Below are 72,089 nucleotides of genomic sequence, written 5' to 3'. Positions count from 1 at the left end.
ACCAAAAGAGCTTTGTAAGATTGCAAGAGTAACCGTTAGAAGTAATATGTCAGCGGGACCATTGTCTGCCAGGAGATAAGGGGATATAAAGTGCTATCTGGGCAAGATGCAATCACACAGGCAGCCTATAAACTTCTAAGGAGAGTGAAAACCAATTCCTTTATATGAAAGAAACCAGTGGGTGCAATAAGGCATAAAAGTAAGGACAATAGGCCCAGCAGGGCGTAGCATAAGAAGAGAAAACAAGAGCCAGCAGTCTGCACACGTCCCACCGGGATCGGGTAATATCATTTTCTTGTTTTCTTTGTAACTATTGCTCCAGTCTTGTGCAGATCGTACTTTGTATTTCATGATTAAATAAACTCTACTTGTAACCCACACACCAAATTGGTTGTCTTCCTTTGAATTCTTACAAGTTTTACTCTGCATCTAACTTAAGTGACACCTCACCTGGGAGTACTTGATTGGGCAGATTCGCAGCATCTAACCCATGCTATAGTTGACGAGGATGCCAAGTGTAAAGATCATTCCACTCCCAACACTGAGATTCATCTTGCTTTCCATGGCTGGTGAGTCACACAAGATTTGAATGGTTTATTCATGCCAATTTTACAATTAAAAAATAAACATAGAAACATAGAAGATAGGAGCAGGAGTAGGCCATTCGGCCCCTTGAGCCTGCTCCGCCATTCAATGAGATCATGGCAGATCATCCAAATTCAGTACCCTGTCCCTGCTTTCTCCCCATATCCCTTGATCCCTTTAGCCTTAAGAAATATATCCAACTCTTTCTTGAATATACTTAATGAACTGGCCTCCACTGCCCTCTGTGGCAGAGAATTCCACAGGTTCACCACTCTCTGGGTGAAGAAATTCCTCCTCATTTCAGTCCTAAATGGCTTACCCCTTATCCTTAGACTATGACCCCTGGTTCTGGACTCCCTGGCCATCAGAAACATCCTTCCTGCATCTAGTCTGTCCAGGCCTGACAGAATTTTATAGGTTTCGATGAGATCCCCTCTCAATCTTCTAAACTCCAGTGAGTATAAGGGTAGTAACTTAGTTTGGGCAGATTGTCCTTGTATTATTGGTGCCTTCCTTTTAGAGGGCTGCTTGAAGTTGCCCTGGTGCCACCGTTTATTGGCCTCTGCAAACTAGCATATCCTTCACCTTATGAAGCACAAGAACATTCTGGTTGTTCCACTGGATAACTTTGTTACCCATCAGTTATTCAGATAGCCTCAATGATAGAAAATGAAAATGATAGTATATAACATATAGTGTAATATATTGGCCCAGAAATTCGGGTCGGAGGCTTCCCGCAGGTGCAAGCCCCCGACCTGCACTTACCTAGCGCGCCTGCCGTTGTGTTGTGGGCCCGCGTGGGATTCCGATCCTGAGCCTCCGCCAACTGCCGGCGCGCAGTGCTTGCGTATCCCAGGGGCGCAGTTAGTTCGAAGTGTCCCCTGGGATCACTTGGGCCATGGAGAGCCAATCGTAGCAGGGAATCTCTATTCATAGATTTGACAGGAAGACCTGTCAAATCTACGAATAGAGATCGGCCCCAAAACCGAACTAAAACTTCAAATAAATTTTTTAAAACATCACATTTTTAAAATAACTATAAATTACATAAAATAACTATTTTAAACAATAATTTAAATTTTTGAAATAATTCATTACAGTTTTTAACGGGGTTAAAAGTAAACTTACCTTTCTTTAAAGTATTTAAAAATAATAAACCTGTGGGAAAAATGTTTTAATTTTACTTAATTCACCACTTACCTTGTTAAAAGCAGGCCTTGCAACTGCTTTATAAACGCGCAGCTGCTGGAGACTTACCCTCCCGGAGAAACCTGTAAAAAAAACGGAAGTTCCAGGCGTACGCGCTGCATCTCCGGCGCACGCGTTTGACCTGTGAACCCCTTCTTTCAAGGGAACGGAAGCTCCGGTTTCCAGCGTATGTGCCTTTAAGTAAGAACTACTTTTACAGCTCCTGTATACTGTAGTACCGGCAGTGACCACACCGGTATATAAGCTTTGCGCATGCCTCTGTACCCCCAGACTTGAGACTACCCTCCTCCAGTAAAGACCGGTTTATTGTTAATGTACAGCATCCATGTGATTATTTAATAATAGCATATCCACTGAACCACGGATCCAACAGTGGCGACGAGTGTCGATTCGAATCTACCTGCAACATAAAAAAAAAATAGTCGAGGCCAGGAACACGGGCGTCGACCACGAGCAACCGCCCAGCAGTCAGGCAGAGATTGAACTTCACAGGGGAGGCTGTGGAGAGCCGGGCTTGGTTCCCCAGCCACGACGAGCAGTAAGAGACCGACGACAGGTCCAGCGCAGACCCTTCCCGAGCAGCGGCGGCTGGAGCCGACCGACGGCGGAGAGAAAGCCGAGCAGCGTCGACGGGGTGAAGAGCGCAGGGTGCAGCCGGGGGTTGAACACCGAGCGGCGTCGAGAAAAAGAAAACAAACCGGAGAGAGAGAGGGTAAAGAAACAGCCGGGTTCTAGACTGAGCGGCGTCGAAAAATATAAAAAGAAGAACGCGCAGAGCACAGCCAGGGCTCACGGGCTGAACAGGGTCCGTGGGGCGAAGAAAGGGGAGTGCGGGAGACGCCATTGAGCCATGGAGAAGAAGGAAGAGCGCAGGAGGCGCCATTTATAGAAGCCGCAGCGGAGAAGAAGGGCGAGCGCGGGAAGGAAGGAAAGCGCGGGAGACGCCATTTTGTGCCAGCGGAGAAGAAGGGAGGCGCCATTTTTGACAGTTAATTCACACCCAAGGATGCCGAAGAGTGGCAGTATCTCTACGTTCGACAATGAAGTCGAAGATTGGGTGACATATGTGGAATGTATTGAGGTGTACTGCAGGGCGAATGAAGTGCCAGATGCTAATAAAGCACTGGTTCTGTTAAATTCCATGGGTGCAAAAACTTATGGGTTACTGCGAAATCTAATAACCCCAGAGAAGCCAGTAAACAAGAATTTTGAAAGCATAGTAGAAATCCTACAGGACCACTTAAACCCCACACCGCTGCTGATAGCAGAACGATTTAAGTTCCATAAAAGGAACCAACACAAAGACGAAAGCAATGCTGAGTACCTAACGGAACTGCGCAAGCTATCGAAACACTGCCAGTTTGGAGCGGGACTAGCAGATACGTTAAGGGACAAGTTTGTGTGTGGGCTACAAAGCGAAGGAACCCAGAAACGGCTTCTATCAGAAAAGGACCTTACGCTGGACAAAGCTTTCAGTGTGGCAGTATCACACGAAGCAGCCGCAAGGGGTGCTGCAGAGATACAACGGAGACCGCAAGAATATGGCACCAATGAAATGTCCTATGGAACAGGGAAGTGCTATCGCTGCGGCAGAACAACACATGACCAGAAAGATTGTTGGTTCAAGGACCAAGTGTGCAGACAGTGTGGGAAAGCAGGACACATAGCAAGACTCTGCAGGTCTGGGAAGAAAACCAACAGTAAGAAATCTCCACAGGAGAAGTACAAAAAGGTACACCAGGTGATGGACAGTGGTTCAGACAAACAGAAAAGTGACACAGACTCCGGAAGCAAGGAGCTGGGTTGTCTGAAACTACATAAGGTAACAGAAATGGAGGATCACCAGACTATCTGGGTTACACTCAAGATAGACGGAGTCCAAGTGAAAATGGAATTGGACACAGCGTCAGCTCTAACAGTCATAAATCAAAGAGACTACAAGCGGCTATTTTCACACATACCCTTGAAAGCTACAGAGATTGTCTTGAAGACGTATACGGGGCAAAAAGTCTACCCCAAAGGAAAAATAAGGGTGAAAGTGACATATAAAGGCCAGGAAATACCTAAAATGGATATATATGTATTGCCAAATGGAGGACCACCACTGCTAGGACGTGAATGGATCCGGAAGATACAATTAGATTGACATTCCATACAGGCACTGAAGGTTGAGGCCAAAAAGGATGACAACGTCACACCTGGACGACTGTCAAAAATGCTAACTGATGCAAAAGAAGTGTTCCAGGAGGGACTAGGAACACTAAAAGGAATAACAGCAACGATTAAAATAGAGGAAAATGCAAGCCCAAAGTTTCTGAAGGCCAGACCAGTGCCTTATGCGATCAGACCAGCTGTTGAAGCAGAGCTGGAAGGGTTGGAACGTTCAGGAGTACTGTCCAAAGTGGACTGGAGCGAGTGGGCTACACCCATCGTTCCTGTAATGTAGAGGTCGTTAAGTAATACGCCTGGGGAACCAAAGAAGGTCCGCATCTGTGGGGATTTTAAGGTGACAGTGAACCCAGTCCTTCACACGGTGCAATATCTGCTTCCACGAATTGAGGATATTTTCGCCTCGCTATCTGGAGGTAAACGCTTCACCAAAATTGATCTAGCCCAGGCGTACTTGCAAATGGAGGTAGAAGAAGCTTCGAAACATTACCTTATGATCAACACTCATAAGGGTCTCTATCAATACAACCGGCTGGTGTTTGGAGTAGCCTCGGCTCCGGCTATCTGGCAAAGGGCGATGGATCAGGTCCTGCAAGGGATTCTAGGGACCCAGTGTTATTTGGACGACATGTTGGTCACGGGCGAAAATGACGGTGATCACCTCGCCAACTTGGAGATGGTGCTCACCAGATTAAAGGAGTATGGGCTACGAGCTAATCGCCACAAGTGCGAGTTTTTCCAGAAACAGATCTCGTATTGTGGCCACATCATCGATGAAGAGGGGTTACATAAGTCCCCTGACAAGATTGAGGCAGTAGTCAAGGCTCCAGCACCGGAAAATGTGTCACAACTGAGGTCGTTCCTCAGGCTGGTAAACTACTACCACAAGTTCTTACCAAATTTGTCTACGGTATTACACCCACTAAACACCCTACTGCAAACAGGGGTACCATGGAAGTGGGATGACGAAAGTAGACGAGCTTTCCAGAAGTGTAAAGAATTGATCACATCAAAAGAGGTGTTGGCCCATTTCAACCCAGCACAACCAATTCGTTTGGCATGTGATGCATCACCCTATGGTATTGGAGCGGTGCTGTCGCACAAATTCCCAGACGGGTTGGAGAGGCCAGTAGCCTTTGCGTCTCGGTCACTAACCTCAGCCGAGCGCAACTACGCCCAGATTGACAGGGAGGCCCTCAGCCTAATATGGGGAGTAACAAATTCGACCACTATCTGCATGGGCAGAAGTTCACCTTGCTGACTGACACCAACCACTTGTCTCCATCTTTAATCCTAAGAAGGGCGTTCCAGTGATGACTGCACAATGGTTACAAAGATGGTCCCTGTTTCTAGGGGAGAATCAATATGAAATAGAATATAAAGGCACGAAACAGCATGGGAACGCTGATGGGCTATCGTGCCTGCCACTGCCTACTGTGGAGGAAGCACCAGCAGTGGACCCTATCGAGATATTTTATTCGTCAATAATTGAACGATTGCCAGTAACAAACGCGGATATAGAGAAGGAGACCCGCAATGATCCGATGCTGTCGCGGGTATATGAATTGACGGTGAGGGGATGGCCAACACATGGCGACTCACTGTTGCCAGCATTCTCATCCAGAAGAGAACAGCTGTCAGTATGCCAGGGGACAGTGATGTGTGGATCCAGAGTGGTGATTCCACCCAAGTTAAGGGAGAGAGTGCTAAATGAGCTACATGAAGGTCATCTGGGGGGAGTGAAAATGAAATGCCTTGCTAGGGCTTATGTGTGGTGGGAATCGATCAACAAATTGAACACCTAACTAAGAGCTGCTTAGGATGCCAGAAGGTCCAAAATGCACCACCACATGCCCCTCTACACCCATGGGAGTGGCCCTCCTCTCCATGGCAATGGGTGCATATTGATTTCGCTGGTCCATTCATGGACTCAATGTTCTTAATAGCAGTGGATGCTCATTCAAAGTGGCCTGAGGTGATAAAAATGTCTTCAACCACTACAGAGAAAACGATTGCAGTCCTACGGACCATATTTGCCAGAAACGGTTTGCCAGAGCAGATTTGCTCTGATAATGGACCACAGTTTGTGTCCGACGAGTTCCAAAAATTTATGAGAAGGAATGGGGTAAGGCATTACACATCCGCCCCGTATCATCCAGCCACAAATGGATTGGCTGAGAGGTTTGTACAAACCTTTAAGAAGGCGATAAAGGCCATGTGCGACGATGAAATTCCACTACAGCATAAGATGGACAATTTCTTATTAGCCTACCGAAACGCGACACATGCAGTTACCAACCAGACCCCGGCCATGATGTTCTTTAACCGAAGGTTGAGATCTCGTCTGAACTTGCTCAGACCAAATGTGCGAAGAAATGTTGAGGACAAACAAATCCAGCACATCAATGAGAAGCTGACAAGGAGCTTCAATGTAGGGCAACCAGTCTGACTATCGAACAGAGAAATGGCAACCCGGAACGATATGTACAAGGCAGGGGCCATTAATGTACACAGTGGATGTCGGGGAGAACATTGTGAGACGTCACGTCGATCAGATCTTAGCGTCACAGGAACGCGTCAACCCCATGTCTCGAGTACCTGGGGATGAACCCGACATACCGGTAGCATTTACTTCAGACCCAGTAGCAGTGGAACCCGATGAACTACCCGATGAAAAGGGGTCAGAATCGCCTCTGCACCAAGAACAAGAACCTCCGGAAAGGCGCTATCCCGAAAGGGTCAGGAAGCCGCCCCAAAGACTGAATCTATAAATGGACTTTTGTTGTTTAATGTACATGTTGAAATGTTAATTGTTATTTGAATATTAGGGGTACTACTAATCTAAAAGGGGAGGAATTGTAGTGTATGTGCCTTTAAGTCAGAACTACTTTTACAGCTCCTGTATACTGTAGTACCGGCAGTGACCATACCGGTATATAAGCTTTGCGCATGCCTCTGTACCCCCCAGTCTTGAGACTACCCTCCTCCAGTAAAGACCGGTTTATTGTTAATGTACAGCATCCGTGTGATTATTTAATAATAGCATATCCACTGAACCACGGATCCAACAGAGTGCATGCACAAAACCGGCACTTTCATTGGGCCTACGCGTGAGTACACTGCGTACTCACCCGTGGGGACCCGAATTTCTGGCCCATTAAGAGTAAGAGGATAACTAAAGAAAGGGTAGTGCCTATTAGAGATCATGAGGGTGACCTGTGTGTGGCGGCGGGAGACGTCGGTAGGGTTCTTAATAAATACTTTGCATCTGTTTTCACAATGGAGAGGGGCGAAGCAGACATTGCTATTGGGGGGGAGGAGTGTGAAATATTAGATGAAATAAACATAGTGAGAGAGGAAGTATTAAGGGGTTTAGCAGCTTTAAAAGTGGATAAATCCCCAGGCCCGGATGAAATATATCCCAGGCTGTTAAGCGAAGCAAAAGAGGAAATAGCAGAGGCCCTGACCATCATTTTTCAATCCTCTCTGGCTTCAGGTGTGGTGCCGGAGGACTGGAGGACTGCTAATGCGGTGCCCTTGTTTAAAAAGGGAGAAAAGGATAGACCGAGTAATTACAGGCTAGTCAGCCTAACCTCGGTGGTGGGAAAATTATTGGAAAGAATTCTGAAGGACAGGATAAATCTTCATTTAGAAAGACACGGATTAATCAAGGATAGTCAGCACGTATTTGTTAAGGGAAGGTCGTGTCTGACAAAATTGATTGAATTTTTTGAGGAGGTAATAAGGAGGGTAGATGAGGGTAGTGTGTTTGATGTAGTTTATATGGACTTTAGCAAAGCTTTTGATAAGGTTCCACATGGCAGACTGGTCACGAAGTTAAAAGCCCATGGGATCCAGGGCAAAGTGTCAAGTTGGATTCAAAACTGGCTCGGAGACAGGAAGCTGAGGGTAATGGTTGATGGGTGTTTTTGTGACTGGAAGGCTGTTTCCAGTTGGGTTCCACAGGGCTCAGTACTAGGTCCCTTGCTTTTTGTGGTATATATCAATGATCTTGACTTGAATATAGGGGGTATGATTAAGAAGTTTGCAGATGATACTAAAATCGGCTGTGTGGTTGATACTGAAGAAGGAAGCTGTAGGCTGCAGGAAGATATCAATAATTTGGTCAGATGGGCAGAACAGTGGCAAATGGAATTCAATCCGGAGAAGTGTGAGGTAATGCATTTGGGGAGGGCTAACAAGGAAACTGAGAAAATGGTAGGACACTGAGTAGTGTAGAGGAACAAAGGGACCTTGGAGTGCATGTCCACAGATCCCTGAAGGTAGCAGGCCAGGTAGATAAGGTGGTGAAGAAGGCATATGGAATGCTTGCCTTTATTAGCCATGGCATAGAATACAAGAGCAGGGGGGTTATGCTTCAACTGTATAAAACACTAGTTAGGCCTCAGCTAGAGTACTGCGTGCAGTTCTGGTCACCACATTACAGGAAAGATGTGATTGCACTAGAGAGGGTTCAGAGAAGATTTACAAGGATGTTGCCGGGAGTAGAGAATCTTAGTTATGAGGAAAGACTGGATAGGCTGGGTCTGTTTTCATTGGAACAGAGGAGGCTGAGGGGAGACCTTATTGAGGTGTATAAAATTATGAGGGGCATAGATAAAGTGGATAGAAAGGACCTATTTCCCTTAGCAGAGGGGTCAAAAACCAGGGCACAGATTTAAAGTAATCGGGGGAAGGTTTAGAGGGGATTTGAGGGGAAATTTCTTCACCCAGAGAATTGTGGGGGTCTGGAACTCACTGCCTGAAAGGGTGGTAGAGGCAGGAACCCTAACCATATTTAAAAAGTACTTGGATGTGCACTTGGGATGCTCTAACCTGCAGGGCCACGGACCAACAGCTGGGGAGTGGGATTAGGCTGGATAGCTCTTTGTTGGCCGGCGCGGACACGATGGGCTGAAATGGCCTCCTTCAGTGCTGTAACTTTTTATGATTCTAACAGTAACCAGTAAGTGGCCTCTGCACTTTGTGGATTGATAAGATTTTCTCAATCCTTCCAAATAATGAATATTTTAATGTTTAATTAAATCAGATGGAATGTGATAAACCTTTTTACAATGACTAAGCCTGAAAAGTAGAAACTGACCAAGGGGGATTTATCCTAATTATATTCGCTTTAGTTTTATGGATAGTATTGTGCAATGGACAGAAATAAAATGATGTGAAAGAGTTATATACACATTGGATACATAAAATGTCAACCTTCTTCTTCTTAGGCAGTCCCTCGGACCCGAGGATGACTTGCTTCCACACTAAAAATGAGTTCTCAGGTGACTGATGCGTTCAATGCGGGACAGGACCTACAGTCTCTGTCACAGGTGGGGCAGACGGTGGTTGAAGGGGCGGGTGGTTGACGTGTGCTCCTTGCGCTGCTTGTGCTTGGCTTCCGCTTGCTCCCGGCAAAGAGACTCGAGGTGTTCGGCGCCTTCCCGGATGCTTCTCCTCCACTTTGTGCAGTCTTGGGCCAGGGATTCCCAGGTGTCGGTGGGGATGTTGCACTTTTTCAAGGAGGCTTTGAGGGTGTCCTTGAAGCGTTTCCTCTGCCCACCTGGGGCTCTCTTGCCGTGTCGGAGCTCCGAGTAGAGCGCTTGTTTTGGGAGTCTCGTATCGGGCATGCGGATGATGTGACCCGTCCATCAGAGCTGATTGAGCGTAGTCAAAGCTTCGATGCTGGGGATGTTGGCCTGAGCGAGAACACTGACGTTGGTGCACCTATCCTGTCAATGGATTTGCATAAAATGTCAATATAATGTGTGTCTCTATCACTGACTTTTGCTGTTACATTTTTGGGTTTTTAGACAAGAGATTCAGCATCCCTGACCAATTTTGTCAGTGGACCTCACGTCCCTTACAAATCAGAGTGTGCCTTTTCCTGTTCAATATCTAGGTGAATATAGCGTGACCCAGGGGTCTCACTTTTGGGTCAGAATGTAAATAAGAAGCGAGTCGCAGCATCTCCAGAAAACATAAACAAACTTGTCTGTCTAAGCAACTAGCTAAATGGCAACAAGGAATAGTGTTACGTCCGTGTAATAATAAGAAAAGGACTGCAGAGAACGGTACAACAGGTGTTTACTCAACGTGGTTCAAACTGCAACTGAAACAACAGATTACTACTCAGCATTATATACAGGTGTGGTCACTGCCGGTACTACAGTATACATGAGCTGTAGAAAGTAGTTCCCCCCTTAAAGGAACATACATTACAATTCCTCCCCTTTTAGATTAACAGTACCATAACACTCATTTAACAATTAAATACCAAACTAATTACAATTAACACTTTTAACATGCAACATTAGCTGAAAATAGTCTATTTATAAATTCAGTCTTTGGGGAGGCTTCCTGATCCTTTCTGGATAGCGCCTTTCCCGAGTGTCTTGCTCTTGGTGCGGAGGCGATTCTGGCCCCCTGTCGTCGGTTGGTTCATCAGCTTCCGATGCTACTGTTTCTGGGGTAGATGCTACCTGTACGTCGGGTTCATCACCAGGTACGTATGGGCGAGGCATGGGGCTGACTCGTTCCTGTGACTCTAGGATCTGGTCAGCATGGCGTCTCACGATGCTCTCCCCAACGTCCACTGTGTACATTAGTGGCCCCTGCCGTGTGCATATCGTTCCTGGTTGCCATTTCTCTGTTCGGTAGTCGCGGGCCAAGACTGGTTGCCCTACATTGAAGCTCCTTGTCGGCTTCTCATTGATGTGCTGGAATTGCTTACTCTCAACATCTCTTCGTACATTTGGTCTGAGCAAATCCAGACGAGATCTCAACCTTCGGTTAAAGAACATCATGGCCGGGGCCTGGTTGGTGACTGCATGTGTCGCATTTCTGTAGGCTAACAGGAAATTGTCCACCTTATGCTGCAGTGGAATGTCGTCATCGCACATGGCCTTTACTGCTTTTTTAAAGGTTTGTACGAACCTCTCAGCCAATCCATTTGTGGCTGGATGATACGGGGCGGATGTGTAATGCCTTACCCCATTCCTTTTCATAAATCTTCGAAACTCTTCGGACACAAACTGTGGTCCGTTATCAGAGCAAATCTGCTCTGGCAAGCCGTTCCTGGGAAAAATGGTCCGTAGGACTGCAATGGTTTTCTCCGTGGTGGTGGAGGACATTTTGATCACCTCAGGCCATTTCGAGTGCGCATCTACGGCTATTAAAAACATTGAGTCCATGAATGAACCAGCAAAATCAATATGCACCCGTTGCCATGGAGATGAGGGCCACTCCCATGGGTGTAGAGGGGCATGTGGTGGTGCATTTTGGACCTTCTGGCATCCTGAGCAGCTCTTTGTCAGGTCCTCGATTTGCTGATTGATCCCCGGCCACCACACATAAGCTCTAGCAAGGCTTTTCATTTTCACCCCTCCCAGATGACCTTCGTGAAGCTCATTGAGCACTCGCTCCCTTAACTTGGGTGGAATTACCACTCGGGATCCACACATCAAGGTCCCCTGGCATACTGACAGCTGTTCTCTTCTGGATGAGAATGCTGGCAACAGTGAGTTGCCATGTGCTGGCCATCCCTTCACCATCAAATCATATACCCGAGACAGTGCCGGGTCATTTCGGGTCTCCTTCTCTATACCAGCGTTAGTTACTGGCAAGCATTCAATTATAGTCGAATGAAATATTTCGACAGGTCCACTGCTGGTGCTTCCTCCGCAGTAGGCAGTGGCAGGCGTGATAGCCCATCAGCGTTTCCATGCTGTTTCGTGCCCTTATACTCGATTTCATATTGGTGCGCCCCTAGAAAAAGGGACCATCTTTGTAGCCGTTGCGCAGTCATCACCGGAACGCCCTCCTTTGGATTAAAGATGGAGACAAGTGGTTGGTGGTCAGTCAGCAAGGTGAACTTCTGCCTGTGCAGATAGTGATTGAACTTTTTCACTCCCCACACTAGGCTGAGGGCCTCCCTGTCAATCTGGGCGTATTTACGCTCGGCTGAGGTTAGTGACCGAGACGCAAAGGCTACTGGCCTCTTCGAGCCGTCCGGGAATTTGTGCGACAGCACCGCTCCAATGCCATAGGGTGATGCATCACACGCCAACCGAATTTGTAGTGCTGGGTTGAAATGAGCCAACACCTCTTTTGATGTGATCAATGCTTTGCTCTTCTGGAAAGCTCGTTTACATTCGTCACTCCACTTCCATGGTACCCCCGTTTGCAGTAGGGTGTTCAGTGGGTGTAGTACGGTAGACAAATTCAGCAAGAACTTATGGTAGTAGTTCACCAGCCCGAGGAACGACCTCAGTTGTGACACATTTTCCGGTGCTGGAGCCTTGACTACTGCCTCAATCTTTTCAGGGGACTTATGTAACCCCTCTTCATCAATAACGTGGCCACAATACGAGATCTGCTTCTGGAAAAACTCGCATTTGTGGCGATTAGCTCGGAGCCCATATTCCTTCAATCTAGTGAGCACCTGCTCCAGGTTGGCAAGGTGATCAGTGTCATTTTCGCCCGTGACCAGGATGTCGTCCAAATAACACTGGGTCCCTGGAATCCCTTGCAGGACTTGTTCCATTGCCCTTTGCCAAATAGCCGGAGCTGATGCTACCCCGAACACCAGCCGATTGTATTGGTAGAGACCTTTATGAGTGTTGATCGTGAGGTACTGTTTCGAGGCTTCTTCTACCTCCATTTGCAGGTACGCCTGGGCCAGATCAATCTTAGTGAAGCGTTTCCCTCCAGATAGCGAGGCGAACATATCTTCAATCCGCGGAAGCGGATATTGTACAGTGTGAAGGACTGGGTTCACTGTCACCTTAAAGTCCCCACAGATGCGAACCTTCTTTGGTTCCCCAGGCGTATTACTCAACAACCTCTTCATTACAGGAACGATGGGTGTAGCCCACTCGCTCCAGTCCACTTTGGACAGTACTGCTGAATGTTCCAAACCTTCCAGCTCTGCTTCGACGGCTGGGCGGATCGCATAAGGTACCGGTCTGGCCTTAAAAAACTTTGGGCTTGCATTTTCCTCTATTTTGATCATCGCTGTTATGCCTTTTAGTGTTCCGAGTCCCTGCTGGAGCACTTCTTGTGCGTCAGTTAGCATTTTTGACAGTCGTCCAGGTGTGACGTCGTCAGCCTTTTTGGCATCTACAGTCAGTGCTTGTATGGAATGCCAATCTAGCTGTATCTTCCGGATCCATTCACATCCTAGTAGTGGTGGTCCTCCATCTGGCAATACATATAGGTCCATTTTTGGTGTTTCCTTGCCGTTATATATAACGTTCACCCTTATTTTTCCTTTGGGGTAGACTTTTTGCCCCGTGTACGTCTTCAAGACAATCTTTGTATCTCTCAAGGGTATATGTGAGAGTAGCCGCTTGTAGTCCCTTCGGTTTATGACTGTTAGGGCTGATCCTGTGTCCAATTCCATTTTCACTTGGACTCCTGCTATTTTGAGCGTGACCCAGATAGTTTGGTGATCCTCCGTTTTGATCACATTATGTAGTTTCAGACAACCCAGCTCCTTGCTTCCGGAGTCTGTATCACTCTTCTGTTTGTCTGAACTACTCTCCGTCACCTTATGTACCTTCTTGTGCTTCTGCTGTGGAGATTTCTTGCTGCTGATTTTCTTTCCCGACCTGCAGACTCTTGCTATGTGTCCTACTTTTCCACACTGTCTGCACACTTTGTCCTTGAACCAGCAATCATTATGGTCATGTGTTGTTCTGCCGCAGCGATAGCACTTCACTGTTCTGTATGACATTTCATTTGTGCCATATTCTTGCGGTCTCCGTTGTATCTCTGCAGCGCCCTGTGCTGCTGCTTCGTGTGATACTGCAATGCTGAAAGCCTTGTCCAGCGTAAGATCCTTTTCTGATAGAAGCCGTTTCTGGTTTCCTTCACTTTGAAGCCCACACAGAAACTTGTCCCTTAAAGTATCTGCTAGTCCCGTTCCAAACTGGCAGTGTTTCGATAGCTTGCACAGTTCCGTTAAATACTCAGCATTACTTTCATCTTTATGCTGGTTCCTTTTGTGAAACTTAAATCTTTCTGCTATCAGCAGCGGTGTGGGGTTTAAGTGGTCCTGTAGGATTGACAGTATGTTTTCAAAATCCTTTTCTACTGGCTTCTCTGGGGTTACTAGGTTTCGTAGTAAGCCATACGTTTTTGCACCCATTGAATTCAACAATACCAGCGCTTTCTTGTCATCTGGCACTTCATTCGCCTTGCAGTATACTTCTATGCGTTCGACATATGTCGCCCAATCTTCAACTTCATTGTCGAACGCTGTGATACTGCCACTCTTTGGCATTTTTGGGTGTGGTTAGACTGGCTTAAAATGGCGTCTCCCGCGCTTTCCTTTCTTCTCCGCTGTGGCTTAAAATGGCGTCTCCCACGCTGCTGCCAACGCCACTCTTGGCGGATCTCGTGGCAAATGGCGACGCCCTGTGGGTTTCGTGCGCTGCTCCTGCGCTGCTGCCAACGCCGCTCTCTGCGGTCCTCGTGGCAATGGCAGCGCCTCGCGTTTTCCTGCGCGCCTCTCTCCCCCATTGACGCTGCTCGGCCCTTGACCACTGGCTGCGCTCTGCTTTCTCTCGCCTCTCTCCCCCGTTGACGCCGCTCGGTCCTGAACACTGACTGCGCCCTGTGCGCTCTGCCCTCTCTCTCTCCCCCGTCAACGCTGTTCGGCCTTTTTCTGTGCCGCTCAGTCAGGCTCTAGCCCGTCGCTGTCCGGGAAGGGTCTGCGTAGTACCTGTTGCCAGCCTGTTTCGCTGGACCACCGTGACTGGAAAGCCAAGCCTTGCTCTCGACAGCCTCCCCTGCGATGCTCAAATCTCCGCTGGATGACTGGGCGGTTGGCCGTGGTCGACGCCCGTGCTTCTGGACTCGACCTTCTTCCACTGTTCTCCAGGAGCGAATCCCTGGGAGGTGATGCAGAGTTTCAGGTAGGTTTGAACTTGCTCGTCGCCACTGTTACGTCCGTGTAATAATAAGAAAAGGACTGCAGAGAATGGTACAACAGGTGTTTACTCAACGTGGTTCAAACTGCAACATAAACAACAGATTACTACTCAGCGTTATATACAGGTGTGGTCACTGCCGGTATTACAGCATACATGAGCTGTAGAAAGTAGTTCCCCCCTTAAAGGTACATACATTACAAATAGGACTGAAGTTTTTTAGACTCGCAGGCTGCGCTGCATTTCTTTTGGCCGGTTGCTATGTAAAGCCTACTGATTATCCTTTTCACTTTTGGATATGATGATTCAAAAGTTTTTGATGTTCTCTTCACAATAAACAATTCAGTTTGAGTTTTTCTACATAATTCTGTGTAAATAAATATGAGCTATATAGAGGGACCAACAATAGGAATCCAGAAGTAGGAAAAGAAGGTTTTTATGCTGGGTTGTTTTTCGAATGATAATAATAGCATTAAACAAAACTTGAAATGGATGCAGTAAATGTATCAATTAAATGTGATTAAAACTGGTAATTGCGATATTATTTTTTATTCACAGGATGTGGGCGTTGCTGGCAAGGCCTGCATTTATTGCCCATCCCTAATTGCCCTTGAAACAACTGAATGGCTTGCTAGGCCATTTCAGAGGGCAGTTAAGAGTCAATCACGTTGCTGTGGGTCTGGAGTCACATATAGGCCAGACCGGGTAAGGACGGCAGATTTCCTTCCCTAAGGGACATTCGTGAACTAGATGGGTTTATTATGACAATCATGGTCACCATTACTGATGGCAGCTTTATTATTCCAGATTTATTTAATTGGTCATAGAGGTAGGTTTGAAGGAGGGTCTTAAAGGAGGAAAGAGAGATAGAGAGGCGGAAATGTTTAGGCAGGGAATTCCAGAGCTGCCATGGTGGGTGATGTGCCTCAATGAATCCGAGACTCGACGTTAACGGAGCAAAGCAAGGCTTTTATTAACTCAGAAAGTAATACACATTGGAGAAGTGTCTCTCATCCAGAGATCTGCTGTACTGCTGTGAGACACGCTGGGGCTTGCTTAAGTAGGGGCCAGGTATGGGCGGAGCCCTACACACAATACAATACAGGTAAGGAAATGAAACTGAAATTAAACTAAACACAGGGAATACAGTGCCTGATGAATGGCATATTTCATCACAGTGGGATTATGAACACACATCTGACTGGATCACCAGTCTAGTAACATAACGATTACACTACCGTTCCCAGTCGTTAGTAATCACCATTATTTTTTCATCACTTGACAGCCCAAGTAGATATTTTGAATCAAAAAATTATAGTTGACCTGAGAGGAAGTGGGGCTGAGCACTGGTGAAGTGATCACCTTTCAAGTAGTGCCTGAATGGCGAACACATCAGAGGAGCTGAGGTCCTTGATTCATGCAAATCATGCTGGGAGACAAAGGAGTATAAAAGGTTTTAACTCTGGCCGTTCAATATCTGTGGAGTTTGGAACCTGAGCATTAATCCTCAGCAGAAGACTAGGGCAAAGACCTGTAAGTACCCGAGTGGAAGAAGCAATTTGATTTGCACGCTGTTAGTAGCTTTCGGAGCAGTGTGACAATGCCTCATTTTAAAATGCAGCTACTTCCAACTATGTCAAGTTGCTGTTCCAACGCACTCCTGGCTGGCCTCCCACATTCCACCCTACGTAAACTTGAGGTCATCCAAAACTCGGCTGCCCGTGTCCTAACTCGCACCAAGTCCCGTTCACCCATCACCCCTGTACTCGCTGACCTACATTGGCTCCCGGTTAAGCAGCGCCTTCTATTTTAAAATTCTTATCCTTATTTTCGAATCCCTCCATGGCCTCGTCCCTCCCTATCTCTGTAATCTCCTTCAGCCCCACAACCCCCCCGAGATATCTGCGCTCCTCCAATTCTGCCCTCTTGAACATCCCTGATTATAATCGCTCAACCATTGGTGGCCGTGTCTTCTGTTACCTCGGCCCTAAGCTCTGGAATTCCCTGCCTAAACCTGTCCATCTCTCTACCTCTCTTTCCTCCTTTAAGACACTCCTTAAAACCTACCTCTTTGACCAAGCTTTTGGTCACCTGCCCTAATTTCTCTTTTTGTGGATCGGTGTCAAATTTTTTGTCTTAAAATACTCCTGTGCAGCACCTTGGGAAGTTTTACTACGTTAAAGGCGCTATATAAATACAAGTTGTTGTTGTATGTGAGCAGGTACGATTCTGCTGTTGTTACTCCTTCAGTTTTGGGGAAAAAAATGAATTAAACTACAAAATACTATATGTGGCCAGTGTTCTTCTGAACCATAGTTCTGAGGTCGCCAGATTTCTGAATTTTTGAAGTGCTCTTGCTGTTATGTGGGGAAACACACCAGGCGATTTACACACAGCACGTTCTCACTAATAGTGGTAAAACAGATGACCAGTTAAACTATTTTAGTCGTATTGGTCGAGGGATAAATATTGTCCAGGAAGAAATCCCCTGTTCTTCTACAAAGAGTGCGATAGGATCTTTTACATCTAGCTGTGCAGGCGGACAGTGCCTCCGCCAATATAGTACTTCCTCAGTAAAGAAAGAAAGACTTGCATTTATATAGCGCCTTTCACGACCACCGGATGTCTCAAAGCGCTTTACAGCCAATGAAGTACCTTTGGAGTGTAGCCACTGTTGTAATGTGGGAAACGCGGCAGCCAATTTGCGCACAGCAAGCTCCCACAAACAGCAATGTGATAGTGACCAGATAATCTGTTTTTGTTATGTTGGTTGAGGGATAAATATTGGTCAGGACACCAGGGATAACTCCCCCTGCTCTTCTTCGAAATAGTGCCGTGGGATCTTTTACGTCCACCTGAGAGAGCAGACGGGGTCTCTGTTTAACATCTCATCTGAAAGACGGCACCTCCGACAGTGCTAGCACTCCACTGGAGTGTCAGCTGAGCTTTATGTGCTCAAAGTTCCTGGAGTGGGACTTGAACCCACAACCTTCTGACCCAGAGGCAAGTGTGCTACCCACTGAGCCACAGCTGACACCAATATAGTACTTCCTCAGTATTGCAATAAAGCATCAGCCTAGATTACGCGCTGAAATCGCAGCGGGTGCGGCTTGATCCCACAGCTGTCTGACTAAAGGGGCAATGTGTGCTACCACTGGACTGAGGCTGACACTGGCACAACATTGTGTAGATCCACTTCCTCTGTGGCTGTGTCTGCCCTCTTCTTGGCTATTACTGGAGATTGTAAAGTCTGTGGGTTATATGGTGAATTAATACACAGACTACAAGAGTAACTTTAACAGGACTTTACTATTCGAAGGTCAGGGCGAATCTGCCCAATCAATCCTTACACAGCACTTATATACCGGTGTGGTCACCACCGGTATTACAGTATACAGTAGCCAAGACAAAGTAGTGCAACCCTTAAAATAGTTCTCTTAAAGGTGGAACGTTACATACACTACAGAGATGGCATGTTTGAAATCACAGGCTCATCTGAAAGGGCGGCATGGTCCCCGGCACACTGCGGCGCAGTGTGTTGCAGCAATCCTGCAAGAGTGGCCTTTGAGCTTAGGAATGTGTCTCTCCAACAGAAACAGCCTGGTGTGTAGAGTAATTGACATTCACAACCTGCTGTTACTGTCAGTAAGATTTCTGCGTTAGATTCTACACACGGCTGTGACAACACACATCTTCCTAAAATAGGAGAATAATCTTTGAGTCTTGAGGCGGGGAGAGTTAATGTAAAACCTTCTCGGACAACTCCTTTAATTAGTTCTATTGTCTTGGCCGCACTCTGTATATCCAAGGTGCTGTATTATGTCTCTGCAAAGCTTTATAGTCATCTGCCACAGGCTCCACATTGGATTCCGAACAGCTCCTATGAAATAAATTAAATTAGCATATAAATATGATTATGTAGGTGGCCAATCCACTTTTCAAATGCCACTCTACTGCTTCAATTTCACTTTTATTCAGCTTACATTTTCTTCTTTCCCATTTTTAATATTTATTTGGGATTGTATGTTTTTCATTCAGGTGTTTGTCGGAAAGAGGCCCGGGCAAGATTGATAGGCAAATACTAAAGGTGATGAGGCAGAAAAGGGCCAACCACACACAAAATATATGCGATTTCAGCAGAACTCTTTTAAAAGCAAAATTAAATGCCACGCTGCAGTCTGATTCATTCAAGCACTAGACACAATCAGTGCTGTGTTCAGTATTGACTGGGGATGATGTGGATGGTGTAATTTATTTGCCTGCATCAAGGACAAATTCTCACTGTAAAATGGACCTTCATAAATCCTGAGGATTTCAATTAAACACAAATAGGGGTCAGCACGTTGCATTAGATATTGGGCCGTATTTTCCGATGCCTACGGGTGTGTACGGGTTGTGTACCCACCTGTAGGGACATCGGAAATGCCGGTTTCAGGCATGCCAAGCCTCATCTTGACAGATCGGACTCCTGCCCTGGAGAAGGGCCTCTGCGGGCGGAGAGTTCCGCTTTCTGGAGAACCTCCGCCCGCAGAAAACCCTTAGAAATCTTACGCCTGGTAAAAGCATATGGGTTGAAAAAAAGTTAAAAAAATTTTTTTTCACTCATTTATAATTTAAAAATACTTTAAAAAAAGGTAAGTTTATTTTTAGCCCCGTAAAAGACTTTAATTATTTTTTTCAAAAAATTTAATTTTTGTTTAAAATATTTAATTTATTGTAATTTCAACTCATTTTAACAATGTGATTTAAAAAAAATTATTTAATGTTTTACAGTATTTTTGGGGTGATCTCCATTCATATATTTGACAGGTTTATCGGTCAAGTGTATGAAGGGAGATTCCCTTCTCCTATTGGCTCCCCATGGCCCATGTGAACCGCCTGCGTCCCTGGGATACGTGGGCCCCGCGCATTTCGAGTTGGAGAGGCCCAGGAGCGGAAGTATACGCACCTCGGGAGCCCTCGGGTAAGTCTGTAGATTTTTTCCAGATCGGAGGCCTCTGCACGCAGGAAGCCTCCGATCGGGAAATACGGCCTATTGGGTTCTTTGCACATTTCTAAAAAGTAGTATAAAGTGTCATAGGCATTGCTGTGTGCCAATGTGTCTTGCAAGGCAGTTTGTTGGGTGTGTCAGCAGGGGGATTTTCAGGGTTGCCAGTAGCGGTCACAAGGCCACCCTCAGTGCTCCAGTCAACTGAAAGCAATGACCATTACCAACATTATCTCAAGGAAGGAGAATCATCTTCCCATTTACATTCTCTCTCATTGAATACCGGTTTAAACACTCAGGAGCAGAGATTTGGGGGTTTAGTGTCGGCCGTTTTGAAGAAAAAATGGCGGCCGCCTCGTTTCCGCCCACTCCCGGCGAGTCCCTCGGTGGCCGGCATTTTGGGCAGGTCGGCAGCGCTGCTGTTGCCTGCGCTCGCTGCAGATATTTAGATGAGGCAGATCGTGACGTCAATGAGTGTGCAACGCTCACTTGACGCACGATCTGTCATTTCTGCCATCGCCGCTCCACTTACTGCCCTCACCTAACCACGACCAGCTGACCAAGCGTTCAGCAGCAGGAAGGAGCCTCCAGCAGCGATATTTAAAGGGATCATCATCAACAACTTGCAGCTGACGTGTGTAGGGGGTGCCTTGTGGTGGTGGCGCGTGCACCCAGTCAGTTAGGCCTCTGACTGTTTTGTGAGCGGTTCGAATCGCTCCCACACCCCTGGGTTCTGGACACCGGACTTAGGTACAAGGCGGCGGTACAGAGAAGACTCGAGTAGACAGGTGGTTGGATGTAAACAAAAACCAAGATTTTATTGAAAAGGAAAAACTGATACAATCTTATCGAAAATTACTAGTGTACACTTCTACAGGCAAAAATACAAAAGAATAACTATACTTACACAGGGAATGGGGAACACACGGCACATCAAGGGAAAACAACTATCTTAACAATCCCCTTATCCTTATCCCACCCCCTATACCTAACTAGATTAAGCTATGAGGGGTCAGAACTTCATGCTCATCAATCAAAAGGGTTTGTTGGACTCAAAACAGCGGTGGGGTTCGGGGTTCGCTCTTGGTGCTCTCTGGCGCCTGCCGTCATCAAGTGGTCTCCGGGCGCTGCAAGGGCGTTGTCGGGGTTCGAGTACCCCAAAGTTAAAGTCTCTGTTTGGGTACTTTACCTTGCAGGGATGATTCTTCGTTGCCAGCCGACAGTTTAAGTTGATGTGCAGATATTCGAAGGTCGGCTGAGGCTGAAGGCCCGATAATTCAAAGCCTCCCCTCAGTTCGTCTCCTCAGTTGGTCTTCTTCAGGTGGCCTTCCCTCCAGTGGTCTTCCCTCCTCCCCCTCGTCGCGTCCCGCCTCGCCTGGCCTGAATTGTCTGTGTCCGCCTGATGCAGTGCCGGGGCTATTTTTCAGATGGAGTGGCAAAAGGCACGGGCAAAGGCCAGGGGGTAAGCGCGGGACGGGGAAAGAGCGGCAGGCACGAGGGCGTGGGGCCGAAGAGCAGAGAGAGATGAGAAGACAGGAGCAGCCCAGCGCGATTGCTACCCGGGGGCCTTCAATTATACTCCTTTCGAAAACCCTTATCTGCACGCCAAATCAGGTTAGTTCTTTGTCTTAATCTTGGCGGGCTATTTTAAATAATGGTAGCAATCCATACTAACTGTTTTTAGATGGCCGGTAATCGCATCTACTGGCCCGATAATTGACTTGTATTGTCATGAATGTTCCTTGATGGGCCTGTCCAGCCTCGATGGCTCTCTTAATCTGTTTCCGATTATATATGTAGACTGCTTGATGGCCTTAACTATAGGCCTAAACTGAATTTAGATTTGTCTCCAATTCGGTCTAATACATAATTCAGAGTCCTGTCTGGTTTCAAAATACAAAGTCTCTCTTCACAGAAAACTGCAGCTTGGTTTTGATCCACAAGCTGTCTGCATTGCAGAGTCCATTTTGAAATCCCACAGGCTTTCTGCCACGAGGCAGGAAGCCATCTTGGGCACCCTTTTTGATTTAAAATGTCCACGCAGGGTCCCGTTTATTAATAACAGCCTTCGGGGAAATGCAGAAATTTTGCAAATCTTACACTCCCCCCTGTGATACTAAAACTTGCTTGAAGTATCATACTTTTAAGGTGAGCAAAATTTTTCTGACCCTCCATAGTCAACCTTCCCCTGTAATTACTTATCTAATATACCCACGGCACATGCACGTCCCATTCCGTGAAAATGTAGTGTACATCAGCATACAGAGAGCAAAATTACAGACTTTACACACACATCCAAGCATGGAGGGGTCCAACACCCCTGCACCACTTGGTACACACATCTTTATTAAACTGCGTCGCAAAAAAAAACAACAAAAGAAAGAAACCTTTATTAAAAATAACAAGCACAAAGAAACAACAATCCTTTACTTACAATACAGGGAAAAGACTTAAACCGGCATATCACCCTCCACCTTTACATAGTGTACCTTCCAAATTCTCTGGTTTCGGAATTCTAACCACCGACCCTTTCCCTTACACTGGATACAAACGAAATACAACACTATCCCTAACTGACAAACCATGAGAATGTGGGAAGCCAGTCTGATCCACGAAGGGACCTCTATATTATTGAAAATGTTCCACCAGGGTGGAGTCACTATATCCAATATCTTAGTCCCTATCTCTACTGTTTTCTGTTCGAGAGTGTAAAAATGTTTCTGCAAAACTAAAACGGCTTTGAGTATTTTGGTAAGGTGTTCAGGGAGAGGGGGAATTTTGTCGCCAAAGTGTGCTACGTACTTCTGCAAATCCGTAAAATTCTCCTTCACAGTGAGGTGAACAGTGGAGGGTTCAGGAATGGGGACAATTCACTCCTGGGCCACTTGAACTTCTGCCTCGGGTTTAAACTGCTGTCACTGCTGTCCATGCTGGTAGTGGGACGCGCCAGTGGTGACGCAATATGTCCCACCCCTATATATGCTACCTGCGGGGGAACATTGCCTTGTGACATTGCCTCCATTGTACAATTTATAGGCTTCGCGTCAGCAGCTCTGAACCCACACTGTGGTTTTGAAAAGGCATTCAAGTGCTGGGGACACAGGATTATGTGTGCTCCCCGGCTCCGGCACCCTGAGAGGTCAGTACCTGTCATAGCGTGCTCCCACTTAATGACGTAAGGCGGGACCGCTCTGAAATGAATGTGTGCACCCCCTTGAATGACTCCAATGTTCTCAACCCTTTATACCGGGGTGGGTTGGGCTGTCCTACCCATGACCGGCATTCTAACTACTACTCCCATGATTGTGTGGTTGGACCGCCTACAATCCACGGGGACTGGATAGGCTTCGGAGGCTAGCCGGAGTTGGCACAGGCTCAATGCATTCTCAAAAGGGTGGAGGGCTGTTGCTAATCCAGGAGGGGACCTAACCTTGTTTTAAATCCTCCAGATTACTGCGGCCCTCGCCCAGTAACCACGCCCTGTATAACACGCACACCTCATTCTGCGCAGCCTGGTCTGATGCATTTCTGTCCTCCCTTATGAGAGCATTTACTGTCTTTGCGTGCTTTTCCAACTCGGCTATGATCTCCTTTAAATGGACCGTCATGGCCTGGTCCTCATGCAACTCCGAGCCCACTACCTTGTTCTTATCCAGTAATATCCTTTTAACTGTGTTTTTAAACCATTTATCTGGGTCTGCAGCTCTATGTCATCCAAGCTGTTGATGACAGAGGACCCAGTATTAAACACAGTAAAAACATCATTTCATACACCCCTTCTTTACCTCCCTGCATTGCCCAAAAACTCTCGGTGTGTGGTGTAGAGATCGGTCGTGTCCACGTGGGCAAAATCGAACTCGTAAAACTTCTTGAACATTTCCTTTAATAGGGCCTGGTATAGCTGCACTGTTCCTTTGGGGCACCACTCCGGTAAATGTACCTCCGTGAGATTTAAAATCACGGAGGCTACCGCGTAGTGTACCCCCTGGTACAGAATCTGATCGGTGGGGACTAATACTAACCCATTCCCTGGACCCTTGGTGGTGGTGGGGCAACCTTCCCTGGGTAACCTCGCCGCCTGCGCCGTGGGCAGAGGCTTATGGGGGCGGGTTACCAGCTCAGTGGCATTGACTGGGATCGGAGAGTATGGGACTGCGCACGCCTGCAGGCTGGTATCCCACCTCTTCCCCTCCCCGGCGTCCTGCCACTGTCGGTGGAAAAAGATGGATATGCCTGCGGGGCAGACCTTCTCCGACCCCCACATACAGATGTAAATCCCTTGATCCGGTTCCCACCACTTGTCCCAACACACGCTTAGTCCTCCATGAGTCCCTGTAATCGCCCGATGGGTGTTGTTTCCCAACCGTTCCCACTCGACTTCGGGGTTCCTCATGTCCTTGCTCAACCTCCTGAGCCACCACCACCTATCCAGTGGAATGTGTCATAGAAACATAGAAACATAGAAGATAGGAGCAGGAGTAGGCCATTCGGCCCTTCGAGCCTACTCCGCCATTCAATGAGATCATGGCTGATCATCCAAATTCAATACCCTGCCCCTGCCTTCTCCCCATATCCCTTGATCCCTTTAGCCTCAAGAAATATATCCAACTCTTTCTTGAATATATTTAATGAACTGACCTCCACCGCCCTCTGTGGCAGAGAATTCCACAGGTTCACCACTCTCTGGGTGAAGAAATTCCTCCTCATTTCAGTCCTAAATGGCTTACCCCTTATCCATAGACTATGACCCCTGGTTCTGGACTCCCCGGCCATCAGAAACATCCTTTCTGCATCTAGTCTGTCCAGACCTGACAGAATTTTATAGGTTTCGATGCGATCACCTCTCAATCTTCTAAACTCCAGTGAGTATAAGCCCAATCGACACAATCTCTCCTCGTACGTCATTCCTGCCATCCCAGGTATCAGCCTGGTGAATCTTCGCTGCACTCCCTCCATGGCAAGAACGTCCTTCCTCAGGTAAGGTGACCAAAACTGCACACAATACTCAAGGTGCGGTCTCACCAAGGCCCTGTACTACTGCAGCAAGACATCCTTGTTCTCATACTCGAACCCTCTTGCTACAAAGGCCAACATACCATTTTCCTTCTTAACCGCCTGCTGCACCTGCATGCTTACCTTCAGCGACTGGTGCACAATAACACCCAGGTCTCTTTGCACTTCCCCTTCTCCCAATCTATTGCCATTCAAATAATAATCTGCCTTCCTGTTTTTGCCACTAAAGTGGATAACCTCACATTTATCGACATTATAGTGCATTTGCCATGTTTCTGCCCAATCACCCAACCTGTCCAAATCATACTGGAGTTTCACGACATCCTCCTCACAGCTTACCCTCCCACCCAGCTTTGTGTCGTCTGCAAATTTGGAGATATTACATCCAATTCCCTCGTCCAGATCATTAATATATATTGTGAACAGCTGGGGTCCTAGGACCGATCCTTGCGGTACCCTACTAGTCACTGCCTGCCACTCGGAAAACGACACGTTTATTCCAACTCTTTGCTTTCTGTCCGCCAACCAGTTCTCTATCTAAGTCAATACCTTGCCCCCAATCCCATGTGCCTTAATTTTGCACGCTAATCTCTTATGTGGGACCTTATCGAAAGCCTTCTGAAAGTCCAAATACACCACATCCACTGGTTCTCCCTTATCTATTTTACCAGTTACATCCTCAAAAAATTCCAGTAGATTAGTCAAGCATGATTTACCTTTTGTAAATCCATGTTGACTTTGTCCGATCCTGTCACTGCTTTCCAAGTGCTCTGCTATTACATCTTTTATAATAGGCTCTAGCATTTTCCCCACTACCGATGTCAGGCTTACCGGTCTATAATTCCCCGCTTTTTCTCCACCACCTTTTTTGAATAGTGGGGTAACATTAGCTACCCTCCAATCCATGGGTACTGTTCCAGTGTCTATCGAGTTCTGGAAGATGACCAGCAATGCATCTACTATCTCTAGGGCCACTTCCTTAAGTACCCTGGGATGTAGACCATCAGGCCCTGGGGATTTATCGGCCTTCAGTCCCATCAATTTCCCTAACACCATTCCCCTACAAATACTGATTTCTTTCAGTTCCTCCCTCTCATTAGACCCTATGTTCCCTGGCATCTCTGGGATGTTATTTGTGTCCTCCTTTGTGAAGACAGAACCAAAGTATGTATTTAGTTGGTCTGCCATTTCCTTGTTTCCCATTATAAATTCCCCTGATTCTGATGGTAAGGGACCTATGCTTGACTTCACCAATCTTTTTCTCTTCACATATCTATAAAAGCTTCTACAGTCAGTTTTTATGTTCCTTGCAAGCTTACTCTCATATTCTATTTTCCCTTTCTTAATTAATCCCTTTGTCCTACTTTGTTGACTCCTAAACTGCTCCCAATCCTCAGGATTATTGCTTTTTCTAGCCAATTTATATGTCCTCTCCTTGGATCTTACGATATCCCTAATTTCCCTTGTTAGCCACGGTTGAGTCACCTTATTTGTTTTATTTTTATGCCAAACTGGGATGAACAAATTCTGTAGCTCATCCATTCGGTCTTTGAATGTTTGCCATTGCCTATCCACCATCAACCCTTTGAGTGCCATTCCCCAATCAATCCTACCCAACTTGCTCCTCAGACCATCGTAGTTTCCTTTATTTAAATTGAGGACCCTAGTCTCTGAGTCAACTGCTTCATTCTCCATCTTAATGAAGAATTCGATCATATTATGATCGCTCCGACCCAAGGGGCCTCGTACAACAAGATTGCTAATTAATCCTTTCTCGTTACATAATACCCAGTCTAAGATGGCCTGATCTCTGGTTGGTTCCTTGACATATTGGTCCAGGAAACCGTCCCGTAAACACTCCAGGAATTCCTCCTCCACAGTATTGTTACTAATTTGGTTGGCCCAATCTATACGAAGATTAAAGTCACCCATGATGACTGCTGTGCCCTTATTGCACGCTTCTTTAATTTCCCTTTTAATGCCATCCCCAACCTCCGCCTTACTGTTTGGAGGTCTATATATCACTCCCACTAATGTTTTTTTCCCCTTAGTATTTCTCAATTCTACCCATACAGATTCCACATCATCAGAGCTAATATCCTTCATTACAATTGTATTAATCCCTTCTTTAACCAGTAATGCTACCCCACCTCCCTTTCCTTTTTGCCTATCTTTCCTGAATATCGAATACCCCTGGATGTTGAGTTCCCAGTCTTGGCCATCCTTGAGCCATGTTTCCGTAATCCCAACCAAATCATATTCGTTTACCTCTATTTGCGCAGCCAATTCATCCACCTTATTACAAATGCTCCTCGCATTAAGACACAAAGCCTTCAGGCTTGTTTTTTTTAATGCTCTTAGACCTATTAGAATTATTATTTACTGCGGCCACGTTTGATTTAAACCGTTGATTTCTCTGACTGCCACTTTTGTTTTTCTCCTTCCTATCTTTTGCTTTTATCCCTGTTTCCCTTTCCTCTGTCTCCCTGCTCAGGTTCCCAACCCCCTGCCATTTTAGTTTAAACCCCCCCGAACAGTGCTAGCAAACCTCCCCGCAAGGATATTTGTCCCGCTCTGGTTCAGGTGCAACCCGTCCGACTTGTACAAATCCCACCTTCCCCAGAAGCAGGCCCAGTGATCCAGGAAACTAAAGGCCTCCCTCCTGCATCAACTCATTAGCCACGCATTCATCTGCTCTATCCTTCTATTCCTATACTCACTAGCACGTGGCACCGGGAGTAATCCAGAGATTACAACCTTTGAGGTCCTACTCTTTAATCTGCTACCTAGCTCCCTAAATTCTTGCTGCAGGACCTCATCCCTCTTCCTACCTATGTCGTTGGTCCCAATGTGAACCACGACCTCTGCCTGTTCACCCTCCCCCTTCAGGATGCCCTGCAGCTGTTCAGTGACATCCTTGACCCTGCACCAGGGAGGCAACAAACCATCCTGGAGTCACGTCTACGGCCACAGAAACGCCTATCTGTTCCCCTTACGATAGAATCCCCTACCACTATTGCTCTCCCACTCTTTTTCCTCCTTTCCTGAGCAGCAGAAGCACCCCTGGTGCCAGGAAGTTGGCTGCTGCTGCCTTCCCCTGGTGAGTCATCCCCCTCAACAGTATCCAAACTGGTGTACCTGTTTGAAAGGGGGATGGCCACAGGGGTCCCCTGCACTACCTGACTGCTTCTATTGCTCCGCCTGGTGGTCACACATTTCCCTTCTGCTTGTGCAGCCCTACCCTGTGGTGTGACCAACTCATCAAACGTGTAATCCACAACCCTATCAGCATCGTGAATGCTCCACAACCCATCCATCCGCAGCTCCAGTGCCTCTATACGGCCCATTAGTAGCTGCAGCTGGATGCATTTCTGGCACACGTGGTCGTCAGGGACACTGGCAGCGTCCCTGAATTCCCACTTAGAGCAAGAGGAGCATAACACGGGGCTGGGCTCTCCTGGCATGACTTACCCCTTTAATTAATTTAAATTAATTCAATACCACCAGTTAAAGATATACTCTAGGGCGCTTATTTACCAACTGTCCCCACTACATCACAGAGACCCAAGAAAATATAAACCGCAGAATATAAGCTTGTAATGTAAAGGAGAAAGAAAGAAATACTCACTAACCAATCACTTACCTGCTTCCTGGTGACGTCACACTTGGATTACTTTTTACCTCTCTCCCCTGCTGCTGAATTGGTACGCCTCACCTCGCTGAATCAGCCGTCGCTTTTCAACTGCCGCCGGTCACTGCTCCCTCACAGGTCCGATGCTCTGGCCGGGCCTCGCCTCGCTGAATCAGCCGCCGCTTTTCAACTGCCGCCGGTCACTGCTCCCTCACAGGTCTGATGCTCTGGTCGGGCCTCGCCTCACTGAATCAGCCGCCGCTTTTCAACTGCCGCCGGTCACTGCTCCCTCACAGGTCCGATGCTCTGGTCGGGCCTCGCCTCGCTGAATCAGCCACCGCTTTTCAACTGCCGCCGGTCACTGCTCCCTCACAGGTCCGATGCTCTGGTCGGGCAGCGCCTCGCTGAATCAGCCGCCGCTTTTAAACTGCCGCCGGTCACTGCTCCCTCACAGGTCCGATGCTCTGGTCGGGCCTCGCCTCGCTGAATCAGCCGCCGCTTTTCAACTGCCGCCGGTCACTGCTCCCTCACAGGTCCGATGCTTTGGTCGGGCCTTGCCTCGCTGAATCAGCCGCCGCTTTTCAACTCCTCAGCTGCTCACTGCTCCCTCGCAGGTCCGCCCTTTGCACGTCAAACATATTCACTTTCCAACGGTGACGCTGACCCTCGTGGTAATGACTCGTACCCTGGGGCACAGGAGGGAGGCTTCCCCGTATGTGAATCCGGTTTGGCTGGAGTACTGAGACGAATTGGACCCCAGCCATCCTGGCCACCTTCCCTCGTGGAAGTAAACGGCGGTCTCCTCCGCATCCCGTTCACCGCTCCCATCGATCGCCAGGGGCGCCTTGTCTCCCGAACACCCGTAGATGTGGGAGTCCTGGACGTCGCCCCTCCGCTCCACACTCATCCCGATCAGGGTGAATAGGATCACGATCCATTCCATCCCGAAAATCTTTCTGCAAAAAGATGTAAAAGAACATGCAACCAGGTCCCCAAGAGATTCTCTGGCTTGGTGAAGCATGGTCAGGTCCCACGACCTCGACCCAAAGATACACTCTTAACAGACTACTTAACTTAAAACTACCCATCACCTTATTTAACTTAAAAGAAAACACCCACACTTAAGCCAAATAATTACACTTTACTTAAACTTAACTTAAACTAAACTATATACATGCGCCACCCGTCTCCGGGCGGCCAGGCTAATCCCTGGTCAGACTGCGGCTCGCCGCTACCCCCAGCGTTGCCACTCCGTCCTTGCCTGTGGGTCCCACGCAGCCCGTGGCTGCTGGCTGAGGACCTCTGTCCTTGGACCTCTCCCTGACTCGAGGGGCTGCCCTTGGTAACTGGAGGGCTGTTGATCATGGCTTTCTCGGCTGGGGCGTCCGTGGGGACCTTCTAGGGGCTTTGACTGGTGGGGCTTTCTTGGCCGCTGGGCCTTTTACCCGAACCGCTGCTCCCCCAGGCATGACCCCTCCCGAACCTGGGCTGGGGGCAGGTAACTCTTCGCAGCCTGCTGCTGCAAGCTGAGAGTCTCTGCCCCCAGGTCCCATGGCTGGGTCTGGGGTGGGGTTTTCGACCTCAGGTCCCTCCCTCTTTACACCTGGGTTAGGGGCGGGGTTTTCGCCCTCAGGTCCCTCCCCCTCGTCTGGATCCCAGAAGAGTGGGGGAGTGTCCCAATCGATGAGCGGGATGGCCCCTCCCTTTAAGCAAGCCACAGCGCCTGCCTGTGCAGTCTGTGAACTCGCTCCTGCTGCGGGCTGAGGATCTTTCTCCTCAGACCTTTTCCCAACTGGCTGCTTTCCCCTTTCAGGTGTAAACAGCTTACACTGGTGGATATGGAACAATTTTGTACGCCGGGGTATCTTCATGGCGTATACCATGGGGCTGGCTTTATCTACAATACTGTAGGGCCCCATGTACAATGGTTCCAAACTACCTACTTGGGCATAATTCCTCACCATAACCTGATCTCCTACCTCCCACTTGTGGTGCTTCCTCGGTTCGAGCAGCAATCGGTTACTCCGATGCTGCCTTCCCATGTTCCCAGCCGTCTGCTTATGGACCTGCTTCAGGTGCTCGAAGAGGTTTCGGGCAAACCTGTCCCGGTTTACCTCTCTGAGCTGACCCTCCGTGAGCACTGGGGCTAGTACATGAGTGGGGGTCCGCATAACCCTGCCGGTCATTAGCTCGTACGGGGAGTACCCCGTGCTTTTAGACTGGCTGGCCTGGATCCCCATCAAAACCAACGGTGGGACTTCGGCCCATTTACGGGGCGAGTCCACCATTTCCTTTCTTAACCTTTCTTTCAGGGTCCGATTCATGCGTTCTACGATCCCCGATGACTGGGGGTTGTGGGCTACGTGCCATTTTCCTTCGATGCCTAGCAGCATCAGGGTGTTCTGCATCACCTGTCCAGTGAAGTGGCTCCCTTGGTCGGACTCCACAAACTGTGGTAGTCCCCACCTCGAGAACAATTCTCGGACTAGGATCCTGGCAGTACCCAGAGCTGTGGCAGTCTTGCAGGGAAAAGCCTCTACCCACTTGGTAAACACGTCCACCAGGACTAGGCAGCACTTATAGCCTCCCTGGGCGGTGGGCAGGGGCCCAATGCAGTCGACTTGTATCGACTGCCATGGTCCCTCTACCCTCCTGACGTGTCCCATAGGGACCTTCCTTTTGTGGGGGTCAGGGTTGTTCGCAGCGCACGCAAGACAGCCTGCACAGAACTCGCGGACATCTTCCCTGAGTCCCGGCCACCATCCCGCCTGCTCCACCCGCTGCCAGGTGGTCTCAGGCCCGGGTTGTCCCGCTCCTGGACCCTCGTGGGCCAGTTGAAGGAATTCCCTCCGGTGCTGCTGCGGCATGACCCACTGTTCCCCCCGGAACAGCATACCCTCTTTAACGGAGAGAGTTGCTGTGCCGTACGGACCTTCCATTCCCTTTCCCTCAGCTACTGCGCTAAGGACTGCTTTTAGGACGGGGTCTTGGGCTTGGACCGTCTTAAGGTCCGGGGCTAATGCTACTCCTACACTCCCTTGGGTCCCGTCCCTACCTCTGACCGCCGCCATGGGCCTGGACCCAAATGGGCCCCAGAAAGTGCCTGTACGGGCACCTTCCTTGGCGAGCAAGTCAGCCTGCTGGTTGCCTTGGCCGTGGGGTTCTGTGGAGGAATGAGCCCTCACCTTGTGAATGAAAACCTCCCCTTCCTCCCCCACTGCTGCCAGGATCTTTTCCAGCAGGGGCTTTACTGTGAGGGGTCTCCCGTCAGTGGAGGTGTATCCGTGGCGGGACCAGATGGCCAGGTACTCCGTGCACGAATTGCACGTGAACATGCTGTCTGAGCAAATCGTGTAGGGGGTGGGGAAGATTTTGGGGTGTGTAACAACATACACCATCACGGACAATTCAGCCTGCTGGGCGCTCATGGTGCTGGGGAGCTTAATCGCCAGGGCAATGTTTGCCGCTGGGTTGTAAACTCCACACCCCGTGAGGCGCTCGCCAGCAGATACCGTGCTGGAACCGTCTACATAGATCTCGCGGCCTGTGGGATGTATCCCGGCCCGTAAACCTATGTTTACTTCCCAAACCCCTTCAATGGAACACCGATGGGCTGTTCTAGGATATACCATGTTGGCTGTGAGCTTTGGCTCACAGAGACCCTTCACCTTCAGATCCATCTGTGAGAGGAGCAAGGTCCAGCGGGCAATGCGGGCACTGCTCACAGTCCCACCCTTGATCCTCCCATCCAGAAGCATCTGGGTGGGTGTGTGATGGGTGAGGAGGGTGATGGGAGAGGTGCCTGTGAAGATCAATGATCTTTTCACAGCCCAATGTGTGGCCAAAAGATGCCGCTCACAATTGGAATAGCTCCTTTCCACATCTGTGAGTATCCTGGAGGAGTAGACAACCGGCCGCAGCCGGCCGTGCCGTTCTTGGAGCAGCACAGCACTGAGGCTGTCCCCGCTGGCTGCTACCACCAGGAAAAACTCTTTCCACCCATCTATGGCCCCTAGAGCTGGCGCGGTCTGCAAGTCCTTCTTGAGCCTGACAAATGCTGCCTGGCATCCCTCATCCCAAAGCCACTCCGCTCCCTTGTGTAGGAGTCGGAGCTGGGGGGCTGCGGTGGCTGCATAATCCTCAATGAAGTCTCTACAGTACCCGGTTAGCCCTAGGAATGACCTCACACCCGTTACTGTGTTAGGGACCGGTAGTTCTTGTACCGCCTTCCTCCTAGCCTTATCTATGGCCCTTTATCCAGCGCGCACAATCAGACCGAGTAATTTCACCTCCGGCTGGCCGATCTGCGCTTTCTTGGGATTTACCTTGAAACCCTTCTGCCCTAGCAGCTCCAGCAGTTCGGCCAATAGTGGGCCGTGCTCCTCTTTCGAATCAGTGAACAGGAGCAGGTCATCCACATATTGAACCAACTGTCTGGGCTGGTTAAAATCCTTCAAACTGTCAACCATGCACTGATGGAAAATGCTGGGGCTGTTGTGGAAGCCCTGTGGCAAACAGTTCCACGTGTACTGTTGCCATTTACGCGTAAAGGCAAACTTGTACTTGTTGTGTATGTACCTTTAAGAGGATAACTGGTCTCAGACTGCAGTACCGGTAGTGACCACCCCTGTATAAAAGGCGCTAGTGAGCCTCTGTGTTTTTAGTTTCACTATGGACTTCCACCAGTAAAGACTTATTTTGTTCACTCCTGCTGTCCGTGTCTCAATTGTTCACGGACGTAACAGTGTCCAATTCCATTTTAACTTGGGACCCTGCTATCGTGAGGGTGACCCAAATGGTTTGGTGATCCTCTTTTGCGATTACATTGTGAAGTTTGAGACAGCTTAGTCTCCTGTTCCCGGATTCACTATCGCTCATCTGGTCTTCGGAACTACTGTCCGTCATCTTTTGTACTTTCTTGTACGGTTCCTTAGTAGCCTTTTTGTTGTCGCTGGTCTTCTTCCCAGACCTGCAAACTCGTGCAATGTGTCCCATCTTCCCGCATTGCCTGCATATTTTGCCTTTGGACCAGCAGTCCTTCTGGTCATGGTTAGTTCTGCCGCAGCGAAACATTTTGCAAATCCCCGTGTCATTTCGTGGGTGCCGTATTCCTGTGGTTTTTGTTGAATTTCTGCAGCTCCCCTGGCTGCTGCTTCATACGATACTGCCACGCTGAAAGCCTTATCTAGCGTCAGCTCTTTCTCTGAGAGTAACTTCTTCTGTGTTCCTTCACTCAGGAGTCCACAGACAAATTTGTCCCGTAGGGTATATGCCAGTCCTGCTCCGAACTGGCAGTGCTTTGATAGCTTGCGTAGTTCCGTAAGATACTCAGCATTGCTCTCATCTTTGTGCTGAGTTCTCCTGTGGAATTTAAATCTTTCTGCTATCAACAGCGGTGCAGGGTTTAAGTGTTCCTGTAGGACAGCAACAATTTTGTTAAAACTCTTCGCCTTCGGTTTGGCTGGTGTAATCAGGTCCCGCAATAGGCCGTACGTTCTAGCGCCCATTAAGTTTAGCAATATCGATGCCTTTCTCCCCTCCGCTATTTCGTTTGCCTCGAAATATATCTCGACTCTTTCCACATACGTGGTCCAGTCCTCTATTGTATTATCAAAAGCAGTGATACAGCCAGTCTTCGGCATCTTGCAAATCTAAAATGGCGCCTCCCGCGCTTTGCCTTCTTCCCCGATTTAACAAAATGGCACTTCCCGTGCTTTGCCTTCTTCCCCGCTGTTGTTAGCGCTGCTTTCCACGGTTTCTTGCGCGTTTAATATTGATTTTTTTTCTGTTATTATTTTCCCGTCATGGAGCGGACCCTCTGGGACACTTCCCTCCCTCTTCTTAGGTCTGAACGCTGCCCGGCTTCGAAGCACCGGCCGCGCCCTGTGTGCTCCACCCTCTCTCTCTCTCTTTGCTTCCCGACTCGCTGCCCGGCCCCGTTGAAAAGCCACCCGATCGAGCTCTAGCCCGCCGCAGCCCAGGAAGGATCAGTGCACTACCTGCCACCAGCCCGATTAGCTGGGAAACCGCAGACCGAGGAACCAAGCCTGGCTCTGGACAGTCTCTCCTGCAAGTTTTCAATCCGACGATTTGGAGGGCGGTTGCCCACGGTCGACGCCCGTTTCTCGAGTTTCTTTGGATTTTATTTATTTATTTTTTAATTTTTTTTTCTTCTGGCTTCGACCTTCAATAACGTCGTCTGAGGTGCTGCCGAGTTGCAGGTAAGTTTGTTTCTTACTCGTCGCCAGTGTTACGTCCGTGAATAATTGAGACACGGACAGCAGGAGTGAACAAAATAAGTCTTTACTGGTGGAAGTCCATAGTGAAACTAAAAACACAGAGGCTCACTAGCGCCTTTTATACAGGGGTGGTCACTGCTGGTACTGCAGTCTGAGACCAATTATTCTCTTAAAGGTACATACACAACAGATACAGGATCAGCGCTAACCGTCATGAATCAACGAGACTACGAGTGGCTATTTTCACACATACCCTTGAGAGAGACATCCATCGTCTTGATGACGTATACGGGGCAAAAAGTATACCCCAGAGGAAAAATAAGGGTGCCTGTCGAATACAATGGCAAGAAAATACGGAAATTGTATCTCTACATACTGCCAAATGGTGGACCACCGTTATTGGGACGGGAATGGATCAGGAAGATAAACTTAGATTGGCATTCCATTCATGCAATGACGGTGGACGGTAAAAAAGATGAGGACGTCACTCCTGGACGATTGTCAACAATCTTAGCTAACGCCAAAGAGGTATTTCAACAAGAACTGGGCACGCTTAAAGGCGTAACCGCCTCGATAAAAATAGAAGAGAATGCAGTTCCCAAGTTTTTCAAAGCAAGACCGGTACCATATGCAATTCGCCCAGCCGTCGAGGCAGAGCTGGAGAATCTGGAGAAGGCGGGCGTGTTGTCTAAGGTCGACTGGAGCGAGTGGGCGACACCCATCGTTCCTGTCATGAAGAAAACGTTAAGCAATAAGTCCGGGGAGCCAAGGAAGATTCGCATCTGTGGGGATTTCAAGGTGACGGTGAACCCAGTCCTTCACACAGTACAATATCCTCTTCCAAGGATAGAAGACATCTTCGCCTCACTGTCTGGAGGGAAGCGTTTTACAAAAATTGACCTAGCACAAGCATATTTTCAGATGGAGGTTGAAGAGTCCTCTAGGAAGTATCTCATGATAAACACTCACAAGGGTCTTTACCAGTATCATCGATTGGTATTCGGAGTAGCATCGGCTCCGGCGATATGGCAAAGAGCAATGGAACAAGTCCTGCAAGGGATTCCGGGGACTCAGTGTTACTTGGATGACATCCTTGTAACAGGTGAAGATGACAGTGAACACCTTAACAACCTAGAACAGGTGCTCACTAGACTACGAGAACATGGGCTGCGAGCCAACCGCCCCAAGTGCGAATTTTTAAAGAAACAGATATCGTATTGTGGCCACGTGATTGATGAAGAGGGGTTACATAAGTCCCCTGACAAAATTGAAGCGGTTGTTAAGGCCCCAGCGCCTGAAAGTGTGTCGCAACTGAGGTCATTACTCGGATTGGTGAATTACTATCATAAGTTTTTGCCGAATTTGACGACAATTCTGCACCCACTGAACGCCCTGCTACGAATGGGGGTAGCATGGAAATGGAGCGATGATTGTAAGCGTGCTTTTCAGAAGAGTAAGGACTTAATCACTTCAAGGGAAGTTTTGGCTCACTACAACCCAGCACTGCCAATCAGGCTGGCGTGTGATGCGTCTCCCTACGGCATTGGGGCGGTACTGTCACATAAATTCCTTGATGGTTTAGAGAGGCCGATAGCTTTTGCGTCACGCTCGTTAACTTCTGCCGAGCGTAACTATGCCCAGATTGACAGAGAGGCCCTCAGCCTAGTGTGGGGGGTGAAGAAGTTCAATCACTACCTGCACGGTCAAAAATTTACTCTACTAACCGATCATCAACCTCTTGTCTCCATTTTCAACCCTCAGAAGGGCGTACCGATAATGACAGCACAACGGCTGCAGAGGTGGTCCCTTTTCCTAGGGGCACACCAATATGACATCGAGTACAAAGGAACTAAACAGCATGGAAATGCTGATGGATTGTCACGTCTACCATTGCCGACGGTGGAAGAAGAAGACCTTGCAGTGGATCCAATGGAGTTATTCCACTCGACCATAGTCGAATGTCTCCCTGTGATGAATGCAAACATAGAAAAGGAAACACGGAATGACCCGACACTATCACGGGTCTATGATTTAACGGTGAAGGGATGGCCAGCACATGGCGAACCACAGCTGCCAGCATTCTCGCCGAGAAGAGAACAGCTGTCAGTGTGCAGAGGAACCTTGATGTGTGGATCCAGAGTAGTAATTCCACCTAAGTTGATGGATAGAGTGCTCAATGAGCTTCATGAGGGTCATCTGGGTGGGGTAAAAATGAAGAACTTAGCCAGAGCGTTTGTGTGGTGGCCGGGAATCGATAGAGAAATCGAAGAGATGACCAAGAGCTGTGCAGGATGCTAGAAAGTCCAAAACGCCCCACCACAAGCTCCTCTGCATCCATGGGAGTGGCCCTCATCTCCATGGCAAAGGGTGCACATTGATTTTGCTGGTCCCTTCATGGACTCGATGTTTTTAATTGCGGTGGATGCACATTCAAAGTGGCCAGAGGTAATAAAAATGTCCTCAACCACCACGGAAAAAACTATCACAGTTTTACGAACCATATTCGCCAGGAATGGGCTGCCTGAACAGATTTGCTCTGACAATGGACCACAGTTTGTGTCTGAAGAGTTCCGGAGGTTCTTAAAGAACAATGGTGTTAAGCATTACACATCTGCCCCATATCATCCAGCCACTAATGGATTGGCTGAGAGGTTTGTCCAAACATTCAAGAAGGCTATCAAGGCAATGTGTAATGAAGATATACCCCTACAACACAAGGTGGACAACTTCTTGTTTGCCTACCGAAATGCGACACATGCGGTTACCAACCAAACTCCAGCCATGATGTTCTTCAATGGAAGACTATGATGCCGCTTGGATTTGGTTAAGCCAAACGTCCGAAGAGATGTGGAGAACAGGCAGTTTCAGAATATGAATGAAAGGCCGACCAGGAGTTTTAAGATAGGTCAACCAGTTTTGGCCCGGGAGTACCGCACTGAGAAATGGCAGCCAGGAACGATTTGTACACGACAAGGACCTCTCATGTATACCGTGGACGTTGGGGAGAGCATTGTAAGACGCCATGCTGACCAGATTCTAGAGTCACTGGAAAACGTCAACTCCACACCACGATCTGATACTCCTGATAATGAAATCGACGTTCCAATTGCAGCTACCGCAGAACCAGTAATATTGGAAACAATTGAACCAAACAACGACATTGATCCCGACTCAACATTGCCAGAAGAACCTGATACCCCAAAGAGGCGTTATCCAGACAGAATCAGGAAGCCTCCTCAAAGACTGAACTTATAATTGCTTAAACTTAACCAATGTATCTAGCAACAGTAATTGTGATTGTAATTAGTTATCATTTAGTTGTTAAATGAATGTTATGTACTGTTTATCTAAAAGGGGAGGAATTGTTGTGTATGTACCTTTAAGAGAATAACTGGTCTCAGACTGCAGTACCGGCAGTGACCACCCCTGTATAAAAGGCGCTAGTGAGCCTCTGTGTTTTTAGTTTCACTGTGGACTTCCACCAGTAAAGACTTATTTTGTTCGCTCCTGCTGTCCATGTCTCAATTATTCACGGACGTAACAGTACTGATCCTCCCTCCTTACAGGGATGGACCAAAACCCATTTGAAATATCCAGCACTGTGAAAGTGGTCGCGGATGCTGGAATACTCCCAATGAGGTCGGCAACTGCTGCTACTGTGGGTGCGCAGGCTGGGATGTTGCTATTGAGCACCCAATAGTCCACCGTGGCCCTCCAGGAATTGTCCGGCTTTCTGACCGGCCATAACGGAGAATTCACATGGGTCGCTATCGGTCTCAGAATTCCCTGCTGCACTAACGAGGACATGGCTGCTTCCACGTCGGGCTCTGCTTCCCTGGGGAAGTTATACTGTTTCTGTGGTCGGGCCATGGGGTCCCCGTCTACGCTGACCTCAAACCCTGTGACCCTCCCACAGTCATGTTTGTGAGTGGCAAATGTGGCCAGGTGGGCCTGCACAAATGCCTGGAACTCTGGTGGGGTGTTGCTGACCATGAGCCCGAGGTTATAATCCTCTTTGAGCTTCATGGTGCAGAGGGTCCCCTTCCCTTCCTTACCCGGGATTACTACGATCTCACCGTTCTTTACTCTACCTGCCCCCCAAAGGCAGTGATTCCTCAAATCCACTAGGATCCCATGGCCTGCAATAAAGTCGGCTCCCAGGACCCCTCTTCCACCCTCCACGTCCCATTTCATCAGGACACACGTCCACTTGGAGCGGAGCGGTCCTATCCGAATGGCGAGCAGGGTGGAAACCGAGCTGGCCTGTTCCCTACCCGTGAACCCCGATAGACTGTATGGGACCCCGTTGGAGAGATGGGGTTAGCTGAGTAGATCACGGTGCGCGATGCCCCCGTGTCCAACAGATAGGTCCCTGTCACCCTTTCCACCTCCATCTCCAAAAGTGGTCTTCTCCACTCATCATATCGGAGCGAACACAGATACACAGGCTCCGCTGGCTCTAGTCACGGCTGTGGGTTGGATGGGGCTGATGGGGTGAGAGCACCGGTGGCGGCTGCTACTCTCCCCTGGCCAGTCAGTAAGGACCTCATGGCATCCAAAAGTGACTCGACCTCTGCGGAAGGGGTCCCTACCCCTGCCTTTTGGGCTGGGGCTGTGGGATGTTTTCCCTTGTTATCCTTCCAAGGGTTTTTGCACTCCTTCCGCCAGTGACCATCCTTCCCACACCCGTAACAATTGGTCTTGGTGTTGGAGGGGTTACTCCCTTGCTGGTGCCACTCCTTTCTACTCTGCACTCCTGGTTTTATCTCACGCACCTTCCCCTTGGGTGGGTGTGCATCGGTTGCCCTGCCGTTTTTGTAGGCTAGGGTCAGCTGCCTAATTACCGTGAGCTCTGTGGTCTGGGGATCTTTGGGGTCGAACCAGGCCTCTGCCTTGGCCCGGTCCTGTGGCAAGCTGTTCGCCACCAGGCAACAGAGCCAATGGGCCAGGAGGTCCCCGTTCAGGAACGCCTGGCCCGGCGTCCCCGGGCAAGCCTTCCGGTGCACCGGCCACAGCCGGTCCGCAAAAGCCTGCGGGGTTTCCCCAGAAAACTGGATCGTCTTCTCCACGCGGGAGAAGGGACTTCCCTCATCCATTCCCATGGCCTCTAGAACCGCATCTCTAAGCTCCTCGTACCCGCTCTGCCCCCTTTTACACTCGTCAGAGAGGGATTGGAGGAGATTACTCTCCAGGGAGAATAGCAGCATTTTGGCCTTCTCAGCGTCGTCGCAGTCGTTGACGCTGGCGGTCTGCTCTATTTCCCTGAAGTGGATCGAGGGGTCTCCCTTGGTGGAAAGCTTCGGGATATGGTTGACCATAACCCTGAGCTGTTGGGTGTTAAAGGGTAACACAAAATGGTTTTGGAGGGGTCCCTCATTGTCGCCATTGGCGGGTGGGCCGAACCTCCGATGCCGCGCTGGGCACATCGGTCCTGGCTCCGGCCTCTCGGGCGGGGGTTGCTCTACCTCCACCTCTGGCTCCACTTCGGGTTCCACCCCCGGTTCCACCCCCCCTCACTGCCAAACCTCACTGAAACTTGGCGCTACGGGTGGTGGCCGTGAGGTCTCCTCTCTCTCAACCGGGTCGTCCCTGGGCACCACCGGTGACATTGGAACTGTCCTCCCCTCGTTCCCCGTAAAATCTGCCTGGCCTGCCTTTGGGCTTATGAGGCATACCATGCCTTTTGCCTTCCGGAGGGCCCGGCTCAGATTTTCTATCCTTTCTCTACAGGGGCCGTGGTCTGCCTCCTCAAGCCCCTGTTCACTTGCTAGCTTGTAAGCGGCTTTTACCTCCTGTACTTTCTCTTCCTGTTCCTTGACCTGCCTTGCCAAGCGGGCGTTCTTCTCCCGCAACCTGAACTCATTTCCCTTGGCCTCGGTGACTTGGCACCGTAGATATTCCAACTGGGCCTTGTGTTCTCCCACTAAATGTACTCTCTCTTGGTTCAATGCCTGCAAAGCTACCAATAACTTTTCCCCTGCGAGAGCCTTATTCTGGATCTCCAGGGCTGACTCCCTTAACTCGACTGCCTGTGCTGCAACGAGCCCGTCCAAGAGCTGGACCTGCTTTTTAAAGCACATCAGCCAAACTGCCTTCTCCAAGGACTTCTTGTGTTCCTTTCCCTCTGTCCACTTAGCTGCTGCATCTATCGGACGCCCAGCCCTTAACAGAGTGGTGATCCACTTCTTAGTGATATTCACCTTGCTAAACTCATAATCAGAAATCCTTTCCTCCATCATGGTTCGCTCATCCGAACCACTGTCTACTGCATCGGAACCTTGTTGCCGGTGTCCTGCCGCGGTCGCCATTTCTGTAGGGGGTTGCCTGTGGTGGTGGCGCGTGCGCCCAGTCAGTTATGCCTCTGACTGTTTTGTGAGCGGTTTGAATCACTCCCACGCCCCTGGGTTCTAGACACCGGACTTAGGTACAAGGCGGCGGTACAGAGAAGACTCGAGTAGACAGGTGGTTGGATGTAAACAAAAACCAAGATTTTATTGAAAAGGAAAAACTGATACAATCTTAGGAAAATTACTAGTGTACACTTCTACAGGCAAAAATACAAAAGAATAACTATACTTATACAGGGAATGGGGAACACACGGCACATCAAGGGAAAACAACTATCTTAACAATCCCCTTATCCTTATCCCACCCCCTATACCTAACTAGATTAAGCTATGAGGGGTCAGAACTTCATGCTCACCAATCAAAAGGGTTTGTTGGACTCAAAACAGCGGTGGGGTTCGGGGTTCGCTCTTGGTGCTCTCTGGCGCCTGCCGTCATCACGTGGTCTCCGGGTGCTGCAAGGGCGTTGTCCAGGTTCGAGTACCCCAAAGTTAAAGTCTCTGTTTGGGTACTTTACCTTGCAGGATGATTCTTCATCGCCAGCCGACAGTTTGAGTTGGTGTGCAGATATTCGAAGGTCGGCTGAGGCTGAAGGCCCGATAATTCGAAGCCTCCCCTCAGTTCGTCTCCTCAGTTGGTCTTCTTCAAGTGGCCTTCCCTCCGGTGGTCTTCCCTCCTCCCCCTCGTCGCGTCCCGCCTCGCCTGGCCTGAATTGTCCGTGTCCGCCCGATGCAGTGCCGGGGCTATTTTTCAGATGGAGTGGCAAAAGGCACGGGCAAAGGCCAGGGGGTAAGCGCGGGATGGGGAAAGAGTGGCAGCCACGAGGGTGAGGGGCCGAAGAGCAGTGAGAGAAGCAAAGAGAGGAGCAGCCCAGCACAATTGCTACCCGGGGGCCTTCAATTATACTCTTTTCGACAACCCTTATCTGTGTGCCAAATCAGGTTAGTTCTTTGTCTTAATCTTGGCGGGCTATTTTAAATAATGGTAGCAATCCATACTAACTGTTTTTAGATGACCGGTAATCGCATCTACCGGCCCGATAATTGACTTGTATTGTCATGAATGTTCCTTGATGGGCCTGTCCAGCCTCAATGGCTCTCTTAATCTGTTTCCGATTATATATGTAGACTGCTTGATGGCCTTAACTATAGGCCTAAACTGAATTTAGATTTGTCTCCAATTCGGTCTAATACATAATTCAGAGTCCTGTCTGGTTTCAAAATACAAAGTCTCTCTTTACAGAAAACTGCAGCTTGGTTTCGATCCACAAGCTGTCTGCATTGCAGAGTACATTTTAAAATCCCACAGGCTTTCTGCCACGGGGCACGGACGCCATCTTGGGTACCCTTTTTGATTTAAAATGTCCACGCAGGGTCCCGTTTATTAATAACAGCCTTCGGGGAAATGCAGAAATTTTGCAAATCTTATAGTGGTTTCTCAGTTTGACTGGCTCTGTGTAACTTTCTGCAACTCTTGCAGCTTTCTAAACTTGTTTAAAGTTCCTGAGGTCACAGGGAGTGTTGGTGCAAGTGCAGAATGCCTTCATTCTCATTTAAAGGCTTCTGCTCACATTGCTTGCAGTCATCGGGGCTCAGCTTGCAGTTCCCCTCGCACTCGAGTATCTTCAGGAGAGGGAGTGGAGGCAGTGAAGAAGAGGAGAAGATGTGGCTGAGGGAGGAGGAGGAGGGCCAGGAGAGCTCAACAGGAGGCCTTACCCACCTAGGGTCTTCCGAGAGCACTTCTCTTACCTCCACTTAAGGGAGGAGCAGCATATTAGGAGGCTCCGCTTCACCAACAAGATGATCACCGAACTCCTGCAAGCAGACCTGCAGCCTCAGAGCAGGGCGACCATGACTCTCCCAGTGGCCCTCAAGGTCACCGTGGCCCTCAATTTCTTCGCCAGGGAACCCTTCCAGTCTGCAGCAGGGGACATAGCTAACATTTCCCGGTTCGCCATCCATCGCTGCATCCAGAAGGCCGTAGAGGCTCTGCACTCCAGGAGAAGGGACTACATTGTCTTCTCTCTGAATAGAGAGAAGCAGGACGAGCGTGCATGTGGCTTTGGCATGATAGTGGGCATCCCCATGGTGCAGGGTGCTATCGACTGCACACACGTGGCTTTGCAGGCATTGTATACCAATCCTGAGATGTTCTGTAACCGTAAAGGCTACCACTCACTTAATGTGTAGTTGTTGTGCGACCACGCCCAGTGCATCATGATGGTGAATGCCCGCTATCCTGGCAGCAGTCATGATGCCTTCACCTTGCACCGGTCCAGTGTGCCAGCAATCTTCCAGCCACCACGTCAAACCTGAGAGTGGCTGCTCGGAGACCAGGGCTATCCACTCTGCACCTGGCTGATGACTCCGCTCCGCAACCCCAACACTCGTGGCCAGCACTCATATAATGAGAGCCATACTGCTGCCAGGATCATCATCAAGCAGACCATCGGGGTGTTCAAGCAACAGTTCCGCTGCCTTGACCGCTCGGGAGGAGCCCTCCAGTACTTGCCAGAGCGGGTGTCCCATTTCATGGTGGCCTGCTGCATGCTTCACAACTTGGCCATCATGAGGGCATAGCCCTTGCCACCAGGGATTGCGGGACCACCTCAGGATGAGGACGAGGAGGGAGAGAGGAGGCAGGCAGCAAATTCCCGTTCCGGAAGTGTTGTCTGTGAATGCCTCATCAGACTCCGATTCCATTGAATGAAACCTCAGATCCCCATTGCTCACCACTTCCTCATCATACCATCTCTCTGTCACAGAACTCCTGGGCACAAAGCTGAAATGAGAACCACCACAAAACTCACATTCCAAACACAAATCATAAATTTATCAGAATCCAATCAACATTACAATATCCACTAATCACCCTTGTATGTGCCCTAAGTGCCTTTACCTACTATAGTGCTCCTACACAGTGCTCCCCCAATGGCTGTAGCATGGCTGGTGAATGGCTGACTTTCAGTGGGGGAGAGTACAGATGGCCTTGCAGGATGATCTCAAGTAGCTGTGGACCTAGATACCTAGAGCTGTAGACTGCACCACCTCACTCTGGGCTGGCTGGCTGATAGAATGCGGCAAGGGCAGTGGCGGAGTGGCAGAGATGGGAGCAGGCATGCTGTCATCCTGCTGTCAGACAGCAGATTCTTGATCCATAGACCCACTGCCACTCCCCAGGGGCGGCGCCTCAGCATTCCTAGCAATCTGTTGGAGGACAGATTGCTGGCCTGCTGCGACATCCATTTAAGGCCCCTTTCGACACTCGTAAATCCAGCGACGATGGCAGCAAGCTGAGACTGCATGAGAGCAGTCGGCACTTCCACTGCAGCACTGAGACATGGGGTCGCTTCCGCCTGTGCTGCAATGGAAGACTGAACATCATCCATCACACGCACCATCATGGCTGGGTCCACAAGGTCTCTCCTGGAGTTGGGCCCCAAGCTCTGTGCAAAGCCCCATCCAATGTTGGAGCCGCGCTCCTCCATGCTCCTTAACATTGACTGGAAGGCTTGCCATTGCTCCTAGCATTTCCGTGTGCATGCCCATCACCCTTCCTCTGAAGGCTGCCCCATCAAGGTCATCACCTGAGTCCTGTGCAGCAGAACTCTTGCGCGAACTTGCCCTCCAGGGAGCTGGCCCTCGAGCTACCCTTTCCCCCTGGCCTTGCTGCAGCCCACTCGTGCCTGGTGCCTCACCCTGTGTAGCTCCCACCTCTATACTGCCCGCTAAAGTTCACGCCGTGCCATTTTCTGAGCTGGTGTCTGCGAGTGTCAGATTCAGTGATGGTGTGTCTTCTTCTGCTCCTCCATCACTCTCCTACACAACTTCAGGGACAGGCTGTGCTGGTGGAACTTCTTGGGTATCTGAAAGCAGAATGGCACAAGGGTCGGGTTGTGGTGAGGCGAAGGGAGAAAGCCAAGATATCCACGCATACACCATCAGCAGCTTGAAAGTGAGAAGAGATTGTGGGCTGAGGGGGAAGTGGGATGTGAGAAGAAGGGTTAGGTATGACCATACCGTCATTATCAGCTTCAAATTCTCCCGTTGCTGCGGCCCCCGTCACTGCCCCTCCAATTATGTTGAGCACGGATTCCTCCAGGTCGTTGAGGTGCTGTGTAGCGGCTAGGTCCCCTCCCGTCTGCCGCTGCTCCCTCCTGTTCTGTGCCACCTTTGCCTGTAAGAGAAAGGGAAGTGTGTCGATGAGTGTGGTGCAATGTGTTTGGGTGATGTGCCTGCCATAGTTGAATAGCTGTCAGTGTGTGCGAGGCATGAGATGTGGGTGTGAGTGTTGCAGCAGTGGTAAGGTTGTGTGGGTGAAGTGAAGCCATGATTGTGAGGTATGAGTGGTGATTGGTAGAGATAGTTGGTAGGTGAGTGATGGGGGTGTGGTGCATTGAGCAGTGTGTGAGGCTTGTGGTGAAGATGGTGGGATATGGCATTTGATGAAGCCTTCACTCACCTTGACCTGCCGTGGGTTTAGTTCTAGAGGGATAGAATTGAAAAGTATGGAGTTATGCTAAACCTGTATCGAACCTTGGTTAGACCACACTTAGAGTACTGCGCACAGTTCTGGTTGCCATATTATAAAAAGGATATAGAGGCACTGGAGAGGGTGCAGAGAAGATTTACAAGAATGATACCAGAAGTGTGAGTGGATACATATCAGGGAAGGATGAACAGGCTGGGTCTCTTTGCTCTTGAAAAGAGAAGGCTGAGGGGTGACCCAATAGAGGTCTTTAAAATTATGAAAGGTTTTGATAGCTTGGACACAGAGAGAATGCTTCCACTTGTGGGGAAGAGCATAACTAGAGGCCATCAATATAAGATAGTCACCAAGAAATCCAATAGGGAATTCAGAAGAAACTTCTTTACCCAGAGAGTGGTGAATGTGGAACTCGCTACCACAGGGAGTGGTTGAAGACAATCGTATAGATGCATTTAAAGGGAGGCTGGACAAGCATATGAGGGAGAAGGGAATAGAGGTTGGGCCAAATGGCTTGTTTCTGTGCCGTATATCCTATGTAAAACTATGTGTGTGGTCATTAAACTTTTTTGTGCACTGGATCCACGTCCTTGGGACCACACTGGCCATGACGGAGTTAGCTATCTCCTCCCAGAACCTTCTGCAAGTGGCATTGGATGGCTTCCTACCACCCTGTGGGAACAGTACAGGCCACCTGTTTTGAACGGCCATGACCAAGGCCTCCAGTGCAGCATCCGAGAACCTTTGTGCACGCTCGCTTGTTTGCTGAGCCACGTCGTCAGCCAGACGAACAATGAGTTGTTGCCGCAACAAAGCACCTCCCCTTTAAGTAGTGCAGCGAGCCTCGGCCAAACATTACTGGTCATTAGACTGCACCCGATATTGCGCCCCCTCCCCCCTCCCCCCCTACCCCCTCCCTCCCCCCCATTGAGTGTTAAACCAAGAAGCAGCGCTCCAATCATTATAATGAGCAGGCAGCATGAACTTTGCGTGCCGCCTGGACCACTTTCAGTGGCGTAGGCAAATAGCGCTGGCCCTTGACAGCACCTGGTTTCAGGTCTAATCCAATTTCTCGGCCTCACATTTGTACACTTTGTCCTGTTCAGGGACATACAGGGACTGTATAGATCTTTCCTGTTTGGTAAAAAGAAACATCTTCATAGAATCATACATCACAAGTGGCACACTCGCCTCTGAGTCAGAAGGTTGTGGGTTCAAGTCCCACTCCAGGGACTTGAGCACATAAAGCTAGGCTGACACTCCCAGTGCAGTGCTGAGGGAGTCCCGCACTGTCGGAGGTGCCGTCTTTCGGATGAGACATTAAACCAAGGCCCCGTCTGCTCTCTCAGGTGGACGTAAAAGATCCCATGGCACAATTTTGAAGAAGAGCAGGGGAGTTATCCCCGGTGTCCTGGCCAATATTTATCCCTCAACCAACATAACAAAAGCAGATTATCTGGTCATGATCACATTGCTGTTTGTGGGAGCTTGCTGTGCTCAAATTGGCTGCTGTATTTCCCACATTACAACAGTGACTCCACTTCAATAATACTTGGCTGTAAAGCAAGTCTTTCTTGTATTTGGCCCATCGTGCCTTTGAAAGAGCTATCCAATTAGTCCCACTTCCGTGCTCTTTCCCCATAGTCCTGCAATTTTTTTTCCCCTTCAAGTATCTATAAAATTCCCTTTTGAAAGTTACTATTGCATCTTCCACCACCCTTTCAGGCAGTGCATTCCAGATCATAACAACTCGTGTAAAAAAAATACTATCTTCATCTCCTCCTGGTTCTTTTGCCATTTTACCCATTCTAAAGAGAAAGGACAGTGCCATAATCCAGTGCATTACCCAATATCATAGGAATGTAACAATTAGGAGCAGGAGTCGGCCATACAGCCCCTCGAGCCTGCTCCGCCATTCAATAAGATTATGGCTGATCTTCGACCTCAACTCCACTTTCCTGCCCGATCCCCATATCCCTCTATTTCCCCTAGAGTCCAAAAATCTATCTCAGCCTTAAATATACTCAACGATTCAGCATCCACAGCCCTTTAGGGTAGAGAATTCCAAAGATTCAGAACCCTCTGAGTGAAGAAATTCCTCCTCATCTCAGTCTTAAATGGCCGACCCCTTATCCTGAGACTATGCCCCCTAGTTCTAGACACTTCAGCCAGTGAAAACAACCTCTCAGCATCTACCCTGTCAATCCCCCTCAGAATCTTACATGTTTCAATGAGATCACCTCTCATTCTTCTAAACTCCAGAGAGTATAGGCCCAATCTACTCAATCTCTCCTCATAGGACAATCCTCTCATTCCAGGAATCAATCTAGTGAACCTTCGTTGCACCGCCTCCAAGGCAAGTATATCCTTCCCCTGATAAGGAGACCAAAACTGTGCACTGTACTCCAGGTGTGGTCTCACCAAAGCCCTCTACAATTGTAGCAAGACATCTTTACTCTTGCACTCCAACCCCCTTGCAATAAAGACCAACATGCCAAAGAGAAAGGACAGTATCATAACCCACTACATTACCTGCCCTTTCTTACTGTCCTATTCTCAAATTAACTTAGTTACCTGTTCACGTATTGATCAGACTTGGATCCATCTTCCCTCTCATTGGAACTTAGAATTAATTAAATTTATGGGAGAAGAAGAAAAAAACATTTGTCCTAGTAGGAACGTTTATTTATATATAACTTTGTTAACTAATGCTATTAACACTCTTCACTTGAACATTACAGATTTAATTATAATACTCCTTTATCCACAATCTCTTGGGAAAGCTGAATGGATATATTCTCTTATTTAATAATCTGCTCATTAAAATCCGCTGTGGTGTTTCTTGTTGGCTTTGTTATGAAATATTGTATTATGCAGAAGTCCGTGTGCACAGTAATAAGGACTGACACCAAGAAAACTCTACGGAAACATTTTGCTCCCTACATGCAGGCGGCATTCATTTGCACTTCAAAAACAACCCAATTAAAACATGATAATGATGGCTTTCCCTTCATGGAGCTCTATAAAATAGGAATTATTGAAGAAATGGCTGATAGGGAGCATTAATGAGATTATCTTCTTGATGAATACCCATCAGTAATGACAAAAATCCCAACGTTTCAGAACTTTCATTATCTTAGCTTGATTGGAGGCCTCTACACTCAAAAGGCCGAGGGAACCTGCAATTACTTTAACATTGAAGTGCGCTCCTCACTATAATTACACTCTCTGCAGATGATTAAATACTGTCGCTCAGTTTCCTTTTTAACCATTGCTTCTCATCAAATGTGGCTTAGAACATTATTCTGTAAGCAATGAGCGAGGGATTAGTTTGTTACAGTCTTCCAAACTGCGTTCATTGCGGAGTCTATCCTGAGATTATGAACAATAATTCTGGGAATACAAACTCACACCAGCTTGATCAAGACACGTGCCAAAAGCCACATGATCAGGATGACATTGGCTCAAGAATTGCATTTTTAAAATCGAATGATGTTGTTAATAGCTTTCAGAATATTATCAGACAATATGTTTTTTTTTTAAAAGGAGATTTTAAACACTCGGTGAAGTGGGTGGCGCAGTGGATTAATGCTGTCCTTTCATTTCTGGTACCTGCACATTGTTAAGTCTGTGAATTATTTAGTTAATTAAAACACAGACTAATGAGTAACAATAAAACAGGTCTTTACTGGTTGGAGGTAGGGACTACACTGAATACAAGATTACTGCACAGTGCTTATATACCGGTGTGTTCACCCCCGGTATTACGTCTACAGCAGCCTGAGAAAGTAGTACATCTCTTAAGGTGGAACAGGCTTAAGCTCTCTTAAGGTGGAACAGGTTACATACACAACACTCCTCCCTTCTTAGCTTTATAGTCATCCCCCCCATTTAACATAACGTAATAACATATATACATATATAACTTCATGTTTAACGTAACATATCACAGATTCAGTCTCTGCGGAAAACAGTTCATAGATTCAATCTCTGTGGTGTAGTCGGTTCACGTTACTCATTCAATAGTCCTTTCATGGATTTAACAGCTTGAACTTCCGAACTGATTTGGCTCCGTTCGGAGGGACCACGTGTGTGATCTGGTAGAGGTGATAATGGTTCAGATGGGTCATCTTCTGTTTTTACTTTTCCTTTTCTGCTTCTTGGAGACTCTCTGGGCTCCATTGTCAGCTGCCACAGCTGCCAGCTGCATGCGCAGTTCCTCCTTCTCTTCCTCCTGTTTCCGTCGTAGAGCCAGCTTCTCCCGATGTTCCATAGACTTTTGGTGCTCCTCCATGATTTCTGCACTTTGGGAGTCGAAGTTACAAGCTGGGCAGGACAGGACATCGTAATATTCGGTGTCGTCCACCAGGTCATGGTAATATTCGGTGTCGTCCTGAGCTAGACCAGTGAGAGGGTCGTCTATTTCCTCCATACCCAGCTGGACGTTAGCCAGCTCTTGTTCCAAATCCAGACATCTTTCCTGAAGAGACTTCTTCATGTGTACCTCTGCATCCAGCTTTTTCTGGGCTTTCAGCAAGTCGTTTACTAGTGACCTCATTTGTGATTTTAATACTTCAACTTCCTTTGGAGATTGATTGATCGGACTATGCAATCCCTCTACCGGAGCAGCTGTTTCAGCGGTCTGTTGTTCTACATTGACATGAGTCAGCGTACTTTTGGCATCCAATGGCTGCTCTGTTGCAGTCGTTTCAGTCTGTGTCGTCACATCAGCCATCTCAATGACTTTTGAGAGCTCCGAACCCTTTTCCTTTGAAGATCGCAGCTCGTGTTCAAGTTTTTCCCATTTCAGAGTCTTGTCCCTCAGCATATGAAGGAGTTGGCTGACCGTTAACTCTTCTGACACCAGATTATGGCACGCACCTTCAGAACCTGAATCAGCTTTGATTCGTTCGGCCTCCTCGCGCAGATGGTTGGTGTGCTCCTGCTCCATTTTCTCCATCAGTTGCTTCTGTTGCCTTTCCAGATTCTCCCACTCTGTAACAAAGAACTTTTTTATTTCATTCATCTCTTGCTCAAAACGGCGAATCATTTGTTCTAATTGCTGTTGTAGTTTGAAATGGAGTTGAGTTCGAGCCCAGTGTCCCTCAAGAATGTGCATATCAGTAGACTTGACAGACTCAGAATTCTCTGTTAAACTATGTTGTTGTTGCTCAGTGGAATTCTGTGCTGAAACTTTGTCTTTTGCACATGGGTTGGTCTTACCATCATCAGTTCTAGAGTCTGGGCTGATTATCTGCACCGAGTTCTCACTCTTTATGGCTTTTAGCGAATGCCAGTCCATATTTATGTTTCTAAACCACTCCCGGCCTAGTAGTGGTGGACCTCCCTCCGGTAGCACATATAAGTCCATTATTTGACTTCCTTCGCCCTTGTTGGCCACTGCAACCTTTATTGTCCCGATGGGGTACACTCTCTGCCCCGTGTAGGTTGTCAATATAATCTCCGTATCCTGTAGGGGAATATGTTGGAATAACCTTCTGTAATCTTTCTTATTCATGACCGACAATGCCGATCCAGTGTCCAATTCCATTTTTACTTGGACTCCTTCTATCTGAAGAGTAACCCAAATTGTCTGGAGGTCTGCACCCTTACCAACGTTGAGTACCCTTAAGCTAGCCAGTTCAATACTGCTTGCGTCTGAATCGGACTCCTGTTCGGCCACCTTGTGTACCTTTGCGTATTTCCCTTGCGGTGACTTCTTGTTGCTGGTCTTCTTCGCTGACCTGCATACTCTAGCTATATGTCCAAGCCTACCACAAGTTCTACATTCTTGGTTTTTAAACCAACACTGGTTCTGATCATGCGTTGTCTTTCCACAACGATAACATTTGCCAGAACTCACACCCAATTTGTGTGCACTGAGCTCCGGTGACCGTAGCTGCATTACTGCCATGCCTCTCGCTGCGGCTTCGTGTGCTGCTGCCATAGTGACCGCCTTCTCAAGCATCAGCTCATTCTCCTCGAGCAGTCGCTTTTGTGTATCCTGTTTAAATAAACCACACACAAATTTGTCTCGAAGTGCATCTGTCAGTCCCGTTCCAAACTGGCAATATTTTGCTAATTTACGCAATTCCAGCAAATATTCAGCAAATATTCAGCATTGCTTTCATGCTGTAGCTGCCTTCTGTCGTAAAATTTAAATCGTTCCGCTAGCATCAGCGGTGTGGGGTTTAGATGATCTTTCAGGACAGTAACAATCTCATCGAACGTCTTATCCGCCGGTTCATCTGGTGATAACAGGTGTTTCAATTGCCCGTATGTCTTCGCACCCATTAAATTTAATAATGTTAGAGCTTTATCTTGGTCACGAATTTTATTGGCCTTACAATAATTTTTTACTCTTTCAACATATATGGCCCAATCTTCGAGGTCACTATCAAAGGTGCTAATATTCCCGTGTTTAGGCATTGTAGATTTGCAATTTCTCAGATTTTATTTTCTTTACTTGTTATCAAAGATGGCGGCTTCCCGCTCTTGCCGTCGTCCTCCGCCCACAAAATGGCGGTTTTCCCGCGCTTGGCGGTCTTCACCCGTCCCCCGACGCCGTCTCCCTTCAGCCCCCGAGTGCGGCCCTTATCTCCGCCGCGATCGCCCGAGTGCGGCCCTTATCAGCGGATGCGATCGATGGCCCGGCTGCGCCTCGCACTTGAAAGCGGCCCGGCCCTTATCTGCCGATCGCTATCGCCCTGTACCTCTCTCTTCCCCAGTCCTGTCTTCTACTCCGGTTCACAAGCTGATGGAGGCTTCAGGGTCCTAATGCCTGTCGCTTCCAGTGGGGTGGTGAGTGGTGAGGTTTGAAACCTCTCTTCAACCGCCGTGGAATAACTGCCGCAGGGTAAGAACCTAACTCATCGCCAGTGTTAAGTCTGTGAATTATTTAGTTAATTAAAACACAGACTAATGAGTAACAATAAAACAGGTCTTTACTGGTTGGAGGTAGGGACTACACTGAATACAAGATTACTGCACAGTGCTTATATACCGGTGTGTTCACCCCCGGTATTACGTCTACAGCAGCCTGAGAAAGTAGTACATCTCTTAAGGTGGAACAGGCTTAAGCTCTCTTAAGGTGGAACAGGTTACATACACAACACACATACACCTAGCCCAGTTATAGGGGAGCCAACAAATTTCAATAATCTAGTTAGTTGCAGAGTAAAATTTCCTACTGCACCAGTGTGATTTTTTTCTGTTGCCAATACAGTCCCTGTAGCATTTGTATATAAAGTTGCTCGTAGAATGATGTATGTGCTGTTTTCTGAACTTTTACGAGCTGGATCGAAGCTGTCCAAACTTATTTAATTTGGACTCTTTTATAAACATCAGTGAATTGCCTGGGTTGGAAATCAAATCCAAATTCCAGAGAGAGAGGACTACATAATTTTTATTTATGCACACTGAGTGCTTCTTCTGTGCATGGAACCGAGTGAAAACCTGCCAGAGGGAGCAATGTGTGTCAGTCAATTAAAAAAAAATTTGCTCTCAGGATGTGGGCGATGCCTTTATTGCCTATCCCTAGTTGTCCTTGAACCGCTGCAGTCCCCTTGGTGATGGTGCTCCCACAATGGTGTTAGGTAAGGAATTCCAGGATAGTAACCTAGCGATGGTGAAGGAGCGGTGTGTATGTTCAAGTCTGGATGGTGTGTGACTTGGATGGGAACTTGGAGGTGATGGTGTGTCCATGATGTTGTGTCTGTACCTTTCTACCTAGACACAATTTAGAACTCAGAACTCAGAGATTCAAACATGAAGTGCTTTATTCAAAAAGAAGGTTCTGGAGAGAACCGAACAAAGAGAGCTAAAAACTTAACCAAGAGAACAACCCCAACCATTTATCTGCTGCGACAGCGCCACCGCAGGTGGGAGGAGAACACACAATACATAACACACGACATTGCTGCTCTTGGCCTCCTCAGTGGTAGTAGTCTCAGGGGAGAGAGATGCAGTTGAAGTAACCTTGGTGAGTTGCTGTGATGCATCATGCAGATTGTACATACTGCAGCTACAGTGTGCTGATGGCACATGGTGTGGATATTGGGTATAGTGACATGGGGCCAATCAAGCAAGTCGCCCTGTCTTGGATAGTGTTGAGATTCTTGAGTGTTGTTGCAGCTGCACCATCCAGGTGAGTGGTGTTTATTCCATTGCACTCCTGACTCGAGACTTGTAAATGGTGTAGAGGCTTTGAGAAGTCTGGAGGTGAGCCACTTGTCACAGAATACCCAGCCTCTGCCCTGCTCTTGTGGTCACATTGTTGATATGGCTGGTCCTGCTTAGCTTCTGGTCAACGTGATCCCCAAGATGCTGATGGTGGGGGACTCAGTGATGGTGGTGTTGTTGAGGAGAGATGGCTTGGCTTTCACTTGTTCATTACCTGGTACTTATGTGGCACAAATGTAACCTGCCACTTGTCAGCCCAAGCCTGGATATTATCCAGGTCCTGCTGTAGGTTGGCATGGGCTGCTTCATTTTCAGAGGAGTTGTGAATGGAGCTGAATACTGTAGAAACTTCAGTGAACAGCCCCACTCCTGACCTTATGATGGAGAGAAGGTCATTGATGAAGCTGCTGAAGATGGTTGGACCAAGGATGCTTTCCTGAGCAACTCCTACAGCGATGCCCTGCGGCAGTGATAAATGACCTCCAACAACCACAATGATCATCCAGTCTGTCAGTTACGACTCCAGCCAATGGAGGGTTTTTCCTTTGACCCCTATTGACGTTAGTTTTGCTAAGACACCTTGGAGCTATACTTGGCCAAATGCTTCCTTGATGTCGCGTGCAGGTACTTGCACATCTCCTCTGGCATTCAGCTTGCGTCCATGTCTGGATCAAGGCTGTGATGAGGTCTGGAGATAATTGGTTTTGGCAGAATCCAAACTGAACTTTGGTGAGCAGGTTATTTGCGACTTGCTGATGCTAAAGCAGCACTTCCACTGTCACTCCATAATCTCCCTGCTTTATACTAAACAAAAGTTCAATTGTGTTCATTAACTAAACAACCAGTAGGGAAGATTGTATGGATGGTGCAATGTCATTGTGCAGCTTGCAATAACTGCAACAATTTCTAATGGCTTGAGACTTGGGCATACCCTGTCTCCATCTGTCTCTCTGTGTGTTGATATGAGGGAAGAGATGACTCTAAGACCTGACTTTGTGGCTTATTCTCTTCCAGGTAGGATGGTTGGTGTCCTCTGCTTTTTCAGCGGTGACATAAGAACATAAGAAATAGGAGCAGAGCAGGCCATTCGGCCCTTCGCGCCTGCTCCGCCATTCAATAAGATTATGGCTGATCATCTACTTTAACTCCACCTTCCCACACTATCCCCATATCCCTTGATTCCCTTAGTATCCATAAAGCTATTGGTCTCTGTCTTGAATATACGCAATGACTGAGCCTCCACAGCCCTCTGGGGGAGAGAATTCCAAAGATTCACAACCCTTTGAAGAAATTTCTCCTCACCTCAGTCTTAAATTCGGCATTATTCTGAGACTGTGACCCCTAGTCGGCGATCTTATCGAAACATATAAGATTGTGAGGGGGCTTGATCGGGTGGATGCGGTGAGGATGTTTCCACTGATGGGTGAGACTAGAACTAGGGGACATAATCTTAGAATAAGGGGCTGCCCTTTCAAAACTGAGATGAGGAGAAACTTCTTCACTCAGAGGGTAGTAAATCTATGGAATTTGCTGCCTCAGAGAGTTGTGGAAGCTGCGACATTAAATAAATTTAAAACGGAGATAGACAGTTTCCTAGCTGATAAGGGAATAAGGGGTTACGGGGAGAGGGCAGGGAAGTGGACGTGAGTCTAGGTTCGGATCAGCCATGATCCTATTGAATGGCGGAGCAGGTCCGACGGGCCGTATGGCCTACTCCTGCTCCTACTTCTTATGTTCTTATGTCCTTAGTTCTAGACTCACCAGCCAGGGGAAACATCCTCCCAGCATCTACCCTGTCAAACCCCTTAAGAATTTGATATGTTTCAATGAGATCACCTCTCATTCTTCTAAACTCTAGAGAATATAGGCCTAGTCTACTCAATCTCTCCTCATAGGACAATCCCCTCATCCCAGGAACCAGTCTAGTGAAACTTCAAGGCAAGTAAGTCTCCTTGGGTAAGGAGACAAAAACTATACACAATACTCCAGGTGTGGTCTCACCAAGACCCTATTTAATTGCAGTAACACTTCTTCATTCTTATACTCCAATCCCTTTGTAATAAAAGCTAACATACTATTGCTTTCCTAATTGCTTGCTGTACAAGCATGTTAACTTTCTATGATTCGTGTACAAGGACACCCAGGTCCCGGTGAATACCAACATTTCCCACTCTCTCACCATTTAAAAAATACTCTGCTTTTCTATTTTTCCTATCGAAGTGGATAACTTCACATTTCTCCACATTATATTCCATCTGTCATGTTCTTGCCCACTCAGTCAAACTGTCTATATCCCTTTGCAGCCTCTTTGCATCCTCCTCACAACTTACATTCCCACTTAGCTTTGTATCATCAGCAAACTTGGATTCTTTACACTCGGTCCCCTCATCTAAGTCATTGATATAGATTGTGAATAGCTGAGGCCCAAGCACTGATCGTTGCGGTACCCCACTAGTTACAGTCTGCCAACCCGAAAATGGCACATTAATACCTACTCTCTGTTTTCTGTCCGTTAACCAATCCTCAAACCATGCTAATATATTACCCCCAATCCCAGGAGCCCTAATTTTGTTTAATAACCTCTTGTGTGGCACCTTACCGAATGTTTTTTGAAACCGTGACACAATGAGAACCAGGCTATATATAGAAAGGTCAGAGGAGAAGTGAAAAAGAAAACAAGAGGGGCAAAGAGAGGGTATGAGAATAGAATGGCAGCTAACATAAAAGATAATCCAAAAATATTCTATCGGCATATAAATAGTAAAAGGGTAGTAAGAGGAGGGGTGGGGCTGATTAGGGACCAAAAACGAGACCTATGCATGGAGGCAGAGGGCATGGCTGAGGTACTAAACGAATACTTTGCATCTGTCTTCACCAAGGAAGAGGATGCTGCCATAGACAGTGCAGGAGGAGGTAGTGAAGATACTTGATAGGGTAAAAATTGATAAAGAAGATGTATTAGGAAGGCTGGCTGTACTTAAAGTAGATAAATCACCAGGAGCGGATAGGGTGCATCCTAGGATGCTGAAGGAATTGAGCCCGGAAATCGCGGAGGTACTGGCCATAATATTCCAATCCTCCTTAGATACGGGGGTGGTGCCAGAGGACTGGAGAATTGCAAATGTTACACCATTGTTCAAAAAAGGGTGTAAAGATAAACCCAGCAACTACAGGCCAGTCAGTTTAACCCCTATAGTGGGGAAACTTTTAGAAACAGTAACCAGGGACAAATTTAACAGTCACTTGGATAGTTGTGGATTAATTAAGGAACGCCAGCACAGATTTGTTAAAGGCAAATCGTGTTTAACCAACTTGATCAAGTTTTTTGATGAGGTAACATAGAGTGTTGATGAGGGTAATGCGTTGACCTAGTGTACATGGATTTCCAAAAAGGCATTCGACAAAGTGACACAGAATAGGCTTGCCAGCAAAGTTGAAGCCCATAGAATAAAAGGGACAGTGGCAGCATGGATACTGAGTTGGCTAAGTGACAGGAAACAGAGAGTAGTGGTGAACGGTTGTTTTTCGGACTGGAGGAAGGTATACAGTGGTGTTCCCCAGGGGTCGGTTCTAGGCCCACTGTTTTTCTTGATATATATTAATGACTTGGATAGAAACATAGAAACATAGAAGATAGGAGCAGGAGTAGGCCATTCGGCCCCTCGAGCCTGCTCCGCCATTCAATGAGATCATGGCTGATCATCCAAATTCAGTACCCTGTTCCTGCCTTCTCCCCATATCCCTTGATCCCTTTAGCCTTAAGAAATATATCCAACTCCTTCTTGAATACATTTAATGAATTGGCCTCAACTGCCTTCTGTGGTAGAGAATTCCACAGGTTCACCACTCTCTGGGTGAAGAAATTCCTCCTCATCACTGTCCTAAATGGCTTACCCTTTATCTTTAGACTGTGATCCCTGGTTCTGGACTCCCCATCGGGAACATCCTTCCAGCATCTAGTCTGTCTAGTCCTGTTAGAATTTTATAAGTTTCAATGAGATCCCCTCTCATTCTTCTAAACTCCAGCGAGTATAAGCCCAATCGACCCAATCTCTCCTCATACGTCATTCCTGCCATCCCAGTTTTCAGCCTGGTGAATCTTCGCTGCACTCCCTCCATGGCAAGAACATCCTTCCTCAGATAAGGCGACCAAAACTGCACACAATACTCAAGGTGTGGTCTCACCAAGGCCCTGTACAACTGCAGCTTTCTACACAGTGCCCGATTTATTACACCACTACTCTGGAAAGCTCTAGGTTCCTGGATACTCGGACACGAGCATCCAGGATACTCGAGGGCCACTCTCGACACGAGCTGGGACAGGGTTACTCCTCTTACCTTCATTTTCCTGTAAAGCTTTGAATTCGTGGATTGTGGGGCGGCTACGGAGCACTTTAATATCTTTCCATGTGGGTGTACAGGGCACAATTTCAAAATTTGCAGATGAAACAAAACTTGGAAGTATAGTGATCAGTGAGGAGGAGAGAGATAGACTTCAGGAAGACAGAGACAGGCTGGTGAAATGGGCAGACACGTGGCGGATGAAATTTAACGCAGAGAAGTGTGAAGTGATACATTTTGGTAGAAAGAATGAGGAGAGGAAATATAAACTAAAGGGTACAATCCTGAAGGGGGCGTTGTGTATGTCCCTTTAAGGGAATAACTGGTCTCAGACTGCAGTACCGGCAGTGAACACCCCTGTATAAAAGGCCCTAGCAGGCTTCTGTAGTTACAGTTTCCAGGTTGTCTCCATTCAGTAAAGACTTGTTATAATCAACTCCTGCAGTCCGTGTCTCAATTATACACAGAGATAATACTGGCGACGAGTAAGAAACGAACTTATCTGCAACTCGGCAGCACCTCAGACGACGTTGTTGAAGGTCGAAGCCAGAAGAAAGAAAAAAAATAAATAAAAAATAAATAAATAAATAATCCAAAGGAATCATCGAAGTGAAAAGTTGCAGGAGAGTCTGTCGAGAGCCAGGCTTGATTCTCCAGTCTGTGGTTTCCCAGCTAATCGGGCTGGTGGCAGGTAGTGCACTGATCCTTCCTGGGCTGCGGCGGGCTAGAGCTCGATCGGGTGGCTCTGCAACGGGGCCGGGCAGCGAGTCAGGAAGCAAAGAGAGAGAGAGGGTGGAGCACACTGGGCGCGGCCGGTGCTTCGCAGCCGGGCAGCGTTCGGACCTAAGAAGAGGGAGGGAAGTGTCCCAGAGGGTCCACTCCACGACAGGAACGGTTAAAAATAAAAATACCGCGGAGAGCGGCGTTGGCAGCAGCGGCAGTGGCGGGAAAGCGCGGGAGGCGCCATTTTGATCCATCGGGGACGAAGGAAAAGCGTGGGAGGCGCCATCTTAGATTTTCAAGATGCCAAAGACTGGCGATATCACTGCCTTCGATAATGCAATAGAAGACTGGACCACGTATGTGGAAAGAGTCGAGGTATATTGCGAGGCAAACGAAATAGCCGATGAGAAAAAGGCATCGGTATTGCTAAATTTAATGGGCGCAAGAACGTACGGCCTATTGCGGGAACTGATTACTCCAGCCAAACCGAAGGCGAAGAGTTTTAACGAAATTGTTGCTATCCTACAGGAACACCTAAATCCTACACCGCTGCTGATAGCAGAAAGATTTAAATTCCACAGGAGAAATCAGCATAAAAATGAGAGCAATGCTGATTGCCTTACGGAACTACGCAAGCTATCAAAGCACTGCCAGTTCGGAGCAGGACTGGCAGATACCTTACGGGACAAATTTGTCTGTGGACTCCTGAGTGAAGGAACCCAGAAGAGGTTACTCTCAGAGAAAGAGCTGACGCTAGATAAGGCTTTCAGCGTGGCAGTATCGTACGAAGCAGCAGCAAGGGGAGCTGCAGAAATACAACAAAAGCCACAGCAATACGGCACCCACGAAATGACACGGGGATTTGCAAAATGTTATCGCTGCGGCAGAACAAACCATGACCAGAAGGACTGCTGGTCCAAGGACAAAATATGCAGGCAATGCGGAAAGATGGGACACATTGCACGAGTTTGCAGGTCTGGGAAGAAGACCAACGACAACAAAAAGGCTACTAAGGAACCGTACAGGAAAGTACAAAAGATGATGGACAGTAGTTCCGAAGACCAGATGAGCGATAGTGAATCCGGGAACAAGAGACTAAGCTGTCTCAAACTTCACAACGTAATCACAAAAGAGGATCACCGAACCATTTGGGTCACCCTCACGATAGCAGGGTCCCAAGTCAAAATGGAATTGGATACAGGATCAGCTCTAACCGTCATGAATCGACGAGACTATGAGCGGCTATTCTCACACATACCCTTGAGAGAGACATCCATTGTCTTGAGGACATATACGGGGCAAAAAGTATACCCCAGAGGAAAAATAAGGGTGCCTGTCGAATACAACGGCAAGAAAATACGGAAATTGTATCTCTACATTCTGCAAGATGGTGGACCACCGTTATTGGGACGTGAATGGATCAGAAAGATAAGTTTAGACTGGCACTCCATTCAGGCACTGACGGTGGCTGGTAAAAAGGATGACGACGTCTCTCCTGGATGATTGTCAACAATCTTAGCTGACGCCAAAGAGGTATTTCAACAAGAACTGGGCACTCTTAAAGGCGTAACCGCCTCGATAAAAATAGAGGAGAATGCAATTCCCAAGTTTTTCAAAGCAAGACCGGTACCATATGCAATTCGCCCAGCCGTCGAGGCAGAGCTGGAGAATCTGGAGAATGCAGGCGTGTTATCTAAGGTAGACTGGAGCGAGTGGGCGACACCCATCATTCCTGTCATGAAGAAAACGTTAAACAATAAGTCTGAGGAGCCAAGGAAGGTTCGCATCTGTGGGGACTTCAAGGTGACAGTGAACCCAGTCCTTCACACAGTACAATATCCTCTTCCAAGGATAGAAGATATCTTCGCCTCACTATCTGGAGGGAAGCGTTTTACAAAAATTGACCTAGCACAAGCATATTTGCAGATGGAGGTTGAAGAATCCTCTAGGAAGTATCTCACGATAAACACTCACAAAGGTCTTTACCAGTATAATCGACTGGTATTCGGAAAAGCATCAGCTCCGGCGATATGGCAAAGAGCGATGGAACAAGTCCTGCAAGGGATTCCGAGGACTCAGTGTTACTTGGACGACATCCTAATGACAGGTGAAGATGACAGTGAACACCTTGCCAACCTAGAGCAGGTGCTCACTAGACTACGTGAACATGGGCTACGAGCCAATCGCCCCAAGTGCGAGTTTTTTAAGAAACGGATATCGTATTGTGGCCACGTGGTTGATGAAGAGGGGTTGCATAAGTCCCCTGACAAAATTGAGGCGGTGGTTAAGGCTCCAGCGCCTGAAAATGTGTCGCAACTGAGGTAATTCCTCGGATTGGTGAATTACTACCATAAGTTTTTGCCGAATTTGTCCACAATTCTACATCCACTGAACGCCCTACTACTAACGGGAGTAGCATGGAAATGGAGCGATGAATGTAAGCGGGCCTTTCAGAAGAGTAAGGACCTAATCACTTCAAGAGAAGTATTGGCTCACTACAACCCATCACTACCGATAAGACTGGCGTGTGATGCGTCTCCCTACGGCATTGGGGCGGTACTGTCACATAAATTCCTTGATGGTTCAGAGAGGCCGATAGCTTTTGCGTCATGCTCGTTAACTTCAGCCGAGCGTAACTACGCCCAGATTGACAGAGAGGCCCTCAGCCTGGTGTGGGGGGTGAAGAAGTTCAATCACTACCTGCACGGTCAGAAATTTACTCTACTAACTGATCATCAACCTCTCATCTCCATTTTCAACCCTCAGAAGGGCGTACCGATAATGACGGCGCAACGGCTACAGAGGTGGTCCCTTTTCCTAGGGGCACACCAATATGACATCAAGTACAAAGGAACTAAACAGCATGGGAATGCTGATGGATTGTCGCGCCTACCGTTGCCGACGGTGGAAGAAGAACTGGCAGTGGATCCAGTGGAGTTATTCCACTCGACTATAGTCGAATGTCTCCCTGTGACGAATGCAAACATAGAAAAGGAAACACGAAATGACCCGACACTCTCCTGGCTCTATGATTTAACGGTGAAGGGATGGCCAGCACATGGCGAACCACTGCTGCCAGCATTCTCGCCGAGAAGAGAACAGCTGTCAGTGTGCAGAGGAACCTTGATGTGTGGATCCAGAGTAGTAATTCCACCCAAATTGAAGGATAGAGTGCTCAATGAGCTTCATGAGGGTCATCTGGGAGGGGTAAAAATGAAGAACTTGGCCAGAGCGTTTGTGTGGTGGCCGGGAATCGATAGAGAAATCGAAGAAATGACCAAGAGCTGTACAGGATGCCAGAAGGTCCAAAACGCCCCACCACAAGCCCCTCTACATCCATGGGAGTGGCCCTCATCTCCATGGCAAAGGGTGATTTTGCTGGTCCCTTTATGGACTCGATGTTTTTAATTGCGGTGGATGCACATTCAAAGTGGCCAGAGGTAATAAAAATGTCCTCAACCACCACAGAAAAACTATCACAGTCTTACGAACCATATTCGCCAGGAATGGGCTGCCTGAACAGATTTGCTCTGACAATGGACCACAGTTTGTGTCTGAAGAGTTCCGGAGGTTCTTAAAGAACAATGGTGTTAAGCATTACACATCCGCCCCATATCATCCAGCCACTAATGGATTGGCCGAGAGGTTTGTTCAAACATTCAAGAAGGCTATCAAGGCAATGTGTAATGAAGATATACCCCTACAACACAAGGTGGATAACTTCTTGTTTGCCTACCGGAATGCGACACATGCGGTTACCAACCAAACTCCAGCCATGATGTTCTTCAATCGAAGACTACGATGCCGCTTGGATTTGGTTAAGCCGAACGTCCGAAGAGATGTGGAGAACAGGCAGTTTCAGAATATGAATGAAAGGCCGACCAGGGGTTTTAAGATAGGTCAACCAGTTTTGGCCCGGGACTACCGCACAGAGAAATGGCAGCCAGGAACGATCTGTACACGGCAAGGACCTCTAATGTATACCGTGGACGTTGGAGAGAGCATTGTAAGATGCCATGCTGACCAGATTCTAGAGTCACTGGAAAACGTCAACTCCACACCACGATCTGATACACCTGGCGATGAAACCGAAGTACCAATTGCATCTACCGCAGAATCAGTGATATTGGAAGCAGACGAACCAAACAACGACATTGATCCCGACTCAACCTTGCCAGAAGAACCTGATACCGCAAAGAGGCGTTGTCCAGACAGAATCAGGAAGCCTCCTCAAAGACTGAACTTATAATTGCTTAACTTCAACCAATGTATCTAGCAACCGTAGTTGTAATCGTAATTAGTTATTATTTAGTTGTTAAATGAATGTTATGTACTGTTTATCTAAAAGGGGAGGAATTGTTGTGTATGTCCCTTTAAAGGAATAACTGGTCTCAGACTGCAGTACCGGCAGTGACCACCCCTGTATAAAAGGCCCTAGCAGGCTTCTGTAGTTTCAGTTCCAGGTTGTCTCCATTCAGTAAAGACTTGTTATAATCAACTCCTGCAGTCCGTGTCTCAATTATACATGGACATAATAGGGGGTGCATGAACAGAGAGACCTGGGGGTATGTGTGCACAAATCATTGAAGGTGGCAGGGCAGGTTGAGAAAGCAGTTAAAAAGGCTTATAGGATCCTGGGCTTCATGAATAGAGGCATGGGGGGAAAAATGTGGTTGCTTTGCGCTTCCCATTTGCGCCCTAAGAGGGCGCTAATGGGGCAGAAAGCAACAACACCCGGACGTGGCGATGTTTTCGCCGCTCGTGAAATTGACCAGTTTTTGCGGCGGCGCTAAACTGTACCGCCACGATCTCCTGCGCCGGCAGATCATGACGTCAGTCGAGCGTGCAATGCCCCGATAGCGCCCCGGACCGGGTAGTGAGTGGCGCCCTCTTCCTTTCCGCCTGCCGCAAACAATGACAGGGAGAGTGGAACGTTTTGCAGTCAGTGAGGGGTGGGGGAGCACTATTTAAAGGCGCCCTTTTCCTGCTTTTTGTTGTGGGAGACATTTTTGCACCACTCATTCTGAGGGAGAGTCTGAGAGAGAGAGAGAGAGTTCTGGAGAGAGTCAACGCTGTGTGAAGTAGTTTTGGCTACTGAGCAGCACTTTACAGGTTCTTTTAGATTTGACCTTCATTACTTCGATTGTCAAGAGACTTTGGGGGCTGCACTGATTGGGGACGTTGTCCTGCGCCTGCAGAATCGGAGGCATCAGAGACGCAGAGAGAGAGTGGCAATCATGGCCAGAGGGAGGAGGGCCAACAGACCTCTGCACAGTAGACCTTACCCTCCCAGGGTATTCCGGGAACAATTCTCATACATTAATATGTCTGAGGAGCAGTGTTTGTGCAGGCCGCGCTTCAGCAAGGAGGTGGTCACTGAGCTCTGCCACCTGCTGCAGCCAGATCTGCAGCCTCTACTGAGGACCAGGCTGTCTCTGCCAGTGGCAGTGAAGGTCACAGTGGCTCTGAATTTTTATGCCACCGGCTCCTTTCAAGCAGCTACTGGGGACATCGCCAATATCTCCCAGTTTGTGGTCCATTGCTGTATCCGGGAGGTGACAAATGCCCTCTATAAAAGGAGACGCCAGTACATCTCTTTCCCCATGACCCGGGCCAAACAGCATGAACATGCATTGGGCTTTGCGAGGATAGCGGGCTTCCCCATGGTGCAGGGCGCCATTGACTGCATGCATGTGGCATTGCGGGCACCGCATGAGAATGCAGAGGTTTTCCGAAACTGCAAGGGGTTCCACTCCTTAAATGTCCAGTTGGTCTGTGACCACAGACAGCTGATACTCGCCGTCAATGCCCGCTATCCTGGCAGCAGCCACGATGCTTTCATCCTGCACCAGCCTGGTGTGCCAGACCTTTTCCAGGCAGCGCATCAGCCAAGTGGTTGGCTCCTTGGGGAGAAGGGTTATCCACTCTGCACCTGGCTGATGACACTGCTCCATAACCCCAACACCCCTGCCGAGCTGCGGTATAATGAGAGCCATTTTGACACCAGGAACATAATTAAGCAGACAATCGGCGTGCTCAAGCAACGGTTCTGCTGTCTGGACCAGTCAGGAGGAGCCCTGCAGTACTCTCCTGAGCGAGTCTCCCTCTTCATAGTTGTTTGCTGCATTCTTCATAACCTTGCAATCCTGAGGACCCAGCCAATGCCACCAGGGATTGGTGCACCACTGGAGGAGGAGGAGGAGGAGGAGGAGGAAGAGTAGGAGGATGATCAGCAGCAGCACCAAGGCAGGAGGAAGGCCCACAATGTTGACACTGCAAGGGCCGTCCGTCAATGGCTGATAACAAGCCGCTTCTAGGCCCTACTCAGAAGATGGCTTCTGGCATGGAGAACAACATGATGGAAAGCAACCCACAACCCCTATAGCCGGTCAAAGCAGCAATGATTCCAAATGCCAAACATGTACATTTTGAATACAACTTTTTTATTTTACAAACTGTGTGTGTGCGCCATTTATTCATGACAAACTAATAGAAACAAACACAAAAAATCATTAATTAACATAACTGGTTCTCACAAGCTGGAGACAATGGCCAAAACACTAAACAAAAGTTATCAGGCGAACCTCGGCCTTTAATAAAACCATTCCCAACATTTCTTGAGACCTCCTACTTTTTGCCCTTCGAGGGTGATCTCCATCCCTTGCGCACTTTCCCCTTTCCCACCCTATTGCTCCTCCGTAATGGGGCCCCCAGTGGCTGCAGCAAGGCTGGTGGAAGGCTGCTGAATATCAGATCCTGAGACTACAGATGCCCTTGAAGGACAGCCTCGACCAGCTCTGGGCCTGGAGGGCCCGGCTGCAGACTGCACCAACTCTGCATGGGCGGCAGCAGTCTGGGCTACAGGCGGTGGCAAGTGCAATGGGGAAGTGACAGTGGTGGCAGCAGGAATGCTGTCATCCTGAGAGAGGACAGCACCTCCCTGCTCGACTGACACACTGGCACTCCCACGGGGCAGCACCTCAGCATCCGGAGCAATCTGCTGGAGCACAGATTGCTGGCCTGCTGCGGCGCCGTGAGAGCCCCGGGGAAATGTGTCCGAACCAGCGACGATGGCAGCAGTCAGTGCTTGCGTTGCCTCAATCTGAGACTGTATGAGAGCAGTCTGAGACTGGATCGCTGCAGCCAGTGACTGAATTGCAGCACTAAGCAATTGCGTTGCGTCCGCCTGTGCTGCAGTGGAGTGCTCCACACTCCTTGTCAGTCCATCAATGCTTTCGGGCACCCTTCCCATTGCACCCATGAGCTGAGTGTGTTTGTTCACTGCCTGGGTGTTCAGTTCAGTGATGAGCCGCTCCTCCTCTGCGTCCAATGCAGCAGGACTCGCTGGTTTACTCTCCCTCCGGGGAGAAGGCCCCCCGAGCTTCCCTACCCCCATCGCATTGCTGCAGCCCGCTGGGTCCCGGAGCTTCACCCTTATCAGACCCTTCCACCCTGCTCCCCTCCAGAGACGGCGTGGTCTCAGTGTGGGCATGGGCTCCCTCGGGAGACGCAGGCGGTGAGGCTCCGGCTTCCTCTTCCTCCTCGCCTGGGGCGTCGCTGCCACTGGTTGGTTGAGGGACAGGCTGGTCAGCTAGTGGTTCACTATCTGAAAGCAGGGAGGTACAAGAGTGGCTTTAGCATCCGGACAGGGGGGCAGTAAGGGAGCAAGGACTGGAGACAGTTAGTAAGTTGGATTGAAAGTGTAAAAGGCTGGTGTTGTGAGGGACAAGTGGAATGAGAGACGAGAGAAAGCTGATGAACATACCATTGCTGTCCTGAAGAGAGTTGACCCCTCCAGGGGCGACGGGACCGATTACCTGGCTTGCGACAATCCTGTGGGCGCGCGCCTCAAGATCGCTGAGGGTCTGCAGCTGAGCCGGCCCTCCACCCGTCCGTTGCTGCTGCCGCCTGTTGAGATAGCTTGGCCTGCAAGAAAAAGGACGGCGTCTGAGTAAATATGCAGCCATGGTCTTGCCTGATGTGCCTCCCATAGTTGAATAGCCCTTAATGTATGCAGCCATGTGCTTGCCTGGTGTGCCTCCCATAGTTGAACAGCCTTTAATGTATGCAAGGTGTGGAATGTGCGTGTATGTTTTATGAGATGGCCTGAGGTCTTGGATGAGTGTTGGGCATTGGGGTTTTTACACCCTCTGGGCACAGAGTGAGATTGAAATGGAGGGATGGAGAGGTATTGAAAAGCAGCCACTCACCCTGACCACCGGAGTGAGGTCGTTGAACTTTTTCCAACATTGTGTCTGGATCCTGGCACCATGCTCCTGGGGGAGACGTGCTGAGCCACCTCCCTCCACATTCTTCTATAGTCACGGGGCAATGGCCTCCTGCCACCCTCTGGGTACATTATTGCTCTTCTGCGCTCCACTGCACCAACCAGAGCCTCCAAGGCTCGGTCACTGAAGCACTGAGCTCTTTCCCTGGCTTTCTCCATTGTTCTTTCCAGCAGAATTGATGTACAGGTCTCTCCAGGCCGAGATTCAAGGCTGCAATGAGCAGGATGTGGATGGAGAGCAAGATGGACCCTCCCCTTTAAGAACTGGCCGGCGCCAGTGTGTCTGTGTTCCATTGCTAACTGACATCACCTGAGCTTCGCCAGCGCTCTGAGTTAGCGCCTCGCTCCTCTGCGTTAGCGCCTTAAGACACGTGTGTAGTGCCTGATTTAGCGCTCCAATCACCTCCAGGGGTGATCGAAGCCAAGTTTGCAGTCGGAGGCGATAATTTGCGCCGGGCACTAAACTTTGCGCCCGGCTGATAATTGCGCCCCAAACGGGGCGATACCAAATTTCTCCCCCATAGAGTATAAAAGTGTGGAAATTATGATGAACCTGTATAAAACACTGATTTGGCCCCAACTGGGGTATTGTGTTCAATTCTGGGCACCGCACTTCAGGAAGGATGTGAAGGCCTTAGAGAGGGTGCAGAAAAGATTTACCAGAATGATTCCTGGGATGAGGGGCTTCAGTTACGTTGATAGACTGGAGAAGCTGGGGTTGTTCTCCTTGGACCAGAGAAGGTTGAGAGGAGATTTGATAGAGGTGTTCAAAATCACGAGGGGTCTAGATAGAGTAGATCGAGAGAAACTGTTCCCATTGGCAGAAGGGTTGAGAACCAGAGGACACAGATTTAAGGTGATTGGAAAAAGAACCAAAGGCGACGTAAGAAAAAACTTTTTACGCAGCGAGTGGTTAAGATCTGGAATGCACTGCCTGAAAGGGTGGTGGAGGCAGACTCAATCTTATCTTTCAAAACGGAGTTGCATAAGTATCTGAAGGTAAAAAATTTGCAAGGCTACGGGGAAAGGGCAGGGGAATGGGATTAGCTGAGAGCCGGCACGAACTCGACAGGCCGAATGGCCTTCTTCCGTGCTGTACCCACTCTATGATTCTATGAGTCTATGAATGTAACTTTCACTGCCATCTTCATGACTTGTTTTCTAAACTTACAGGCTCTGAGAGTTTGGTGTCAGTGAACTTTGAGTCTTGCTGCTTTTTTTTCCCGTAGAGTATTCAGAGTCTTCAGCCTAATCAGATATCACGATGAAGGAATACTAGAAGGTAAGTCTCTGGGGGTTAAATGGGGCTTTGTAATATCCGTTTTTTTAGGCGCTACAAGGCCTCCAAAAGTGCGGAAATGACGCCTGTGATGCTCACACACGCTTTCGACGGACAACATGTTGGTAAAGGGGTTTGTGCACGCGCGCACCTAACGACTGCCGGCAGCATGCAGACCAGGCAGATTATGACATCAATCAGTGGGCAACACTGACTTAACACCAATGCTGCCATTTTCAAATGCCACGTTTCAGCCTACGCCCTGTCTTAACCTCGCACAGCGGAACGTGACATTAAATGACATGAATGATCATGAAATACTTACCGGCTAGTTGCTGGGTTATTTTTACTGGCTGTTGCTGCAAATGTATGCATTTTTGGAGCTTTTTTATACTTGTCTAAAGTTTGAATAGTCTATAAGTGTAAGGACCGGAACTCGGTGGACCCAACTGCAGTAAGGCAAACTGAGGCAGAGGTTAGGTTGTAAAACAAAGGTAGACTTTACTTGACATAAACAAAATAACAATAGCACAGAATACAGGCTCGCAGGCCAGCAAGAGGTATCACCAGGCAGTGCAACTCAAGACTGAGCAATGAACATAAAGTGAACACCACTTAAATAGTAGGCATCTAACAATGCACAGGTGAATACAATAATGAATAAAGAAGGACACAATTAAGAGAGTTCATGGAGCCCTCTGGTGGCGAGGCGAGGCAGAATCTGGGTCATTCCTTACAGGACCCCCCCCCCTAGGAACGGCCCCTGACGTTCCCCCAGAAGGTCCATGGTGACGACGAAAAAAATTCCGTACTAAATCGCGATCCAGGATGTCCCGGTCCGGGACCCAAGAGCGTTCCTCCGGACCATATCCCTCCTAGTCCACCAGGAACTGGAGGCCTCCGCGAACCCGGCGAGATTCCATCAGGCGACGGACCGTGTAAGCAGGCTGGCTGTCGATGATGCGGGGAGCAGGAGGAGGCCTCGTGGCGGGCGCCAGGGAACTGCTGGCCACTGGCCGAAGCCGGGAGACATGGAAGGTAGGATGAATCCGCATGGAGCGGGGCAGCTGGAGACGGTAGGACACCGGGTTGACCTTCCTCAACACCATGAAGGGGCCGATGAAATGGGGCGCCAGCTTGCGGGACTCCACTCGCAGCGGGAGATCCTGCGTAGAAAGCCAAACCCTCTGACCAGGACGGAATGAAGGAGCCGGTCTGCGCCGCTTGTTGGCCTAGATCTGCCGTTGTCGAGAAGCTCGTTGCAAGGCCAGCCGTGCTCTCCTCCAGGTCCGCCGACAACGCTGGACAAACTTCTCCGCGGACGGAACCCCCACCTCGAGCTCCTGGAACAGTGGAGGTTGAAAACCGAACTGGCACTCGAATGGCGACATTCCTGTGGGGGAGCAGCGCAACGTGTTGTGCGTGTACTCAGCCCAGACGATGTGACGACTCCAGGTCGCAGGGTTAGCGGACACGGGACACCTCAGGGTCGTCTCCAGGTCTTGGTTGATCCGTTCTGTTTGACCGTTCGACTGAGGGTGGAAACCCGAGGAAAGACTGACAGTAGCTCCAATGAGCTTGTAGAAGGCTCTCCAAAACCGGGAGGCGAATTGTGGACCACGGTCAGAAACGATGTCAAGGGGGAAACTGAATAACCTGAAAACATGCTGGACCATGAGCTCGGCTGTCTCTTGGGCTGAGGGAAGCTTGGGCAAGGGCAGAAAACGACAGGCTTTGGAGAAGCGATCTACGATGACCAGAATGACAGTGTTGCCTTGAGATGGTGGAAGGCCTGTGATGAAATCCACCGAGAGGTGTGACCAGGGGCGAGTGGGAATGGGGAGAGGATGCAGCAAACCCTGGGGGCGAGATCGAGGGTTCTTGTTTCGTGCACAAATGGCACAAGCTGCCACGAACGCCTTTACGTCCTTCTCCATGGTGGGCCACCAGAACCTTCTGCGAAGAAATTCCAGCGCCCTGGATGCGCCTGGATGACCGGTGAGTCGCGACGAATGCCCCCACTGCAGGACTTGTGAGCGAGTCGTGTTGGGGACAAAAAGGCGACCGGGTGGGCCGTTGCCAGGGTCTGCCTCCCTCTGTTGCGCCTTTCTGACCAGCGTCTCGATCCCCCAGCAAACCGGTGCTACAATTCGGGAAGTAGAAATAATAGGTGCTGGTTGTCTCTCCCGCTCGGGTGGATCAAATTGCCTGGAGAGAGCATCAGGCTTGAGATTCTTGGAACCTGGACGATATGACAGGACAAAGTCAAAACGATTAAAAAACAGTGCCCAGCAAGCTTGACGAGAGTTAACTCGTTTGGCCTCCTGGATATAGGCCAGATTCTTATGGTCAGTCCAGACAATGAACGGGTGTTTAGACCCCTCCAACCAATGTCTCCACTCCTCCAGTGCCAACTTAACTGCCAGTAATTCCCTGTTCCCAATGTCGTAGTTTCGTTCAGCGGGAGTGAGTCGGCGAGAGAAAAAGGCGCAAGGGTGCAGTTTGTTGTCGTTAGACCGTTGGGATAAAACGGCGCCCACTCCTATATCCGAGGCATCCACCTCGACAATGAAGGGGAGTGAGGGATCCGGAATAACGAGGACAGGAGCAGACGTGAAGCGCCGCTTGAGATCCTCGAAAGCCTGCGCAGCCTCAGCGGACCAACTGAACCGGGTAGGGGCGGTCTTGGTGAGGGCGTTAAGAGGGGCAGCGATGGTGCCGAAGTTTCTGATGAATCTCCGATAGAAGTTAGCAAACCCCAAGAAACGTTGCACCTGTTTGAGAGAGGTGGGTGGTGGCCAATCTCGGACAGCTTGGGTCTTGCCAGGGTCCATTTGGATGTTGCCGCTGGAGATGATGAAGCCCAGAAATGAAACCGTGGAAACGTGAAATTCACACTTCTCCGCCTTGATAAACAAGAGGTTGTTAAACAAAAGTTGCAGGACTTGTCTTACATGCTGGACATGATCGTGAAGAGTTTTGGAGAAAATGAGAATGTCATCCAGGTAGACAAAAACAAAGCGATTCAGCATGTCTCGGAGAACGTCGTTAATGAGCGCCTGGAACACAGCAGGGGCGTTGGTCAATCGAAAAGGCATAACCAGGTACTCATAGTGTCCAGTAGGTGTGTTGAATGCCGTCTTCCACTCGTCCCCTTCGCGGACGCGGATGAGGTTGTAGGCGTTGCGGAGGTCCAATTTTGTGAAGACCGTGGCTCCCTGAAGTAGCTCGAAGGCCGTCGACATGAGTGGAAGAGGATAACGGTTCTTTATAGTAATCCGGTTAAGGCCACGGTAGTCGATGCAGGGATGGAGACCTCCATCTTTCTTACTCACGAAGAAAAAACCGGCACCAGCAGGAGAGGTGGACGGACGGATGAAGCCAGCGGCGAGGGCGTCACGGATGTACTCCTCCATGGCGGCGGTCTCAGGAGCAGAAAGGGAAAAGATCCTACCCCGAGGTGGGCATGTCCCAGGCAGGAGGTCAACGGCACAGTCATATGGCCTATGAGGGGGAAGTGATGTGGCTCGAACCTTACTGAAGACCTCTTTTAGATCCTCATACTCGGGTGGCACTCGGGACAATTCAGAGCGTGATGGGAACTCCTGGGGCTGGGAAGGAGACTTGGCGCGAAGACAGGTAGTATGGCAGGTGGAGCCCCATTCCGTAAGCCGGCCG

Source organism: Somniosus microcephalus, chromosome 12, assembly GCF_052327205.1.
Source record: "Somniosus microcephalus isolate GS21.2 chromosome 12, FLI_Smic_1.0, whole genome shotgun sequence".
NCBI lineage: Eukaryota > Metazoa > Chordata > Chondrichthyes > Squaliformes > Somniosidae > Somniosus > Somniosus microcephalus.
The sequence above is the reverse complement of the archived record's forward strand: the minus strand, read 5'-3'. Positions refer to the sequence as shown.